Genomic DNA, 64,916 nt, shown 5'->3' on the forward strand with positions numbered 1-64,916 from the left:
AGCTAAACCCTGGAGTAATCCAACGCATAACTCTTTACATATCGCACAGGGCTTTTCAGCGGAGCAATTGGGCCTTTTTAATCAAGTGTATTGTTAAGAAATCATCTGTGTAAACCGTATTGACAAGCTACAATGCCCAGTTCATAAGCACATTATGAAGACCAAGGAGTGAATAAACATCACAGAGAGAGTGTTTCCGAGAGAGGGAAAGAATATTCGCAATGAGAAAACCTGCCTTCTATGCTGTGAGTCGGCATGTCATTGAGAAGGCCCCCTCGTTGCTCTGTGCGCTACATGATTAAGGAGTCCCCTATCTCCATCGGACGACATGATTAAAGGTTCCCCAATGGTAAGGCAACTCAGTAAAGAGTCCCCCCCTCACCCCCTCCGGCCTCCCCCTACACACGAAAGATTAATCTATTAAGATAACTGGCAGCCTCCCTATATTCCTCAACAAGGGACACACTCTCAGTCACAGGCATAATAATATACAACCACCAGATCCAGGCAGTCGGCCCACCTGGAAAACATCTCACGAGCAGAGGGGCTGATTCAAAGGCCACTTCAGAGATGTTAGATGGGCCCCATGATTCAAAGTCATTTCCTTAGACAAACAGAGAGGCATTTGTTGTTGGAGCCATTAAGCGCAAGCCATTGCTAGACAGTTATTTGTAAAAAACACACGGTGAGAGTGTAGGGAGGTTCTTCTGCGTGTAAGTGTGTGTGCTTTCAGGAAGACGTTAGGGGTTTTCTGGCCGAGGAGGGGATCGCGTTGGTCAGAGCTCTGTTTGTCTGTCTGTCTGTTTGTGAGACATCACACGTCGTTATCCCAGGCCAAGAGGAGTTGTCCTGGAAGGCCAGACCTTCCTAGTGAACCATCCAGATAACTTCTCATAGAACTCCACTCCCTTTTTATCTGTCTAAATAGAAATATTACCAGCGGGGGGGAGAGAGAGAGAACATATTCCACATCAGAATGAATTTAAATGAGACATTAATGAAAAAAAGATTTGTCTCCTCCTGTGCAAATGGCGCAACTGTTTCCCAACTGTTTCTCAGCGCTGGATGCTACTGTACCAGCCAAGAGAAGCCTTGAGACTGCTTGTCTCAATATTTCATTTTTTCTCATGATCCATTGCTTCAGCTTTTTTTTTCTCTCTCTCTTTTCTGTCTTTTGCTGTCTCCCTCTGCTGTCCTTGAACGCATGCCTTGAACGAGGTTTCACATCAGTCCGATGAAAAACATACGGCTCATAACACAAATGTCCATCACTTTACCATGCAAAAAAAAAAAAAAAAGGTTTTCTTGGGAAGGGCTACCATTTCCCCTGGAACGGCGAGAAATGCACGGAATGCTGTCCGCAAATAAAAAAAGAGACAGCTGATGTCACGGAGCTGTCACGCAAACAAATAAACAGAGCGGCTTCCCAGCGCTGGTCGCAGCCGTTTGTCACGACGACAGGACGGCCGTGTGGTGTGAGGTCGACCCGGCAGGGAATCCCCAGGGCCTGATCAGACCAGAAAGGAAGAAAGAGAAAGACAGACAGAGACAGAGAGAGAGAGACAGAGACAGAGAGAGAGAGAGAGAGAGAGAGAGAGAGAGAGTAAGAATGTGGAGACACACACACACACACACTCACGAAAAGTGCAAGACAGCATATGTGAGCATGTTCTCCTGTGTGGCTGAGTTTGAGTGAATGTTTGAAGAAGACAGAGGAGAGAGAAGACACACACACACACACACACACACACACAGAGAGAGACACACACACATACAAGGAGAGCGTCTATGTGTTTAAACTCCTGTGGGTTTGCATGTGTGCACAAGAGGCCAAGAGAGAAGGCAGAGGGCGAGTGAGAGAGTGTGTGCTGTACCGGTACATGCGTGTCTGGATATATGTGCGTGAGACTGACAGGAGGGAAAGGAAAGGGAGGAGAGAGAGACACACACACACACACACACACACACACACACACACACACATACATTCAAGTGCCCCCACCCCCAACTCACACACATATGCACACACCGTCTCTTAACCAAGTGTCACTCTCACTACCGCAAGCCATCCATCACCACAAACACCTATTGAGATTTTTAAGAGGGGAGGGAGGAGGTAGTTCTCGAGTTGGACAGGGAGGCCGTTCCCCAGGCTTAACGGGAGTGTTTACACTTTTTGTTCTCTTCCATTTATTTTGTTAGGAAACGACACAGGGGCTTTCGCTCAAATGTACCGCTGCCGTTCCGTGGACGGTCTCGTGGGCTGCCTCACCCTCCTCTTTGCCAGCCCGTGTATCCATTTCCTCTTGACCGGCGACTCATACCAATATCCCCCGACTCGCACTTCACAAATAAAGAGTCTGGAATCAGGTCTTTATGATCTAATGGTTCCTTTATAGCCTGGAAATGTCCAGTCTTGAGTGTTGCAACTGCATCGTGGATATTTTAAATAGATTCGGGTTTATTTCTGAAGGAGAGGAGATTTATTTGGTGCCTGGTTTGGTGCCAGCTGTGGAGTAACGGACCTTGGCGGTGTGCTGGCTGATTCTGGGTCCTCTCTGCAAGGCAAAACGATGGGTTAGAGTTGTTGGATCAAAAAGGAAGTGTAATTTCTGTTTCTTAGAAGCGGGCCATTAACAAAAACATGCTTGACCTGACACCTAATCTTCGCAATTCAGTGGGGAAAGTGAGCAATGGATTTAAATTTCAACAACCTGTCCAAAGGAGGGATGGAGAATTTCTTTCCTAGTGTGCGCTGATACAAAATGGTTTCCTTTTTGTTTTGTTTTCTTACATATGATTAATTTTCTACAGAGAGTAAAATTTCCTGTAAACACCACATCAGTCAACATTAGCTTTCTGTGCATACTTTATAGCATATTAATAAACAGTCAATTCCTTAAAAATACTCATTGAGCCATTAGTTATGACATTCTTGAGAGCAAACATGCGTTTTAAAGTGACTCCAGAATCTTAACTCGTTTTGCGCTCTTCGTGGCTTTCAACACATTTAAATCCTAAATGGCCTAACGGTCATTATACCCTCTAAACATCCGTACCAACTACCAACCACAGACGGAGACCCAAAATGAGCTTTTCCACGGTTGACATATCAAAGAGTAGCTCTGAATACACAATATTGGCCACACACTATGCTGTGCTGGAAGTACCTCTGCTTCGCTTGCGCTCTGGCCCCCCTTCTTATACAGTTGGCATGCCATATTATTTTGACAGATGACCATTTCACCGTAATCTCCTTCTCTGGCGATAAACAGCTGTCATTGATAGAGACGGGCAAATCGAAGCTGCCAACGGTAACCGCGTTATCTTCCTCCCACGAATGAAATATTATGACATTGACACAAGCATCTCTGGACGAGAGGCTGGTATGTTTGAAGGCAAATTCAATTTCCAGGGCGAAAGGCAAAATCTGAATACATATTTGCCGAAAGTACTCTGGGTGTAGGTACACAAAAGGCTGTGTTCCAGTTGTCTCTCAAATGCCCCTGACATCTGGGGTTTATTCAGACAATTTGACAACGTTACCGCTCTCTCATCAGCGCTATAAATCACAGACTGGCGACTTCCACCGGTCTGTGTGTTTGACAAGAGTTCAGCGACCACGTCGTACGGTTTTACGTTATTATATCAAATGACCTCATTCAAGTGTTTCAAGATTTTCCTAAACACTAAACACTCGCTGATGTTATTGCAAATAATCTGACGAGTAAAGGGGTAATAAAGAGTTAACGCTGCTGGAATTTCACCAACGTTGGATCTTCTCTTATTTGTATTTAAATCGCACATAGAGTATTCCTCAAAAAAGCAATAAAGACTCCCCTTTGAGTTAAAAATAGCAAAACACCGGACAGAGAGAACGAAATCAACCTGTTCGTCTTGGTGATCTATCACCAAACATCTGATATTTTCTTGTGCAGACACTCTGCTCCCATGTATATGTATTTTCCTAATCAGTCCCATCAGGTTTATCATGATTAATGTTTTTGCTGCGGTGAGTTTGCTGTCTCGGCGAGGCTAAGATGGCTCCCACTGTTTACACTGCAGGTACTCTCTGTGGGGCTTATCTGATCTGGCGCAGGCCCAGCCCTCACTCATCTGGTCAACCACACGCTCCCCCTGGGCTCCATCTCCACCCCCCTGGCCCATCCAACCTCACCACACAGGAAATGATCAGTCTTCACAACCAAGGGGCCGGAAAAGGTAAGGAGGAGGGGTGTAGGTATGTGGGGGAGGTTGGGTGGAGGTGGGGGGGGGGTTGTTTGGATCAATGCTCACCTATCGTCTGAAACATTTGGGCTGCCAGGGGAGTCTTCAGCTTAGTCATTTCTTGTCCGTCCACCACCCTGCCCCGGTCCCTATCAACATGTCATCATGCTCATTCTGCAGCTACACCAGCCTGAACTGAACCGATCATCTCGTGGGTCCTTCTTCAGCAGATGCTCTCTGGCGCTCTTAAGCCTTTCACCCACAGGGGAAGAATGGAGAGGAAGCAAACACTCCGGCTAGTCTTTGTTTGTTTTCATGTGTGTGCTTGTACAGGTGTGTGAATAGATGTGAGCTTCTGTGTGTGCACATCTAAGTGTTGTGTGAACGTAGATGTACATGTGTAAGTGCAAGTACACACGAGTATGTAGTCGTGTGTGAGTGTGAATGACAACACGTGTGTGTCTTTCTCTGTGGGTCACTGCTGACTCAGGTGATGAGGCACGTCTTTTTGATGAGTTGGCGTAAGTGCATGTGTCTCTTTGAGCGCGTGTCGGTTCACGTCCATCCACAAGAAGTTCGGTGTGTGTATGTGTGAGTGTATCATCACTCCCCTCCGATGCTCCTGCTCTCTCCTCATTGTCCTTTGCGAGCTCGTTGATGGCCGGCACATTCCGGCGGGTCAGTGGTGGTGCTGAAGGACAAGCTAGCGGTGCGGCGCGCCGTTTGTTTAACCTCTGATTAGCCGCAGGAATGCCAGCTATGGAGGTGCTGTAGGCTCCCCGACAGCGTCGTTTGACACCTCAGCAATCTGTCAGCGCAGACGAGCACCCCCCCACTCCTGTGTTAAAGAGGGTCCTGGCCGACCCACAGGACAATAGCACCAGCACTGAGCACGCTATCTCAGCACCATCTGGTTCTCAACGTTGAAAAAGGCCACATGCAATCGTTCCTTTTTCTAGTGCTCTCTCTCTTTCTGTCTCTCAATCACTCACTTCCCTCTCTCTCTCTCTCTCTTTCTTTTTTGGTGGTGGTGTGTCCACACAGGCTTTTGTCATGCTACGTGACTCCATGCGGAACGCGGTCAGAGCAAGCAATGAGCTGGTGGATCGGTTAATGGGGTGGTTGTGGTGGACGCGGTTGTGTGTGTGTGTGTGTGTGTGTGTGTGTGTGCTGTTTTCAGTTGGCAGTCATGTATTAAAGATAAATATAATAACATCATATAAAGATAAAGTAATAATAAAAACAGTAATAACAAATGAGAACTTAAGTCAATAAAAAATCAACAGGTTGCCTAGGCCCCAGTCCGCAATCAAAACTGCATCACATGCTTGGTTTTATTCAGTCTAGCATCATGAAATTCTGACCACTGATACAAAAACAAGAGTTTAAATAAAATGGCAAAACGACAGATTTTTATGAGGTAATGGCAAAGTCATTGAAGGTACTGGTCTTTCCTATTGTTATTATTATTACTTCAGAATGAAAGCCACGGGCCTGCAGAGGATATATAAATGACAGTGCTCTCCTCAGGAAAGTTATTTTATATGTACACATATTAAATTACACCATTTTAGTATGTTAATAAACATGTCAGGTCAAGGCGTTACACATACCAGATACAATGAGCCTTTTTTTTTACAAGAGTACCTGCCTTCAATAAAACGATAAACTGAAAATATGCTTGCTAGTCGTTCCATGCTGGTAGATTTGCGATAGAAGTGCACAGTGCACTGAAGCAAGTCATTCATTTTGTCTCGGCTTCAGCGGGCACGCGTTAAAACAGAATTTTAAACCTTGTTGATGAAGGGAGGCAATGGGTACGTCTGCCAGAGCAGCAATGGGTTTTCTCCCCCGATGATAGATCAGAGCGCCTCAGACACGGATGAAGACGGTAATGTCTTTAAAAAACATTATTTATGAGGCAACCTCTCAGGTTTTAATGAGGCCATCTTTCACCAGAGTAGAATATTCCGAACAGGAGCTCTGGATGGCAACCATTTGGAGTGTGGATACTATGAGGATGATTGATGGGATATGATGGATTTAGCAATTAAGTAAGATTTGTTTCCGTCAGAGGGAACTTTTCCGCATTCAAAACCAATGTGCACATTGTAACTGATTTCTCACTGAAGCCTCAGGGCCGTTCTGTTGTATTATTAACAGTGGCTATTGTACCAGATGCTGGCAGATCTTACCTTACTCATGACATAGTAATTTAATTTGCTGTTTGACCACATGCTGGCACAGAGTTTGCTGTCCCCCCAATTTGCGTTAGGCTTCTGCTGATCAGAAGGTTGCCACAGTCTCAACGTTTAATCAGCTACATTTGGAGTGGTTACCTACCAACATCTTTCCGTGAACTTTGAAAGTGAAGCCCGCTTTACCAATTGTTATTATATCTTGGCGTGCTGCCTAGGATGTATAATGTTCTTATGTAGGTAGAACCACATCAGAAAAAAGGATATGTTATGTAATAACTAACAGATGCTTTGGTAGTCTTTGTGTTGATAGGCTGCTATTTGAGATCTAATAGAGAATGAAAATAGGACACATAGTACCAGCAACTCCCAATAATCCTTTTTTGCTCTGGCTAAAATAATATAAACTTGAAGGAACAAAACAACTATTGGGTTTTGTTCCTACAACTCTGAGGTCTGGCCCTGGTTGAAAGGAAACTATAAAACTGTTGACCAGTTTACTACGACACCATCAGATCGATAGCAACTCTGACATGTTTAATTTGCCACTGTCACATTTTCTCCAGCATCTAATTAGGTAGACATTTCGTGGGTTTTTACCAGCATCTAGATAAATGACCACAGGATACATTATTGATAATGAAATACAACAGCCCATCATTTTGAGTTTATTTAGTTCTATATGTTTTATGCTGATGTGCCTTGTTTAGCAATGTTGCAATGTCACATTTTCTTCACATTCGCTAATGTGATTGCAGACATTGAGCTGAAATTATTGCACTTTGGAGTCTTGGCAATCACTGGTTGTAAAACACCCAATAATAAATGTGCATCAACCTTTATCACAGGTCACAGCCAGTAACAACAATGGGGCAGCATGAACTCTATAACTAATCGACAGTCTTTTGGCAGGCCGACAAGCATGCATGTTGCAGCACAGCTATTGGCCAATGGCCTTGTTCTCAGACTCATTGTTCCATTCTGTTGCCCATGAAAGACAGATATTACACATATTATGTGTGTGACCTTGCAAGTTGAGCGGTGTGCAATGATTCTTCTTCTCGGATTGCCTGGGAAATGTATGTACAAAAGAGTATAGCATTCCAAATGTATCAAACTAGATTACTGGTATACAAAAAAATGCATAACATATAAAATAATATCTCATGTCCCAAAGGTAATTGTGCAATTTGATCATCCATGTTACAAAAAAAAAGACAAAACGATCTCCCTCTTGGTTTCCCAATGACCTTCCAGATGGAGAGAGTTCGCTGAGCGTCCGTACCCGCCAAATAAGCCAAAGGCCAGTCACATCCCATCAAAGGCAGGAACAGTAGTCCTCTCATCCAGGGGTGAGAAGTGTATGGCACTTGAAGTTCATACCTCGGATGTAAAAATAACAGAACCAAGCTTGTCTTCCAAAAGTCCCGAAGAGCTGAAGCACCTACCATGGCAGAAACGCCACCATGATAAGAATAGGCTGCCACTCCCTCCAAAAATCCCTCCGTCTAATTCCTGGAGAGAGGTTATCAGGCAAAAGTGTCACTTGCCACCAGGTAGTATAAGGCTCGCCAGGCGAGTTCAGTGGAGTCGCAAGATGCCGCTGAGAAGCACTGTTCTGGAACTTTCCGACGGTGCTCTGGTGTGGAATGGAGGGGTCATTATAAGAAGTCCAGGGGTCGGATCATCATGGTGGTGGCGCGGAGCGAGTAGCTGGGGCCCTTGAAGTAGTGCCACTTGATGCCGTTGAGTTTGCCCACATGTTGCCCTTGGGAGTAGTACATTCCGTTGAGGTTTGATGGGCCACAAGCGTCAAACCACCAGCCTGTTCAGAAACAGGAGAAAATCAGTCAGCATGAAGGATTATAAATCAATATAAAATTCATGAATCAGACAATGTCTCCTGAATGAACTTGACTGTTGGACTGTTGGACTGTTGAATGAACTGAATGAACGGTTCGGAACAAAAAAACAAAACAGTTCAAAGGCATACACACATAGGGCCAAAAGTTCAGCTGTCATTCCAGAGAGGGCTAACTGTTATGGTACAGGTTAGGAATGAGTGGCAGCACCTGATGCTCCTGATGGTATCTGGAGAAAAGGTGTGCAGTGTTGCCCCGTAGGTGCACCTTAGGCCAACCTGCCTGGTACATGGAGAACAACTTGGCTCCATTCAATGGAGATAAATCCTGCCAGCACTAAGCTTGGTAAGAAACCCTGTGTTTGCACTGTCTATTATACTATGCAAACACACACATAAATGCCAAAGTCAAAAGATATACGATATAAAGTCAAAAGAAGGCACATAACAGCTGCCAATAAAAGACGTTTTTGAGTTCAGCCAGGAGACTCTTGTAGAATGCCATAGGCTGTAGTGTAGCGTAGCTTAGTTTCCATTCGGGCAGCCTATTTAAAGAGAGTGTATACTTTCAAGGGCAAACTTTAATTGCTGCTTCTGCCAAACTCGTTCATCTCAAACTCGTCATCGTCAATATATTAGCTGTACATTGCTGCTGCCTTTGTGATTTCTAAATATATCAATGCTTATTTTATTGCTAACCCACAAGTCACCTCACTAACAACTTCTTGCTCAAGCAACATAGGCACTATAAAGAATGCATTGTATCTCTTGCATAATCCAGTTCCCTCTTTTTACACATAGCTCCCTATATATTGTGTGTCTGTTGGGCCCTTTCAATGCTGCAAGCTATTATGTCCAACTTGTTACTTCACTTTCATATAGGGAATTACTGTGAACTGTTATGCACTGTTAATTAGCATGGCTGCACCTGCCAAAATAAATCCATGTCTATCCTATTCAATAATATTAAATAAATTACTATACATTTGTGCATACCTTGATACTGCTGCCACTACTCAATACAATGAAGTACCAACTGAATTATATGTCAATAATCTCTTGTTCTGGTGGTGGGGTGGTAGGACTGGACAATGAAAACAAAGCAGAAGTCTGAACTGTGTTTCTTGGAACCGCATGCCACCCGCGGTGCCAATCGGCCAGTGACCAGTGGCCGCGTTCTGACCCCCAGCTCGTATGTCAAGATACCAGTGGGCTGTGACATTTCCAGAAAGGCTCCCATAGTGTCATACAGCTGTCATGTCATTGGTCAGGGATCGCTGTGGTAGACGTTTCCTATTGGTGAACAGTGTTGGGGGGCCTGTTACCATGGTGACAGATAGGAGCCTGCTGGCTGGCTGGCTGGCCTGCAGGCATTTCATGGGTTCTTGTAAAACAACACTCTGTGTGGATTTTAATTTGTTACAATATCCCAAACACAAATAACAACTCTCTCTCTCTCACTCTCACACACACACAATGCACTCAAACTCATAAAGTGGGAGAGAAACATGGAGATGAGGATTCTTCAGACATTTGCTCGTTGTAGCCTTCCAGAACGGCCAGGCTGTCAGAAATAAAGCAAACCCGATCCATCAACACCCTTTTCATTTGCACTTCCTCTGAATGCACACTATCAAGTATCCTTCTCCAGGGCTTGTGGTTGAGGCCTAATCCCCCCCCACCCCAATCTCTGTTGCTAACCTTTATGTGGAACATCCTGACATTCATTTTTCTCAGGGTCCTGTTAAGCAAACTTGTTTGCTTGCCATGACAACTGAACCAAATGGGAGTGTGAGAGCAGATCCAGATAAGTGTAGAGAATAACGTTCTAAAGCCGAACAGGCCATTGTGTTGCTGGTGATGATGAACCTTTGAGATCCGACACCTCACGGACAAAGCCCTAGTCTACAGGGTTTTAGCGAATCTTTCATCATGAAGGGGGAGGAGAATTTAACGTCACTTCTAATCTCGAAGACACTTCGGTGCCGGGCCCTCCGTGGCTAGCGAAGGCAAGACAAATCACTGCGAAGAAACCTGCCCCGCACTCAAGGGCGAGGGATTCTCACACGGTACACAGAGGGTCCCACACAGACCTTGTTACTTCAGGGCGGACACTTCCTGTGCCAAACAGGAAACCACTAAACGTTGTTGACTTCTCACAGGCCTGGACATTTGACTCCTGGTTCTCAGACACCGTTTCCAGTGCTTTCAAGCCGTAAGCGTCGGACGGGCGTGGTGCAATGGCTGCAACTCGGGTTTTAGCCGCAGAAAGTTGACATGAAAAGACAGATTCTTGGGTTCTTGGCAAAGGATAAAACCTCAAATCCGGTGAACCCTCAGACGACGGTTTCGCCTCTGAGTGTTCACTAGATGGTATGTCGGCGCAAGGTCGTGTCGAGGCCGCCTTCATTAGTGTCAGATTTGCACGGAGTCGTGGACTTACCACCAGTGAGCATGAGAGCGCACTTGCACATGCAGTTGTCGTTGTCCACGTCTTTGGTGCTGAAATCTGCCCCGTGGATCACTAGACTGCTCAGACGTCCCGCTGTGCCTGTGTGGCTCTTCAGGAACAACCTATAAAGAGAGAGAGAGAGAGAGAGAGAGAGAGAGAGAGAGAGAGAGAGAGAGAGAAGATATAAGACATAAGACTAAGGGCTTTTTTTTATTTATGTGTGACATCATGGAATGGGAATTATTATTTGCAACGATCGTTAAAATCAAGAGGAGCAGATCTGAAAACATCTGAACACAGTCTACTGCCATGGAATAATTGCCCATTGTGATAGAATGATCCACACTGCTGCTGACAATCCACCTATGCTGCACATTCCTAACTGTCTGCGCACACCATGCCCTCACACACACACACACACACACCCACGCACACACACACACACACACTCTAAGGGCCTTCACATTTGGAGAGTGTTTGGAGAGGAGTTCCTTTTGTGCAGTCTCCACACATAGACACACACACACACACACACACACACACACACACTCACTCACTCAGACATACACACACATCAATCTACCGGCAGCCATTTCACTCAGCAGGGGCTGCTCGACCTAACCTGCACATGTGGAACCTGTAAATCTGGACTTCCTCCCCGCACCACCGGCCCCTTGTCTCCTGACGGCCATCCCCCAAGCCACTCGCACACAAAAGGGAGCTATGAGGTCCTGTGTGCACAGGAGGCACACCACTTTGCTGGGCCCCGACTGAGGTGCGATGTCCACAGGGGGTGGAAAAGGAAGAAGCCGTTAGGTGGAACCCCGCGGGCCGTGGCCTCACTTCAGCTGTTTTCCCCGGCGTAGCCCTTGGTCAGTTCTCTGCAGTCACACATGTGCGCGACTCCGGTTGCTTTGAACCGAAATGTCTTCACTAAAGATGCAAACAGTCGATAATGCAAACTCATGTTCCCCATTACAACCTTTTTTATTCTCAACTTGCAACCATTATCTCAAAACAGAAACAGATTTGACTGTGCAAGAATTATGAATAACAAATGTCCGCATCCTGTGTATCATTGTTACACTGACATGGTCAGTTCTGGAACTCTTTTTTGGGGTCTGGCTCGCGACCCACTGGGAGAAAATGAAAGGAAAGGGGGGAACCAAAGGGAATGTTTTTCACTGTCCGTCCTGCTGCGACCTCCATCATTAGGAGTCGGGTGGAGAGCCCGCTTCTCTAAAGTCTTATTATGGCAGACTCGTGCAACACGTCCCCGACCCCCATGACGCTTTCATGCGCCAAGGAAAAGCACAACGCCAATGAAGAACACCCATTTCAAGCATGTTTCGTTTCAACTTAGAATGATTTCCTGAAATCCACTGCTGTTAACGGGAATGCACAAGGGTAGCGCGTGTGTCATACATCTACAGACTGAAAATGGAGTTTATGTGTACAGTTTAGTGAATGAGGCTCGTTTTGTGTTGACGTTTGCTTTTTTCAGAACATTTCTTCTACAAGGGTTGTGAAAGGTTTCAAAAGTAGGACCTGTCACCCCAAAAGAGTTCAGGCACAGAGGATTGACAGCAATTAAAGTGCTATTCAGATGTCACGGCCACCGAGCCAGGGAAAAATGCCTGTGCAAGACTTCTCTGCAAAACATCTCTCATCTCCTCCAATCTGCAGAGTAGAAAAACAGAACAGTCACTTATGATGTAAGCCCACTGCACTTTGTTACTTTGAAAGGCGTTTGCTTTAAGTATTGAGAAGAGTGAGTGAACTTGAGGACATTTTGCAATTCAAATATACAGTCCAGCATTAACACAGCAATAAATCTTGCAAAAGTACAGTATGATGAATGTGAAAGTCACATCTCAATATAACTGGCTATGTAACCATTTCTTGATCGCTAATGATATGCTATTCAGTATATTTGGTGGTCCAGCACTGAACATAAGTGTAGGCCCTAGACAGTGGGACACTGGTGGATGCTGCTGGTATAGAGGAGGTTAGGTCATAGTAACCCCCATCTGTAAGGCAGGTGTCAAGGCAGACTTCTGTCATCACGGACAACTGAGGCATAACCCCCTACGGCTACAGCTGCAGACATTATAAAGTCTACAAGCTGCGGGCCTGTATGCACAGCGTGGGGTATACCGCATCTCCTTGGCTTCCTATTATGCATGCAATGAAATATTTACTGGACACTCTACGGACACTCAACTCTGACCCAATGGCCCGTTCCTAAAGAACACGTGTTCTAAAAAAGAAATGTGTGTATTTACTGGACTGGAAGTCATGTTGCATAAGCGTCTGTTATACCCATGAAGCCCGGGTATAACCTGAGGCTATGGTAGTGCTATAATATTAATGATGTTATACCTTAAGTGTATAGATGCTAATTAAATAACTTTTGATAAAGCAATAGGATATGGTTGGGCAATCATATGTCTACAAAGTTTCCGTAATAAGTTAAAATAGTAAAATAGTGTAGCGTGTAGTCAATATAACATGCTAGTTAGGTGATATGGTCAGCAGTTGGTGTTAATGTCTATCACTCACTAATAGTGACTCCCTATTGGTTGAGAGGCGGGATCTGGAAAAAACAACGAGAGAGTAGAGCCCTCGAAACAAAGAGACAGGAGTTAAGACGATACCGACTGTGTTGAGGTAACAATTAAGATAAAAAGTGAAATTAAGAAGAAGACTACTACAGCAGTAGTTAGAAGGTTGAGACACTTTTAGTTTTAGTGTACCTAAGGCTTTCTTGTTTTCATTCAGCCAACGAAAGGGCAGAGTATTTTATGTTCTGTTTTGGATGCTAGCTAGCTTGCTCAGCATTGTGAACTTATAGCTAGTGCTAGCTAATCTAGTAGAGGAGTACTGGTGTTATTACGGTGTACCGCCGTTATTTTGCAAAAGAACGTGCTGCTCAACTAGCACCTGGCTGTTCATTTGAGGCAGCCTACGTGGGATCCACGCCACTGAATAGCGCTGCTAGCTACCAGGAACATTAGCAGTTCCATTCAGCTACGTGGGACTGTCGGCAGGGAAAACGCATGCCTAAGGAATGCGTGTTGAAACCGGATATCGTCACTTTACTCCAGTCTCTGGTTTGATAAAACTTGTCAACAGAAATGGACAACGACCTTTGATTTATTCTTTAGGAACCATGCCGATGCCGGACTTTTAATGTGTGACGTTGTTGAAGTACAAGTTCAACATTAATAGCGATTGAATTACCCTTGTGTCGTGTAATCGCTAGCGGTAAATAAACGTTAATAACTTGAATGACTGATTAAGGATGTATGTTACACATCACAAACACACGTAATCGATGGGTTTTGGGGGAAATGAGGTAATTGGTTAGCTTAAATTGCAGTATCTTAGGCGAGCTAATTGACCTGGCTAGCTATAGCGGAATTAACAGTGCTAGCTTTGTGTTTGGTCATATAGCTTCGTAAAAGTTCGGTTAACAAGTCACTTGTGTGTTTAGTTGTATGACTTCGTAAAAGTTCGGTTAACAAGTCAATTGAGCATTAAGCCACCTGACTATAATGGGTCTATTCATATTAGCATGCTGACGTTATACTTATTAGCAGCGAGGCTAGCTAGCTACTATGTGTTCCAATGGATTGTTGGTCTAAGCGTTAGCTTCAGTTAAGTCCTACAATACTCTGCAACATTCGTGTACCACATGAACAACTAACCGAGTCAATGTAGACATAGGTTAACAAGTCACTTGTGTGTTTAGTTGTATGACTTCGTAAAAGTTCGGTTAACAAGTCAATTGAGCATTAAGCCACCTGACTATAATGGGTCTATTCATATCAGCATGCTAACGTTATACTTATTAGCAGCGAGGCTAGCTAGCTACTATGTGTTCCAATGGATTGTTGGTCTAAGCGTTAGCTTCAGTCAAGACCTACGTGTACCATATGAACAACTAACCGAGTCAATGTAGACATATAAAAAGTTGTGTAGATAGCTTTATTCACATAAGCCGTATAACTTCACAAAAATAATAATAATTTAAAGAAAACCGATCGTTTGCATGTCAAGCGATCAACACAACTTCTCAACTAAAAAGTAAAGGTCCTAATCAAACGGAGTAAAGTGACGACTTCCGGTTTCAACACGCATTCCTTAGGAAATGCGTTTTCCCTGCCGACAGGGACGACCAGTTTGCCAGGAACGATTGCCTGCTAGCTACGTGGGATTGCAAACAGACAGACCGAATGGATGTAATATCAACGGTGCACGCGGCACAAACGTGGTGGTCGTGAGTAGCCCTTATTGAACGCAAAAGAACACAGTTAACAGGCCTGCAACGGGGGTTGAACTGACAGTTACTATTTTGTGCTGCTTATTATTAGCTCCTGTATTGATCATTTAGTTAAATGTGAGGTGCTGTTTTTATGCAGTTCATTGATTAGGGAGATTGCTATTTTCATTATTGGCTTAGTGCCCATATCCATTGAGTTTGCTATATACAGGGCCTCAATATAGTTTAAATAGCCTAAACATAACTCAATCTTATTTGATGTAGTGAATCATTATTATTTCACATACGTGATTATTTTGGTTGAATCAATTATTTGTAAATAATTGTAAATGTGTTATGGACTCCACTCACTTCAATTAGTAGACATGATTCAGGTGGTAAAAAGGGAACTCAGGTAAAAGCTGAGTCTTAACAGGGAATTGAATCTAGGGCTACACCCACAAAGATAATAAACCACAAACGTAATACAAATCTGCACTTTTTAAATGTAATATTCCCACAAACTGTAATAACTGTTGCCTACCACAAACGTAATAACTAATTTCCCAAACATAATAATTATTATTCAATTTGATATTAAGTTGATCTTTGGGGGACTTTTCCCACATTTCTCTCAATGTAGTGAGACCATAGTCCACCCAAACCCTCAAATCCAGTGAGGAGATTCTCATGCATGCATGCACAAGCATACACACAGACACATATGCGCACGAGCAATAAGAATAGATGCCTTCTCAATTTTGCAGCCTGGCCTCTAACTATGAACTTGACATAATCTAATATACACAACCAGAATCTTAAGAAAGGAATTATATGGTCAGAAAATTGAATTACATTGTGATGATTTTTAACAAACATACTCTGATATAACAAGTAGAATGTCACTATATTTGTGATTTATTATATTTGATGTACTGAAAACTTTCTACCTACCCACAAATGTAATAACTTCCTGCAGATGTAATAATTATTACATTTGTGGCAAATGAGCTATTAAGTTTGTGGTAGGCAACAGTTGTTACCTCTGTGGGGAAGTTATTAGATTGTGTGCGCAACAGTCATCCAAGTCTTTATGTATTGATAGAGATCACAAAACACACTGAACAGATAAAGCAGTGAATAGTGAACAGGCAACGCCAACCAGGGGAAAAAACGACCACAACCACAACAAGAACTCCATTATAAGGATGTTGGCTGCAAGACCTCACAATCAGTAAAGCATCTTTACCTAAGGCTATTTTTACTACGATATTAAACATATTTTCTTCTTCTTCTTCACGTAAGCCACCATCAGACACAGTCCAAAGTAGCACTGGACGCCAGTGCTTAGTAGGACAACTCGGGGCTACAGTCAGTGAAGGGGAAGAGACTGTCTTCCTGTGCATACAGACGTTCGGTTGTCTTGTCTTGGTCATGCTAGCACAGCACAAGGGCAGTGTTTCACTTGGGGCGGTGGGTTAAATATCCACATGGCCAGTGAAACCCCCAACATCCCTACAGACCATTCACAGCCTCTATCAGATGAGCTTCAGTGAAAATAACTTCATAAACGATTGGCCAAGGCTCATTAACAAAATATATGGCTGACAAAGAAGGAAAAAACGTGAAGAAAAGGGAGAGGAGGGGAAGAAAGAGGGAAAAGGAATGGAGAGTGATTTATTTAGTATTACACAACGACACCCCAAGGGAAGAAGGCTTGGTGTCCTGCCATCTTATTTTCCTAATAATCTAAAACGATTGTGGTTTGTTAGTGTTCCCTGATCACCGGAAATGTGACATTTAGACAGAGAAAGGGGATGGGTGTAACGTTCGCATTTCTCATCATTATTTCTGTGTGTCGCATATTTCATTTTACGGTTAATATGAAAGGACCGGCCCCAGGAGCACTCCTGAATGAAGACTGTGATTAGGTCTTTGAGATGGAAACATTTATAGAGTTGCGTAATAATAATAATAATACCGTAATTCCAATCATAGTGCCGTTACTCCACAGAGACATCTCGATTTGTGGCGATTTATTTCCACACTTAGAGTGAGAGTGAAACTGAGCGTGTTAGTCAGACAGCAAGTTACAAAAAGACACAGAGAGAGGGAGAGAGAGAGAGAGAGAGAATGAGAGGAGGAGTTGATGGAGGGGACAAAAACGGTTTACACAGCACGTCTGGGAGACAAACCCTCCTTCGCTTCCTCACTGAACCAACATGCCTCCTGCTCCGACAATGTTTTTTTTTTCTGTTCCCGGGGAATTTGTGGGGGCGCTCCTGAGTTTATGAAAGCAAAACGCAATGAGCGCACTGTTTGGAAACCCCTAAATGACAAATCCATTATTGTAGCGGGGTGGCCCTTAATGTCACAGAGTAATCACTCGGCTGAGGCAGTCGAGGGGCAGAGCAGCTACTAGCGTCCTGGTGTATGAGAGAACATGGAGCTTTGAGGCTCACAGAGCATCTTAAAAAGAAAAAGAGTAGGTCACAAATGCCATCAGCAGTCTATCCACCAGTCACAATACACAAAACTTCCACCTGTGAGCAACGGAGAACAAAAAAAAAGAACGTTCATATTTGGTTGCCACTTAACTAGCAAGACATATCTGACTTCAGCTAGTGTCAACTGGGGGCTGACAACCTTTCCCTCTCGGAGGGGCCAAAGTCCATGTTAGTAACACAGAACCCTATCACCCCTTCAACTTAATCTGCTAGATCAAATTTGACAAGAATATGTTCCATCTTGTATGCTAACCGACTGAAGAATTTCATCAGGCCCATTCAAACCGCACGTGAAAAAAGACGGACGATTTCATTTCACGGCACTCGTAACATCCCTTCACCTTTGCAGAGCTGCCGATGAATGGTTTATTTACAGAAGGGATTGTAACTTTACGCGGGTGAAGGTAGACATGCGACTTAGCAGTGCTTTGTTATTCTGGGAATGCTATCCCTACGGTAACGTCTCACCCCTAATCCTTTTTGGGATGGCATTCCTCTTACCACACTGCACCTCGCCTGTCTTTACTTGGTGTAGCATACGGTATTAATAACCCAAAGATGGCCTCCTTCTTGGAGAGGGCAGAAAATGACAAGCCTTTCAAACTTGCTCCTTTCATCCTGAAACGAAAGTCGTGACTGAACCTGCTGGTTCGCTTTTCATCTCCTGGTGGATACTGGCGCAGCTGAACCTTCTGTTGTCTGCTTGCCTGCTGCTTGCTGCCGCCCACCTGGTACTCATTACCCAGGTGACCCAGGGCCCGTGCGGATCACGCCTGGGGTTAATGGCAATGTCCAGAGTGCACTGAAACACTGGGCACACAAATGAGTCGAGCGGCAAACTACTCACGGCTAATTAGTGTGGGCTCACACATCATACACTAATATTATACAATGACACATGGCGTACGTACACAGCACACACAGACACACACACACACACACAAGGTATACGTTATCACTCAGACAAATGCCGACATACATTTACACACAATAGATTCTATTCAACCATGCAACCATGTGAGAAGTGGGAGTAATTTGCAGTTGTTTCTCTTATCCATGTTTAAGAAGAGAAACTAAAGTGTAGTACATCGGGATGCTTCATTCTGATAGTGACGGATTGGACGGTTAGCGGAGGTTATCTTGAGGAGAGGCGAGGCTGGTCTCAGACTGTACCATGATGTGAGTGAGACGACGAGGCCCGCACCTCCTAAATGCCCTCCTACACGGCTCCTCCTGCCAAGTCCCGCTCGAGAAATCCACATCAAATGCCTCTGCAGAGATCTCCTGATTCCAGAAGGGGCTCTTTCCATTACCATAAGTAAGAAATCCCTGGGCTTAGGGACTGGCTGAGGAGAAGGAGGGAAGGATATTGGATAAAGATGTAAAACTCTGTCTCTGAGAATAAACATGTAGGGGCCCTGCAATTCTCCCGCAGAGGCTTGCTCACACACACACACACAGACACACACACGAGAGGCGCAGTTTGGTCCTAACCTCGCCTGTGTTTGCGCATACACTCAACTCCCACATGCCGAGATGCTCTCATCCTCCTCAGCATGCGAAGCAAGATGCATGGCCGATTCCGCACGCAGGAAGTAATACCAGGACACTACACTATACACTATATACACACACACACACACACACACACACACTGAATCCCTCTCACTGTCTCTAGTGCTATCACACAGACACACACACACACACACACACTGAATCCCTCTCACTGTCTCTAGCGCTATCCAACAGACACACACACACACACACACACACACACACACACACACACACACAGACATACACTCAAAGGAAAAGAAACAGAAACAAGCAGAGCGGTTGGGTAAGCAAATACAAAAAACAACACACAGGCTCTCTCTCTCTCTCTCTCTCTCTTACACACACTCACACACACACAGACAATCTTGTACACACATACACATTATGTCTATTCCTGTGCTTCAGAGAACTGTGTGTGAGAGAGAGACACATAGAGCTCAGATGTTGCTCTCATTAAAATACACAAAGCTGCTGTCTAAACAGCACTACAGTCAGTCTGTCTCTGCGAGGCCAGGTCAGTGGAGATGGGTCAGTGCTTTTCAGGCTGGGCCCTGCCAGATGACCAGTAACAACCCCCTCCCCACCCCCACCCCCAGCTCTAACCCAAAACATCTCTAAACACCGCCACGTTCTCTGTGGATGAGTAGTTTCTGAAGAGATGAAAACACACAACGTGGCAAAGTCACGCCTCCGCAGCAACTTAGGAGGTTGACCCGTTGACCTCCCCTGAACACGCATTCAGCAATGTCTCCCCATAGACCCGAGGAACTGCAAAACAGAAAACGTTCTGCTGTCTCTTCTTCCCCCCAAAAAAACACCAGACACCACACAGACATACCACCAGCAAAAAAGCAAAACATTTTCCGTGCGAGTAATTGCATTTAAATATTCCTGTTCTCAGTCCTTTCTTCGATCTTCAAAAGTAGCTTATTGGATCAAGATTATGCTTTGAGTCCATTATGTTGGAATGAAGCTTTTTTTCAGCAAACATTGGCAGGACTACTGGCCTTTCGGTCCAGCATAGTGATACTTAAGAGAGCAGCCAACCTGACATTATGACAGTATTGATCATTTGAAGCAATTACGACTCAGGTCCTTTCAGCTGATTGTTACATTTGGGGAAATCAAGAGCATCAGTATCCATAAGTTGTGTACACAGGCGGGTAACAGGATCTTGGCATGGTGCCCAGCTGTTCACCTAACCCTCCCATCCGCCTTTTAATACAGGGCTCTCCCCTTCCAACACATGATATGGCAGCTGTTGATGTGTCATTTTTATTTGGCTCAAGACCCCACTCACTATTTAAACATGCTTCCACTCTTTCACAAACAGCGTCTCTTGTTATTGTTCATTTTCACCATGCTAACGCTAAGCTAACCTGAAGAGGTTATTTTGGGGCATTTTGAGTGCATGAGTAACCCACATAAGACTAACTCTCTAAGGGATACCAGTGGATGCAACCCTTTCATTACCACCTCAAGCCTGTGGCAACAAAGGCATTTCTCCTGGAGTCTCGGTGTGTTTACAGCACATAGTGTTTCACAAGGCCAACTGTACACCGGCCCCTGCCAAAGCCATCAGCTAAATTGTTGGGAAAACAACATGCTCCGCCTACTGTAATTACGATGACCTGTTTCCCCCCAAAAACACAAAGAGGCAGTACGGCTGCTCGCTGTGCCTGCGGTGGGACTAAGGGTCAGGCTGAGATGCGTAACAAAGCACAAGCCATAAATACCCTTGCTAGCTGCTAAAGCGACAGTGTGTTTTTCGGGGTTCCAGCCATGGAACACTAGAGCTAGTGCCAATTCACAGTGGGGGGCTGCTGTCCACTTTTAGTTCCATGGCTGTTGATGTTTCTTTTCTTGCGGGGGGCAGAACAACTAATTCAAGGATCTCGGCGGTCGAAAAAAACAAGTCTCTGAAGTTGGAAGGCTGAGGCATTTGTTGGGCCTCATGCCATTCTCCCACAACGCAAGAACACAATGCCCCAAACCGCCGTGATTCCCATAAATATGATGTGTCGCTCCACCAGATCCGCGTACGCGCCCACATTCTCCGAAACGGGCTTAATAATGCTAAATCCAGAAAATATGTCTTTTATTCACATTTGTAATACAGTTGCCGGCTACAGAGGAGCTTGACCAGATCCAAATGCACCGGCCTGATTCAGCGTTTCCTCGTGTATGCAATTTGGAAATCATTATGGTGTAGAAATGGTTATAAATGTGACAGTAAGCCCTTGTTTTTGATTTAGGCTACAGGATTACATTATTATGTTTCAGCCAGCAATTACAGCATTTGTGAAAAGCAAGTCATTTCCCCGTTTAACTTCGTATTTAGGGTGAAAGCAAGGGGCCTTTGGCACACACACACACACACATGCACACACGCACACACATACACTCTTTGGCACGGAGGCAAGCCCTTTCCCCAGCTGGCCAACAACCACACTGTTTGTGATAAACGGAGATACTCGTGCTTTTTATAATATTTCTAATGCTAAATAATCGTCTGTGGTTTCTAGTGCATACATAAACTATGTATACATTGGGCCTTCCTGTCTAGGTTTACGCATGTGAAGTGTATGTATAAGTGTGCATGTGTGTGCATGAACACAATCTGGATATGCGCTGACTATACAGTATGCTTAAGTCTGCTGTGTATGTGTGTGTGTGTATGTTAATAGCATATATGTGTGTTTGTATAGCATATGTATGTATGTTCAGTTTTGTATATTATGTGTAAGTATCCTGACGGTGAATATGGGCACCTCTACGTTCGTGCGTGCAAAGCAGGAGGTGCGCCTGTAAACGTTCTCCAGTCAGCACTGCCCACAAACCGCAGAGCAAAACCTTACGCTATCTCCCAGCATAATCTCCCTTGTTTCTGTGTGTGGCGAGAGCAGGCAGGCAGGCAGGAGAAGCTGTCGGGGGCTGTTGCGGACTGAGCCTCGGAGGTGCCAAAGAGCTGTTATCTTGCATGGCAGCCACTCCAGCAGTTGGGTCTCTGGCAGCCTGGAGCAACGATTTGTTTTATCAAACGTCCCAAGAAGGAATCTATGATTATCATACCACACTAGCCAGAGGGAGGGAGAGGAGAGCTCTTTATGGAGTCATAGCAGCTCTTTGTTTTTTAGACAACTTGTTGTAACCCGTTACTATAGGTGTCTGTGTGTGTGTGTGCCTGTGTGTATGCAGTATATGTGTGACTATGTTTGCTGAGGACAGTAATAGATGGCGTGCCGGTAATAGATTGTTTTAGAGGGAGAGAGCGAGAGAGAGAGAGGCAGAGCACTATCCAGAGTGCATGAAAGACCGACATGGTCTAAAAGTTCAGTGTATTTACAGAGGATACAGAGAGTGAGGATGCCTGTGGTTAGTGCACTCAAAGGGGAACGCGTAACCCCGTTCACAGTCTTGGACCAAATCATAACAAATTGGTTGATCTCTCCCAATGGCTTCACCTATGAAAAACTTTTCGAGATCACCTGGAGAGAACCTTAACTGTAGTGAACACAGGGGCTTAGCACTTTGGGTGGGAGGCTCACAGCAGGGAGGCTGTCATCAACACGCTCAGAGAAATTTCCGACAAATCAGATCTGACAATTGTTTCAGGAAAACCCTTGCTGTGGCTCCTATCTGACATCCCCTTTAGAAGGATAGCTTCAGGCTCTGAAGCCTGATTGACTTGCAGGATTGTGAGTGGGGCACGCCTGTTTTCCCTTCAGAACGAAGGATAAAGTAATAACTTTGAAAAATAAACGGAAATCCACCCAAAGTTGAGGGGAGGACAATGGGAAACTGAAGGAGGCTCTGTCAGTGGGGACACCTGATCTAGCTTATCGACGAAATTGGAAATGTCAGACCATCTCCCCTCAAAAATTCTTAGATTGTTCTAAATATTCGGGTAGTTCCAATGTTTTTCCTTCGCTTCCTTCAACATCTCCTCCAATACAACCAAAGCAGTCCCACTCTCGAGCGTCAGACGTCAGTCAGATACGGTCCGGGTGTCAACAATTTTATCGCCAGGCTCCTGCAGGTTAGAAGCTCGTGATGGTGTGCACAAACGCAGGACACACTACAGTCCACTCAAAATCAGAAGTGCTCTGAGGACACTTTCAGTGCAGGAGAGCCCTTGAATGCCTTCTGTTCCTTGACTTTGGAATGGAAAGATGCAATTGCTCGACTAATGCCGATTAGACTACCCCTGAAACATAAGTGTAATTCAGAACATACCATGTTGTAGCATAATGGTACGCAACACTTGATAGTATTTTTCCACAGAGCTCCGCTAAGAGAGAACTGATTGAGTCGATAATATAGTACCATAGTACAAAGCAGGAACATATGGCATTCTAATCTGGTGTGATGTAGTAGTGTGATCGGCTGAAGAAGGCACTACGCTGTAACGCATCCATGTATTTGAGATGTCCCATTAAAAATGTTCATTCGTTCATTCTTCTTCACAAGGTTTTGACAAATATTAAAGCCTTGCACTCTTGGAAATGGTAAAAAAAATATTGAGTGCAGTCTGTTTCTTCCCTGCTGGTTTCTACTCAACCTGCAAAGTGAAAAAAGGCCAAAAGCAGTGAGGAGAATATACCTGTAGTTCTGCTTTTCTGTCCCGATGTGGAAACGGTCGTACTGGGAGTACGCCTGATGTCCGTCCCAGTCGGTCAGCTCCACCCGCATGGCATACTGCAGCTGGCTGGTGAGCAGGTACACAAACTCGTTCCCCAGCCAGTGCTCGCCAGACATGCTCCCAAAGCCCTGGAACAGAAGAGAGAAGGAGGAAGGAATGAGAGGAGGAAAACCGGATGAGAAACCAGTGATGCGACTCGCGGGGCAGAGGCCAGCGATCAGGCTCAAGAGAGTCCGTGGGGAATTCCAGGACCGTTCGCTTCCAAGTTCAGGGCTGGCTCGATATCATCTTCACATGTTGGAATTTCCTATTAAGGTTTCTGAGAGATAGATAATTTAATAACGGCAAAAAACTATGAGGAGGATTTCAGCTATTCATTTTCCCACACGTTAGCAAACCAAAGACAATATACACACAAATGCCTCGGCCCCGAAATCTTTATTAGGTCTGCAGACATTGCCGAGACACAGATGGACATTTACGGACGTGCCTGTGGGTTTGCCGTAGTCTCTGTAAAGCCTCGCTAGTGCGGTTGCACTCCACTAAAGCAACTAGGTTTTCAGCTGGCCTGTTCTAAGCTGCAGCAGGTGCCTGTGGTAGTCAGTAAGGGTTGCTTGACTGAGCCGATTGATGCTGCACACGACCAGCAATACCTGTTTATAGCGGCGAGAATGAGGACCAGATGAAACGGACACACACGCCACGTCTCCCCTCTTTCCATCTGCTGCGCTCTCAAATCATTCCACTTGTAGGGCTTTCTGGATAGCGCAATTTCACTGGCAGCCGTAATATGCTCCACACGGCCCTCTTGAAATCATTTAAGCTATTGAGAAGATTGGACGTGATGCGATGTGACTCAGAAGGCAAGCAAAGTGCTTTTGACAGCAGTGGCCTCCTCCAGGGACAGCGCATGAATTGCTTTTCTATTAAAAAATAAATCAGTGTGGCAGCAATAAAGGAGTTGGCCTGATATTCCTATTAATATGAACCCTTTTGAATGAAAGGAGAGGGAGAAACTCTGTGAGGTTTGTGTGTGTGTGTGTGTGTGTTACAAAGAGAGTGATTTCAAAGAGAGTGATCACAGAGAGAGTGAAGTGTTCAGTATATACATGGCATTTTCCCCGCCTGAGGCACATCCTGCCATGTGGCTGGACTAAAAAAGTCTTCGTCACGGCCACAGATTAATTTGACTTCTGATTAGCTTTTCCCTCAGCATCTGTTTATGCTGACCAAGTTCACTCTGTCTCTCACTCTACCTCACTCTGATTCAGTTTCTTCATTCCCTTAACCGAGCGCTCGTCCATAAACAACACGATACATTTGTACAGCATTTCTACATGCTAGGGCGGCCTACAGTAAAACAACAAAACAAGGAGCACCTGCTCTTCGTCACCATGAGGCTTGCTTCCTCTGAGTGTGTGGTCCTAAGTGCACAGCCAGACTAGGGAAGGGCAATAACAGTCGTCACCTCGATCGCCTCCTTCCTCTGTTTAGTGTCTTTGCAGTCATCTTTTTTGAAAGGCTTTGTGAGGCTCTTAATAGCTTTGTATGTGCTGGCACTTTTAAGAGACTCCATATTTACTTTTTTTTTTGCGGTTCTGGCTTTGCTCCCACTGTGTGTAAAGAAAACAAGGGCGCTCTGTTTAGAAAACGACACAGCCCGGGTTTTGCATTTGAATTCAGCGTTTATCACCGAAGGCCGGCGGCGATGAAAGCGCACTATAAAAAGCGTCCCGAGTCACCTATGGTTACCCGCCCGGGGCCCATAAAAGGCTTAGCTCAGTGCCAGCACTTCGACCGGTGCCAACGTCCGAATCGGTGCCAACGTCCGAATCGGTGCCAACATCCAATCAGGTGCCAATGTCCACTCTCTCCTGCGTCTTTCATTTCGTCCGCGTCTGGAGGGCGGCCACCGCTCCCTCAGCGCTGCTAACCAGCTGGCCCTGCTGTCTCTGCCTGCCTGCCTGCTCAGTCCCCCTCAGCCTCTTCTTCCTCCATCTCCTCATACCATTCCAATGAGCCGCAAAAAAAGCACTAACTTCAGCTTCTATCAAGAGAGGCATGTCCCAGTGGCATTGCTTTGGCTGATTTTTCCGTGAGTGCTCAGCCTCGTCGCTCGCTACAAACAAAACAGGGGGGCTGCTCAAAGATTTAGCGTGCAGCTGCAGTGTCTCGGCACCCTGTCCAACTCACGGTCGATATTTAGACAAGAACCGAGACGGACTACTCTTTGAACTAATGCGGCTTGAAAACGTTATACTTGTGATACCTTCGGGTCAGATTAAGCGTCCTATTAGTTTTAATTCACTGTGTAATCTCCGTCCGTCTGCTTGTGCTTTGGCTTAGACTGACTGGTGAAAAAAAAACATAATAAACACAAGCTGAAACCTGACTACTTGAATCCGTCTACCACCGTTAAAAAGGACATGCCACGCATATTAGTACATAAAGCTCTGAATAAATTGTTATTGTTGTTGGGCCATATTGTGTTTTCCTGCCTAAAATGAAGAGAAAACATTGACTCATGCCCTTTGACAATGGTGCCAGGCGAGATATACGATCTCGCATCTGCGATTCGGAGGTGAATCCCCCCCAGCCAGTAGATTTTTTCCCCCCCGAGGTGCACTGGAACCGCAGCTCTTTCCTCTTCTCACTCTTCATAATGGCAGAAAATTAAATACAGACGAGGCCCCCTATTGCATACACATGGGGGAGATATGATCTAGCACGCGTTATCTTAAGAGGGTTATAATACTACATCCACACGACAAAAACAGGCCTCTTAATTTGTCATGCAGTAATACAGAGCGTGTGATTAAACAATGCCTGTGATTAATGTGTATGCATCTGTGCTCTACACTTCTCCGTGTCCTCAGCCCTAGTATAACTGGTTCTGCTTGTGCAGAGCAGTGGAATCCATATAGGAGGGAGAGGGGGAAACATTCTCTTTTATTAGAAGATTGGCGGGTGAACCACTAGTTTTATGGCGAAGATCCCCTATTGTTTTGAGGCTTTAGGACTGATACAAAAATGTTTTGTTTTAAACCACAACATGAAGATTTTTTTTCCAATGCCCACCATTTTGTACTCTTTCCATGTCCGCTGGAAGTCCACGCTGCCATCTTCTCTATGCTGGATCACAGTCCATCCTCCCCCTGCGCTCTCCATGTTACAGTAGACCTGCTTGGTGAAAAACACAGACAGACAGACAGATAGACAGACAGACACACAGAGTTAACCTTTACACAGTAAAGGACATTTCCTATTCCCCCTTGCATCCATACTGCAGCCAGACAGCTGGGAAGTCTGGCAGGGTCCCCTCAGCATCACTTTACCTCCATCCCAATCCTCTATTCCCTCACGCCAGCAGCACAAACACACTGACCCTGACAGGAAATCAGCCCTTTCGACTCCACAAACCTTTACTGATGCCCCCCTTCCACCCCGGTTCACCTCCCACACATCAGTTCACCTCCCATGCATCTTTAGAGCTGAATTCTTCAGTGATTAGACGGATGCTCGGGTGGGGGTGGGGGTGGGGGTGGACGGGGGAGAGAGTAGCTCACGATCAAAGCGGTGGTGCCGGCGGACACCTGTGTGTAATGGAGCGCCCTGAGTAGTGTGTAAGCTGATAACGGGAGAACCTGTGGCTCCACTGCAGTGGTTCTTTGTGTTGGAGCAGATTTGCTCCAGAAGGGGGGGTTGGTGAGGTGGGGTGGGGGTAGGGGGGTCGCTCTCACCTCACCCTGGCCCAGCTGAAAACACACAACCAGGCCTGGATGCAATTAAGGGAAGCACCGCCGACATGACCGCCACAGCAACTAGAAACGAGCAGCAGCCCCAACCTCCCACCCTTTGGACTCCTGAATTTTTCTCTTTCTTGCTTGTTCTCTCTCTCTCTTTCTCGCTCTCTCTCACACACATACACATACACAGACACACATAAAGTTCTTACTTAAATCCCAATCCTTAAATTCTTGTTTGCTACTGGTTCCGTCTCATTCTTTAATTCTTCAAAGTAGATACATGTTTTGAGAGTCAAAGGTGGTTGCCACATTCTGCTTTAAGATCACCCTGTGGAGGTAGTGGCCACCTGTTCAACCCCCCAATAACCCCCCCCCCCCCACACACACACACACACACACACACACACACACACACACACACTCACACACACATTCAGCTGGGCCTGCCAAAGGTATTCTCAACTCTTGGTTATTCTTAAACCCACAGCCTAGATGTATCAGACCACTCACTGGCAGCTTTTGCCTCTCTGCGGGGCAAAGTGTTGGCCTGGCCTGACACAGAAACAAACCAAAACCCCTGGTGATTATTCCACAACGTAAAGCATTTCCCAACTGCAAGCAATACAGTTTGTTTAGCCGTTCTTTTTTTGTTTCTTTTGTGGTGGTCTCTCTCTCTCTCGGACCGAGCCTGCCGCCATACCTTTCTGGGCTCCAGACTGCTGATCTGAATGGTGTACACTCCATTCTTCTGGAAGCCTGCCTTATAGAGCTCAGCGCAGTCCTTAAACGTCTTCTCCTCCTCGGTCTGCTTGGTGCTGTTGGGGATCACTGTGAAAGGAAGCAGAGTGGGGGAGTGAGCTTCTCAAAAGCACTCAGAACAAAATCTTATACTTTTTATAAGTACTTACGGGGTATAAGTCATTTTACACAGTCCTTATATAACCCCCCCCCTCTAAAAGCACACGTGCATGCACACACACACACCCACACCCACACACACACACACACACACACACACACAAAGACTAATAAACATTTGTGGTTAGCAGAGGGGGAGATAGAGTCTCAGTTGAGCTTCATTGTCAAAACCTACAATAATCTGTCAGCAAGGGAGATAAAATTTCCAACTGACAGGTTTTTTTTCATCCATAAAGCCAATAGATGGACCAGAATCTCTGAGGTACTTTTGCTGAACTCAGTGGCTTGCGGTCACAAACCGTCATGAGATCCATTCCATGACAGCTGCTGTTGCTTTTGCTTTTCCATTAGCCGATACAACGGGCGGGCAGGTGGTCTACATCGCAGAATGTGTTGGACCGTGATTGGAATTTCATACTGAAAGGGCATCCAATGAGAGCGAGGCATGCGCTGATATAAAGAGGATTTAAATAAAGCCGGACAGTTTGCAAGTGATTGACAGTTATTTGGGCAATGACTTAATTGAGTAACTCAGGTCATAACAGCACTGGGTCAAGAGCTTCACCATACTGACACATTTGTTATTTCGGCCATTGTTGACAAGATATTGCAGAATTACCAGTGGTGAGATTATTTTCCCCACCATATGATTATCTTGTCATTTGTACAAAATCAATGATTACTTTGCCACAACTCACAGTGTACATGAACAGCGGAATACAAATTAAACATCAGTTGAAACGCTGTCATTAAATTCCCACTTGCACTTGGCTCCTCTGCTCACCCTATGTTATGGAAATACAGAGGAGTTGTTGCTGGAACAACTCCGCACTGAGAGGATTGTTAATATCTTATCCAGAAAAATCTTCAAAGTGAGTGACACATTTTGTGTGAGGGAGGGGGGGGAGAGAAAGCCGGGCTCATCAAGTGGCTGATCTCTTGCTCTGAGCACGAGGGCGTCTGACTCTGACAGCACTCTCAAAGCCACAGCTGTGTCTATTTCCATCTGCAGATAATTATGGCGGGAATATTTTGAAACCAAGCAAGGGGCTGAGGACAAAATACTACAAGCTATAAATTTCAAGTTCCTGTTATAACAAGTGGTTTGTATTTACTCTCCGGGTCCCCGTTACATCCATGGACATTCCTTCCGATTTCTGAGCCCCCCTCCCCCCTCAGCCCTCTATGGAGCGCATCTCGGCTTTCAAACTATTGTTTTTACTGTTGGGATTGTTTAGGCAAAAGAGATGTCACTGAAAAGAGAAATGTGTCAGCTATCCTTAAACATTAGCTTTGATCCACCCGCCCAGAGAAAAAAGCCTGGAGCGAGGCACCCCTCGAAGGAGAAACTCGTTGGTCAAAGATGTCTATTATTCCTACCATTTTTACAAAGTATTGAGTGTCAGCGACAAGAATCTCCCGCTGTGACAGGTTGACAGAGTGGAACCTTGCTCCGCAGAGTCTAACACAACAAGAAAGCCCAGCCTGACAGGCAGCAATTTACCGCAAGCTGGGGGAAAGTGGGACAAGCTTAAGAGGCAACAGAGATCAGTCAGTCAGAGGTGCTAGCCCACGCTGCGGTTCATTCCTGCACGGCGTGGACATTTCACCAGGCCACCGAGTGACACGACAGTCAGACCAGAGCGGACTGGACCAGACTGGTCAACATAAGCCAGCGGAGTGGGAGCTGCGCTCGAGCAGCCGGCAGCCTGGCTCGGACCGCTGTATTTATTCGTCCCGTATTTATTTGCACACAAATATTTTGCGGTTCAGCTGGGACTCGTTATCAAAGAGGCGTCCATGTGAAAGTGCAGCCTGACTCGAGTGCTTTCATAACTGAGAATGCTCGCTGAAAGGACCCAAATTGACCCAAATTGGCAGTACGAGAACCTAAAGTGGGAGGAACCAAATAGTTCCAGCTTACTAGGAACTTGCAAGGGCATCAAACATTCTTAAAGGAAGACGACAAAAATCTAAAAGTGTCCTCAGTCTGCCAGCTTGCGAAAATGTAGTAGTGTGTGTGTAAGATAATTAACATGAGCTAAGAGACCTGTCAGGGTGGCACGCCAAACTGAGCAAAACAGCTAAGGATAATAAAGTAAACTTTCTGAAAAGAAGAAAAAAATATTTTTACATCTACTAAAAATATCGTGTTATCTGACTGTTAATAGCACAGACCACTCTACAGAACACATGCGTAGCTATATTTGCAAACAGAAATATTTTGCTTGGAGATATGTTCAAATGTGCAGACTCTAGCCTATTTCAGGCAGGCTTTTGGTTAGAGCCAGCCGAGCTGAGTGGATACGAATCCTTCAGGGCCCTGGTAACATGGCTGTAAAAATGATTGATGCTATTCATTACATGGGATAAGAAAATACTGTAAAAAAGAATCCTATTTGACAGCCAAGGGCTTTAAACGGCTTTCCAAAAGCTGATGTCAACTATTAATGACGACTGTTTGACTCATTACACGCTAATAATATTTAGACAATTATTTGGATACAAATCTGAGCTGTGTTGTATCTGGTGACGTAAAAAAGAAGCACAGTACCACGGAGCGAGGAGAACAGCCTTTGTAGTGTGTCTGGAAAAAAAGGGGGCCAAGCTAATTAAAAGAGGTCAGAAGAAGAAGACATCACTTTTCCCTGCATGGTCAGGCAGTGCATGAGCACGCATCCCGTGCTGCTGTAACTCTTCTAAGAAGAGAGATTTACTCGTTTAAACTGTCACTGATGATTTGAGCCGCAGAGTTCAAGGAAATGCTTAAGCTCAGCTTTCAAAACACTGGCTAATTCACGCAGACGCCATGCTGTGGTATGATATACACTCATAACTCCCCAAACGAAAACACAAATTCGTTTGGCAAACAAACACCCCATCCCCCAGCTAAGAGAAGGGCGGGGGTGGGGGGGGGGGGGGGGATATAAGGTTTGGCACAATGTGGTGCTTGAAGACCGTAGGGGCCTTCTGCAGTCCAAAAGGCAATCTCAGATATCTACCTTTCTGCTTTTCTGTTGATGACTGTCCCTCCCGAAGGGCCCATTAAAGCTTGACTCTTGCAGCCAGAGGTGGAGAGTGTGACCCTTCACAGCTGCGTGACCAATAATGTCACAGCACCAGAGGAAATGACCAACCACAGAGCGGGGGTGGACATCATTCAGCCTTCACATGTCATTAAACAAGTCACTTATCAGCATTTGGATGAGAAATGAGCAAGTGACAGGAGATTGACTGGAAATAAAGCACTAAGATGCCAATTCTTTATTCATAGGCATAGTCATTCTCTGCTGATAACAACGCTATCCGTGGGCAGCTTCCCATCAGCGGAGCTAAAAACAGTCTTCTCGAAAGCCTTGACAATAAGCAGTCGGAGTATCAAATATCTATGCAGCATGAAAAAGAAGAGAAAACATAAAACATGACGGAAATAATTTCCACAACAGGCAATAAAGACAAGATGTGAAGAAAAATGTGGATTTCAGCCCTAAGCCTGATTGCTTGGTGCGCAGATCCTTGAGAACCTGGAAATACGTGAGGGCGAATGGGGACAAAGACAGCAAGGAAGCAGCACTCACAGGGAGCAGGCCAGGAACACCTAATTTCCCTTACCACCCAGAAGACTTCGCCCGGACATCTAGGGTACATTTCCTGTGACCAAGGGGCAACAGGGGGCAGGCGGGGGGCAAAAGGCTGAGGCGGTCTGCTGCGAAGGGACCGGGGGTAATGAGTTCATGTCTAAGAGTTAAACCGTTAAGGTCGCACTGAAGACCAAAGGGGAAGTTCCACACTCCCCAGCTATTGCAATGAGGGAGACACTGAGGAAGAACGGAGTCCATTACTCACATTCTCACATACATTTACACACAAACACACACACACGCACACACACACTCTCACTCTAACACTCACTCACTCACTCAAACTGTTTGACATTTGACTCAACTGCTAACCACAGCCAGTGTGGTTGGAGCTGATAAGCCAGTACAGCCCACAAACAGTTTCTATAAATGACCATCCATGAGACCGGCTCCCTCTGCACCAACTCAAGAATGACAGCTTCACGGAATGACAAATGGGTGCCCGGGTTTGTAAGCGCAGTTTATGGTTTCGGGAAATACAGCGTTTGGGGAACTACTACCCTGAGGGAAAACGTATGGGTATTAGGTGTTGGAGGGGCTTCCTTCTTAGACGTCTTTAGAATGTAAAGTGTTGTCAGACCTCCTGGGAAGCAGAGAGAATTTAGGTCTGCAAATGTCAGGCTCTCCCTTCCCCCTTCACGCACCCTCACGGACAAATGACTGAGAAGGACAAGGTGTGACTGTTCTGTGCTTTTGAGTTCCATATGACCTCTACGAATATGAGGGCACTGCAGTACTTCTTCACTAAAAAACTGACTTTGATGTACTGGCCATTTTCAAATTTTTGTGATTGAAACTTTTTGTAACTTTTTGCAACAATTGAAATGATTGATTCCAATAAGCCGTAAAACTATATGCATTGTATATTTTGATATATACATTGATATGAAGCTTGTTTTTTAGCAATTCAGTTCCGTTCATATTTGACAGCCACAAACCTCCTTCTTTCGCACAGAGGTTGAGGAGGTTGTGGACCGTGTCCATCATGTCCTGCTGCTGTCTCTGCAGAGCCGAGCTGTTGCCCGTGGCACGGCTGAGCTGGTCCTCCAGCACGCGGATCACCCCGATCTGTTTCCCCACCAAGTTCTGCAGGCTCCCTTTCTCCTCCTTCAGTGCCTCCAGCTCCTCACGATGCCGGGACTCCATCTCCTGCATCTTCTGCTCCAGAAAGCTGAGGGTTCGAGAGAGGGAGGGGGGGTGAGAGGAAGAAAGAGAGGAGTGGATGGTGAAAGGGGGCAGTTGGTGGAAGAGAGAGAAAAAAGGGATGTAGAAAGCAAGGAAAGAAGAGAAAAACAAAGAGAAAGAAGTTTGAACAGAGATATTCGTATGCAGGGAGAGGAAGATTGAAGTGAGGCCAAATAATGGAGAAATGAGACAAAATGAGAGTAAGAGCGAGAAAAAGTGTGACAAAAAAAGACAAAGTTGGAGAGACGTGCAGAGAGAGGGAGATGAATAGGTGGAGGGAGGGAAAAGGAGGGAGGAAAATGGAGAAAAGGCCAAAAAGCCATCAGCTGAAGTGGAAAAAAGGAGAGCTCAAAAGCCTGGATATAATGGAGTTTACATTGTGATACGTTTAGGCTGTAGGAAGGGCACCTTACTCATTACTGCAGTAATGGGAACATAAACATTTACATGAATTTGCTCAGTCTCCATGACTTGCACACAAAACAAACATGTATGCATTTCTCCATACCATTTAGAGATTAACATAAATCTGAATTGAATCTCCACTTCTTACGTTTTTTAACTGTTCATTTCTGTTACATGATATACAATCATTTATTGACTTATTCAAAACCCATCCTTCATCCCATATGGCTAAATGAGGGTTGGTAAAAGGTAAAATAACAACTTGTGAAACAAGAGGAGTTCATGATTTTATACTATACGTTTGGGATGTTGTTCCAAATTCTGTGCTTATACACATACATAAATCTATCAGCTCTATTGTGAGAGAGAGGAGATGATATTTCTCTATGGAGGAAATTTGAAAGTCACATACTGAGAATTCACCCAGCGCAGCTGTGTTGCTACGCTACATGACACTGGGGAGAGTACTGCTGGGCGTTCGATGAGAGGACGGTCCTCAGTGCGCTATTCAACACACGACACTTGAAGGCCGTCCAGAACTTAACTTGTTCTGCACGCAGTGCAAAATCATTACGTGACAAACGACTGCCCAGGTTTTACGAATGTGGAGTGCACGATCAAAGGGCTGTCTACAGGAAGGTCTCAGTGCGCTGGTGAGATGTGAGGGCCGTTCAGCGTGAGTGGGCTGTCGTGCGGTTACCCGTTCTTGTCGTGGAGCTTGCTGATTTCGTTGGTCTGCAGCATGAGCTGCTTCTCCAGTTTGTTGGTGGACAGCGAGTTCTCCAGCAGCTGAATCTCCAGCCTCGACGTCTGGTTGAGGACCTGCGCCAAGACAATGAGACCTCTCAGCCTTTTCTTTTTCCGAGAGCAAGTTGCACACGAATGCGCGAGCCAGAAAATGGATCGCAGAAACTTTTGGGGGGGGAAAGCAATAAAGCACTGACAATAGCAACGATAAAACCAGTCTTCTGACATATGGTACTGCTTACATATTACTCAGGTGCTTACAAAGGAAGACATTTTGCAAAGCAAGCCATCTTTTTCTTTCCCCACACACAAAGCAGTAAAACACAGAGGACCCCACATGCTCTGGGTCGTCTCATTCGAAAAGATATAAGCGAGGCGAAATCTCAAACACATGCCCATTACATATAGAAGGAAGCATGCTTTTGCAGTGTAAGGCAGCAGTATTTTCTTTGGCTAGATTCCCTTTTGCCTTTTTTGGGTCTAATAACAGAGAAACTGCTACGGCGACTGGGTGTGTGAGGTCAGGCGGAATAAGGAGGAAAGAGGGGGGGGGGGGGGGGGCGGCGATACCTGTGTCTCTACATCGGTGAGTTTGCGCGTTTGCTCCGCCGTCCGGGATAGGAGGCTGGTGCCCATCTCCAACATGGCTGCCGTGTGGTTGTGGACGGCATTCTGCTGCAGCTGCGCCATTTCCATCTTCATGCTCTCCTTGATGTAGTTTTCAATCTGCAACGCAGAAAAACGCCGAAACACAAATAAGGAAGAGGAACGACCAAATCAGGACTGTTTTGAAGAGTCCACACAATGACTGAGAAAATAAATGTAAATCACAAAACAAGATAAGAGGACATCAGACTTGGGTCGGCTACTTTGACATGTAAGGACGCAAAAGGTAAAAGCAACAGCTTCTTTAAACAGAAGCAGACTCCGTGAAGCTGGCCTTTTAATCACATGCTGACAGATTGGGAGTCTTTCAAAGACTGTTTTTTATCGTTCCCCCAGTTCCATCCTCCAAGATGAAAAGAAATGATCCTTCATTTCCGTTAAACATTATGCAAACACAAAGCCCTTCCAATGAGCCACTCAAACCAGATGAGTTGAAACAGGGGTGTTGGAGGCGATTCCTGTAGGTGGAAGCAGATGTGGGTCATTTGTGATGTAGGGGAGGGAGGAAAGCTGAAGGATTGAGATGGAAAGACAGACACCAAGATTATCTTGAAAGCGCTTTTTCATCCTTATCTCTCTGGCAGCGCGGACGACAAGGCCACAGCAGGGTTTCGGCCGAATCCACGGATCTTAATGTGGATTAGGCACCGTGGAGCTCGAGGCGTGCCAAGCGGCACTGACCCTATGACCATTTAACAGTTTCGAGAGACAGCGGTAGAAAAGTCATGGCACATATTTGGATGATCAACCCATCCGATAATGCCAAACAGCAGAAACCTCGGCTGAACTGTCTTCTCCGGGTCAACATCCTCTCAGAAAGACTCCGTGTCCAAACATTCCACTGTCTCACACCCCTAATGTGACTTACACAGCTAACAGTTTCCCATAAAGACTGTAAGAAAGCCACTGATAGCATCGGACAGGGGAAAAAGACTTTGCTAGCAGATTCAATCAGTGAAGGATGGAAAGGGTTCGGGGGCGGTGGGAGATTCTTGACCGTGAGTCATGTATGGTGGAGACGGGTGACAACAGAGTTGCTCATTCTGTTTTGGTTTCTTCCACATCTCCAAATACAAAAGTTTTCTTTTGTAATTACGTTTGATTTAATACCAATTTCTCAGAGGATTCTTTTATGCACAGCCGTGGGACTTAAAATGGACCAGGATTGTCTGACTCATGTCTATGGACTTATAATACAACATGATGTATCACATCACTCTCTGATACCATGGCTTAAGCATGCTCAAGGCAGGCACCTAAACAGACCCAAATGATGATTTTACGGCTCAATCTTTTCACCACAATTTGTGTGGGATGTGGTCCTTAAACAAAGAACAAATGGTACCAAATATTTGGTGAAACAGAGCACAGCTTGCTCTGGTGTGAATGGATGACTTGCCAACCGAATGTCCCCTTGGCTTAAAAAATGGCAGATGTGTGTTTGTTTTGGCCTAAATGGCTCTAACCGCAATGTTTCGAAAGTTGAATAGTACATGTCTGACGGGCTGGATTCTAAGTAATAGATAGAGGTTACGTGGCTTTATAAGCATGAAATCACTTTAGATGTGTTAAAAAAACTGGGTCCTCTGCATGAGCAGGATGCAGTGGTGACTTGTCACCCCTTACATAAAATAATTGTTTTTGACACAGCGATCGAACAACCGAGGTGCCAGACAATAACACAGACGAACCAAAGACAGTTAGTTTCATTCCTTCGCTACAAGGGGCCTCCACCCACCAGCCATCAGCAAGGCTCTGCCATAAGGAATTAGCAGTAACGTTCCAATATCCCCTCTTGGCATTGATGTTTAAGTAAAATGTGTCCATTGTTTGAGGATCACTTGCACATGTAATATGGTTCTCTGGCTGTGAAGCCTTTGAGAGCTGATCTAAGTGTCACTTTTCAATAAATCGTCGAGCCCAAGCAGAGGTAATTGGACGGAGCACAGAGAGTCCAAAGCCATTGCTGATACAGCTCGGCTATTAGAACTGATTGAACTGGCATTTAATCAGTAGTTCACAGAGAGATCAGAACGCTGCGAGAGCGATATTAATTTCACGCCGAACTGGCTTTGCATGTAAAAAATGTGTCTTCGATTAGGTGCTTGGGAGAACTGGGTTTCACTGCACAACATAGCACTGTTCGAAATTTTTTCTCTATGTACCTCTGATTTATCGTAACACTCTTTTGGAAGCAGTTCTGAGGCCCTGGAAGTCACCTTGAATGAGTATGTGTGTATGTGACCTGCCAGCCCCCGGCAGAAACATTAGCTCAGATCTCGTCCTCCTGAACATCGCGAGGGGAATGTTCCTGACTCATGGTGCTCTCGGATGGACCTCGTAAACGGAAAGTACCAAGGAGAAAAGATTACACAAACACCACCCCCTTCGTGTAAAAATACCCCTGGTGGAAGACATGAAACTGCCCAGTGTGGGTGTCAAGTTATTTTCCAGTTATTTTCCGGTAGCGCATACTGTTGTGTGTGGGACAAAAGAAGCAGAAAGAGAAAGTTGGAACCAAAGATTGACTAACCGCCTCAACTCTCTCTGGTAGCACTGTCACTGTTTGTGGTTTGATAGACAATAAAATGGTGTGTTTGCCAAGGCTGGCTTAATGACTAAGGCAGAACTAACTGTGAAAGCGCATTTGGAGTAAAATAAAATCTCCATATTCAAAGGCTCCCTTTGAAAAAAAGAAATACTGCATAAAAAAACAAAGTAATAAATAAAGAAAGAAATAACAAAGAGAGAGTGGGAAGACAGGGAGACAGAGAATCATAATCAACAACCGTCTACTTAAAATATTTAAAAGATAAAATGTAAAAGACAAATAGGATAAAAGATTCCCTTGTCAATGTGGCAGTGCTCATGGACTATTAATTGTGATTGGGTCCTTAACAGCGCTAAAATGATCTGGAATGGATGGGAAACACATCCAGCTTGGCTTAACTGCAGCTGGGTTGCTTTACATCTTCCCGGCGCCCACCAACCAGGGGTCACCCCCAAATGAGCCTGGGTCACCTCTATCTACGGGCCCAAATCTGACCTTTAAACTACAAGGTCCATATCAATATCCATGCAGTGGATTTAAGTCAGAGACCCTGGAATGATTGATCTTTTCATGGATTGTGTTTATCTGGAAGGTTCTAGCTAGTATATATTAGCTGATTAAAATCATACTACAAAACGAGATCAAATCTGACATGTGGGGGGAGGGAGGGGTTATGATTATTTAACATTGCATTGTATTTTCCATGACTGGTGAGTACATCTATCAACACAATATAGTCAAATGAGACATGAGTACAAGCAGTTCTGCACATATTACTTCTTTTCATTTGACATGAATTTTTCAGGGGGATTTCTTTGATTTGCCAGAGGAGAGCTACCATTTTTCCATCAAACTGAAATAGAACCTTCCCAGTTTGAAATCTGAGGTGGAAAAACTCTTTAAACTATAGCACCCTTTCCACAAAAATGAAAACAATTCTCGAACATACATTAGACTCCCTCCCCCCAACCCCCACTCACCATTTCTATATTTTCCGAGGTGACAGAGAGGATTTATGCTTTGTGACATTCCTGAAGGTGCAATAACACTGAAGCTCGCCTTTTTGAGCCCCTAAATCTCAGCCTCCCCTTCCACCATAATCACCTCTGGCTAAGTGATAGCTGCATAAACAGAATTTAACGTTTCCCAAACTGCTCCTTGACAGAGCAGCAGCGTCAAAGGTTTAGGGGGGAATCTGCCGTCGGATGGCGAGGTTGAGCAAAGACTCCCCACGACCGCGCTAACGATGGTGTCAGACACGCCGACCCCTGTCGCCATGACCACCCCACCTCGTTTTACCATTTACGGAGGCCAGAAGCGCAGCCGTGGCACATTCAACCTCGTCTCTTGACCGCTTGAAGCCATTTTTACGAGCGCTGGGAGCGGAGTAACGATCCACAGTTAATGGTAAAACAATCTGCTTAAGCTGCTGTTGGCCTAGTGAGGATAGTGCTTTAAAAGTGTGTGTGCAAAACACAGAGAGGGAGAGAGACAGACAGACAGAACCAAACCATTATTTGTTTTTAATTGATTGCAGTAAGTTCTTGAAATAAATGTGAACTAACATAAAACAAGTTCTCACACACTGTGTCTCTAGATAGATTAGCACTGTGTTTACGGCTCCTCAAAGCAAGCTGTGTTTTGGGAGCCAGACGGGATTTACGTCTGGTAAATGTCGGGCAGTATGAGGCAGTACAGTCACTGCAAAACAGCAGAGGGCCTGGTCTACATGGCTTGACATATTCCAGATTGAGTAGTGTCAAACCTTAGCTAATCTCTGTTGGTGAACTGCACTTGGAGGAGTCTCTCTATCTCCCTCTCTCCAAGGAAGAGTCTCTCTGTCTTCCTCTCTCCAAGGAAAAATCTTTCTCTCTCCCTCTCTCCAAGGAAGAGTCTCTGAAAACCCAGTAATGGATACTGGAAAGCTGCAATTAACACCAATCAACACCACAGAGTGAATTACAGACCATTCTGGCTACTCTAATTTTTTTTTTTTTTTTACACCAGGAAAACCCTCATCACTTTATCGACTTATACAGCACTATAATTAACTAGTGTTTTTACCATGTTATTTGAAACCTATTTGTCAGAGGTATACGGCCATAATTCACTTGCGGCTTGGCCTTTCACAGAGTTTACAAGGTTGTACACAGGGCACCCTCACTTGCTGTGCTTATATAAGTTAGTGCAGGCTGTATATAACTCACTCACACTGGCCAGGCTTGTTTTGTGAGGCCTATATAAGTCACACTGAGCCTGGGAGTCTATGTGTGTGGATAGAGGATTAGTGGAGAAACAGTTTAGGGCTGCCATGCAGTTAACCTTTGTGATCCCGTGTACCATGAGCTAGCTTCCAAGCATTCGCTCAATCACAATCACTCCCTCAGCTGCCTCTTTGTGTTTTTTTTTTTTTCTCAGACTCTATCACTCTCGCTCTCACCCACCCTTACTCATCTCACACACACGCACGAACGAACGAACGCACACTCACAAACACATACAAAATGATGTGCAAATGATCGCATCAGCTATCCACCCCCCACAGCGCTCTCTCTGTAGATGTGTGTTTGTATCGCTTCTTTGGCTGGTTTGAGGTGCAGGGAAAGGGGGCGGGGGGGTGGTTGGACCAGTGGTCTCGTGTGTGGGTGGTCCTGTGCCTTGACTCATCACTAGTTGCAACCCTTGGCTGGATCCTGATTCCAGGGTGCAACTCATCCGCGGAGAGTGGGACTGCCATCCTGAAAACAACCGCCCCTGCTGCCAGAGCCTCTGGCCCTCTCCGTGAAGGATGTGACTGTGTTGATTTCATTTCATTATGCTCCAGCAAACACTTCCAAGTGTGTCATTTGTATACACAAGCAGAAACCAAACCAACCATCGCTCAACATCACAGAGAATTAGCCTGATGTTGAAAAGACAACAGCAAGTGAGACAATGTACCACTTGTGACCAAAAAAGAACTTCTTTGGCAGAGACAGAAATGCTGAATAGGGAATTTTCTACAAGGTCCCTCATTGTTCTTCATTAAAAAGCCCTTAAATTATTCAGATGTCATGTTATTAAACAATTTGAATGCATTTATGAATGAATATGTTCAAAAGTAATAAAAGCATCTAAAATAATCAATATCTAGATGTTTTTGAAATTGATTTTGACAATAGTATTGGGCTTTTATGGACAAACGAAACCAAATACATATGAATGAGTAGGAGATTTAAGATGCAATTGAGTTGATTTGAATGGCTACATAACTATTTAAATACCTAAACAACAAAGGGTTTAACTTCACCGCAACAGAAAAGACAGCTTTACAGTGCTTGATTATTGTTTAAATAACTATTAACGTTCTTTAACCTCCACTTTGGCCTCTGAATGAGAGGTCTGGGGTAAGAATACAAATATATATAAATCAAAGTAAATCTGATTATGGCTTGATATGCTGGAGTTGGAGCTGCAAACCGGTGTGCCTCATGGTAATGGTGTTTTTCAAGGCTAAGGGAAATCAAAAATAAAGCATTGTGAAAAGCTTTAGCTAACTAGGCACCTGACACCACAAAAACACCTCCCTTTGCCTGGCGTTGGTCATCCAGCGAAAATCTGTTTTCAATCTCTAATTATTTATTTTCACTTGATTTAAAAATTAAACAGTATGGATTACATATATGAGGTAGCTTAACCAAACACAGACCTCCGTTGGCTGTGCATGACTGAAGGCTAGATGGAGTCTGACTCCATTGTCTCCAACTTTTTTCTAGAATTTATTCTCACAAGATCATTTAACAGCAGTACTGGTAAATGAATAAGAGTTATGAATACAATATAAATGTGAGAGCCAAGGCAAAGCCACGGTGCATAATAATATGGGTTTGCAGGTACTGATCCATATATCACTGACTTCAACTGAAAACCATGCTGATTTATATTGATGTGTAGCACATACATGTTAAATGTCAAACTCTGCACAGTTTTCTCATCAGTTTGAAATGTCTTCATTGTCAATGAGAATGTTGATATCATTTTCTGACTTCATTCATTCATGCATGGAAAGTATAGGCATGGGCCAGTCGTTACTTCACATCCTTCAAATCATATGTGCAGTAATGGGAACGGCTGTGAATCTATTCAAGGTAACTCTATAGTGAGCTGCATGTCCTGCATCCTTCCAACATTTGAAAAGCATGACATTTACCATGACGTGTACGGTAAACAGGACAAATATACTATAGATAGAGCGCTTGTGCTAGGAGCAACAAACACGTTGTCCTTACTATACAATTGTATTCAATTTCATGGTGCCATATGATAATAAAATTGTTTATAGAACAACATAAATGTAATAGTATGAAAAAATAATAATCATTTTGTGATATACTTAATTAATCTGATGCTTTTTTTTAAACTGCTATGTTTATAGTCTCATGCCAAGGGCAAACGATACTCAGAAGTAATGTTTTGAGAAAAAGTCACATTCTAACCCTATGAATCTGGGCCAATCGCATTTATAAAAACCCAAGATGATTAATCCACGCAGGACCGCTCCATTCAGCAGATATTTTGAGATGTTTAATGACCTAATATCAGTCCAGTGAAAGGCTGGAATGTGTTCTCTGGGACTGGAGGAACTGGGGACTTGTTGGATGTACTGCATGGAGCTGGGAGTCAACGCAACAGGGAAGCTGAAGGGAGTTTAAGAAGGAGAACACCATTCCTTTTCTATACACTGCCTTGAGGACACTAACTTGTCTAAAACATGAAAGAACTACAGGAAGAAAACAGTTTGCTTGGACTCTCAGTTCACTTCTCAGACTAGGAGCACATCCAACAAAAATGTTTGCTTTCAAACTTTTCTGGATTTCCTTGGTGGTGGCGATGTGGACGTTCACTTGTTATGACTATCAATATTCGGTAAATTAACTTTTCAGCTGGTCTGGACATGGATTATTTTGCCATCTTGAAATGATGACACTCCAATTATGCCCCTACGAGCCGGACACACTGTTCAGGGCTCCCGTAATCCTCTACCTAATGCATTCAAAACCGGATGCTTCGCTGCCTAAACCTCTTATCAGGCCAACCCTATTAAATGGCTTCAGTTCCAGTAATGCAATCTCTACTGGCAGATTTTAGTTTTGTTGTGAAACTCATGACTTATGACTGATGCCCTTTGCCCCCTGCATCATTCATGTGAAATCGTGGGGACAGAGAGTAAATATTTCTCAGCCGGGCCCGTGCGCATGACTGTATATTTGTTCTAATCCTCGAGTTACGGCTGCTCTCTTATATCTGGGCAATTTGGGGTGAGTTGAAACTGCTCCCTCCCAATTAATTACGTGTATCTAGATGTATGGGAGAGGAAATGCAACCATTCACCCAAGACCCCAGAATGCGGAAACGTAAACAAGTGGCAAAACAAACGCGGACCTGCTTCGACCCCCGGTGCCAGCCTTTATACCCGAGTTCAGCTCTCCAGAAAAATAGAAGCTTTTCTGCCAAATCCTAAAAAAACCACATGGGAAATGTTTCCACTGGGTAGCATCCAGGAGGGGGAACGAGAAAGCTAATGACTTAGTAATCCCGTTTGGCACGACTTGGCGTTCTATCCTCACATCCCAACTAGATGCATTCCACAGGAGACCTGTGTAGAAAAACCCACAGGATCAGTGCATCTTCGGCATCTTCTAATATCTTACAGAGACCTGCTTGCATCAGGACTTAGTTATGAAGCCACACCCGGAGAAGTAGGTGACACCACGCCACGCCTCATCTCAGGCCTGTTGGGGTCTGGTCTAGGCCCTTTGAAGGCCGAAAAGCTGCACTGACAGCAGTAGTCATCATCTCCGAACCCATGCGGAACACACCAGACCGGTACGCAGAAGGGCTGCCAGGACAGAGGGGGGGGGGGGCTCTCAATATACCTTCACTCTGCTCACACACATTAAAATCTCATCTTCTCCAACAGACACAAGGAAGACCAGATGGGGCTCTGAATTCCTGAGCAGAAATGCGAATCAAGAGGAAGATGATGACTCAGTACATTTGCATCTGTAGTTGCATTCTCACTGGGACCGAGAGCGATCTAGCTGATGTGGTGGTGTCACACTTCATCTTAAAACCTGTACATTTCAAATAAAACCCACAGATCTGACCACAGAGAGGAGATGGCCAACGGGGCGAGCTTGCCCTTCATTTTGCAAGCAGAATGAGATTTCAGTTTTGTTATGATCCTTCATCCAAGGCCACACAGCATTGCAGCATTTATGACAGTGTTACAGGAAAGTGTTTTCAGTGTTTTAACAATCAGGCAACATCTTCTATTATCGCTGCTCAATCCAAACAGGATTAACTGGGATAAACAAGGTAGATTAGCTGGTCTGCTTTCAATCCCAAGAAAAGAGAAATAAAAAACAAAAAAGTCAGAAGAACAGCCCAAACATTCTTGTATTTTCACGTTTAAGCAGAAAAACATGTGCTAAATTGAAGGGCTTTGATGCAGTTTTACGGGAAAACAAATGAAAATGCCTGAAATCTGTGTTGCTTGACAGCAAAAAGGGGAAACAGAGAAGGAAACAAAAAAACTGCAACAATTGTCCATGCTGACAGAAAACAGAAAACACAAAGCACATAATCTAATACTTTCCTGTTGGAGTGTGGCAGTAATTTCATTTGCCAAATCAATTTCACACGTATAAATAACTTTATTTTGGATGTGACAAATCTTTGCTTCAAACGTGATGGCAATGGAAAAATAACAATTGAATCAGTCCCTTTTGCAGTTCACAATTTCTTAGTTCTGCTCTGTTAAGAGTGCTTATGTAGATGAAACACAGTACACCCAACTGCTGCCTTAGGTCTCCATAAATCTCCATGACCAATCTCAAGCAACAAGTAAACTACTGTCTAAGTCCTGCCCCAGTATCCGCTACCCTGCTGAAATACAGTGCCCTCTGTGCTCACAAGAAAGCGAGAGAGAAGGGAAGAATGAAAGGGGTGCAGAGGGGGAGAGATGGAGAAAGAGAGAGTGAGAGCAGAGGATACGCAGTACTGGGCCGCCATATCCCCTCTGCTTTCATCTGTCTGGGCTGTTGTTTATTTTTGCTTTTTCAGACTCAAGTGCTACAAAAGTGTGTATACACACAATGACAGGCAGGGGGGAGATCAAATGAGTTTAGACAGCATACCCCCAATGACATGTGACTGTAACAACAATTACACACTCCCTCCAACACACACACACACACACACTCCCTCAGACCTGCGCATACACTCAAACACACACGCAGAGCCTCGGTCACACAAACCAACCAATAAAGTAGCACATTTTCACCATCCTTGTGGTATTATGTTGTCAAAATATTCAACTTGTGGTATAAATATCTGTAGCCCACAGTCTCTCCTAATTATACACTTGGTGTAGGTACATGAAGCACCCCTCAACAGCCACATACACCAGAGAGTCTGGATAGGGCTCTCTGTGCTTGGGATGGAAAATTACTGGGGATGGTTACTGCACCAGTTTGACCCCACATGAAGAAGCTTTATCGGGCCAAGCCACCATGGAAGCAGGCATCTTCTGAGGTTGTCCAGGACTCCGCCGAAGCAGATCCTGCCCATGCATACGAGCAGACGCCCTCGCTCCCTCTCTCTCTCTCTCTCTCTTTCTTTCTTTCTTTCTTTCTCTCTCTCCTAATGTCCAAACACAGGCGTGCCAGATCTACCGAAGATTAACCCTGGAGACCCTATCCAGACCTCCAGTCCCAAACATCTCTGCTGTGTAATGACATTAAGTACTTGGGAATTGGATGCAAGTTTCCTTCTGTCTTGCAGCGCATCTCCAGAAAGGATGTTAGAGCTAAGCGGTGCAGCCAGATTCTGGTGTTAAAGGTCCCTCCAATCCTGTTGTTTGAAATCTAACCTCTGAAGATTAAAAATGATCTTCACAGAACAGCCTTGATGGTTACGGTCAACTGAATATGCGCTTACATAATGCTGCCTTAGAACTCTCTAAACAATTGCAATGTTCAGACCTGAAATGTATAGTCGTGAGAGTGCAACACACACCCTTGCGAGGGAGTCGCACGGTAGAGGAGCGACCGCTATTATCTTCTTTAACTACTTGTTCCAGGGCAGAACTTCACCTTAAGTGTCTGAAACCTTCTACCACAGGGGGGTAATTGGGACAAAATTGCGTAGATTGCTACTATAATGGGTCTGAAGTGGTATTTCTTCCTCTGATAGCATAATGTAGATTGGCTTTTGACCTCTGCCCTTTAAAAGCTCCGGCACCGGTGTTACCCACTGTGACAAAGAGAGAGAAAGGTAGAGGGAGGGAGAGGAGTGGAGTAGAGGGACTGTTCGAAGGGCTGTATCTACATCTTCAGTAATTATCTGCAGTTGGTCCTGACAGCCACACCCCGGGTATTGTGTGGAATGTGAGAAGGCTGGCCGGGGTCCCAGACGAGCGGGACGGACGGGGCTCTGGCCAGGATTCAGACGCTCTCCAGAGCCCTGGGCTGGGTGTGAGTGGAGTGGAGAGGAGTGGAGGGTGTCACGCTGAGCACGGCGCCCAGCCACTAAAGCTGCGCTCTGACACTCGCCACTTGCACAGTCACATGCAGATTGAACTACACATAGAGGAAGTGTACACTGTCCATGCATGGTGAATATCTGCAAGTGTGTGTGCACACACACACTAAACCCCCCCACACACACACACACTAACACAGACACACCCCTCCTCTCTTGAATTCTGGATGCATCTGATTTCTGTCTTGACCCGTATACATATACACACACGCACACGCACACACACACATCCCTCCTCTCTTGAACTCTTGAAATCTGGATGCCTGCTCTCTGCCACACAGACACGCATACATACTACTAAATATAACAGCAGTAGCATCTATAGACCTGACAGGGCTATACAACTGTGCATGATTTGCCAAAGTTTCCATGGCCATGACAACTGCACTGGACACGACAACAAACCACACTAAGTTCTACCACATACTCCAAAACCACATTTGTGTCTGGAGTCGGCATGTTACCTCAGAAGTGTGACCTCACCATTTTATCTTTATCATAATTTATAGACTGCTATAGAGTGCTGTATTGTTGCTATGGTTTGGAATCTGGGAGGGATATGAAACAGCACAGCTGATATAACAAACCAAGACCAAGACTTTAGGATATGATAAAAACACACAAATCTCCCTCTCTCTTCTATTTTTTTGCCAGTGTCACTTGCCTGCTCCTTTCACCCGGTGTGCACTGTAAGGCTCCTCTTGGTCTTCTCTTGGTTTTGTGGCTCATCGTTTATGTCTGTCTGTGTCCGGGCGTTCCGTGGACAGAAAGTCCCCCATCTATTGGCCTCGTTCATATGCGTGATGCTCTAGACATGAAATCATGGGAAAGCTGTAGATGCTGAGCCCACAATAAGGTGAAATAGCGTTCTCCGTGTCCTTATAGTGTCCTGGCCTTTGGCAAGCGAAATGGATATGCAGTGACGAAACCTACATCTGTAAGAGAAACTTAAACGTATGTGTGTGTATAAATATACATATGTGGGCTGAGGAGGAGGCACTGCTCAAGTACAAGGATGATAACGTAATGTGACACCACCCACCAACACACACACACATAAAAGTGTCCACCAAACAACTGTCTTATCTACGGGCTTTATAATTGTCGGATAGAGATTATAATGGAGCAAAGAAAACAACCATAAAAGAACTGGAAAATGGTGTGTGTTCCACAAGAGATTAAAACGAGACGTGCAACTCAGCGTTTCATCCTTATTTATTTCGCTCCGTGTCAGGGACAGAAATAGCTGAGTGCACAGGACGTCTCCCCACGCTATCTGTCCCCGAAAGATGAAAACCCGTCTGAGAGAGTGCAGCTGTGACGACTGGAAAACCGGGGGTCGAGGGGGATGTTAAAAAACCTTCTGGCTGTCTTGAAGGGTCCCATACAGCTCAAAATGGTGAGAAACTGAGACAAACTCCCCCGAAGAGTATAGCACTAAAACACAAAACACACAGGCCTGACACCAGGGGCTGACAGTGTAATCCCCCTCCCAGTGACTACGAAGTTCACAGGATGTGGGCTATTGTGTGTCTGAGCGATCACCTGCTCATGGGCACATCTAGTGAAAGATGGATCTTTGATAAAAGTGAAAGACGCACACCTGCTCTTGTGCGCCTGCAGGAATGCACCAGTTTGAAGTGTGCTCAAGGCCACATAAGAAACTATAAGGGTAACTTACTGCTCTTGCATACAACCAGCTCTGTTTCTACTTTGCAAAGGTGTCTAAATCATTTTAATTCTCCTTCCCAAAAACAATACGGCCCGTATCCATTCCCTTCAGGAGAATAAAACTGTAAAATAGTCCTTTTTTCCTGTGAAAAGGGGGTCAAATGAACTCGCCACTGAGACCCATCCGATCCGACTCTGCGATGTTATCAACGACTTGGTTACCTGAATAGTGTACGGGAGCAGTGATTTACAATACCTGCGGTTACACCAGGAAGAAAAATGACAACCATTACAGCAGCAAATACACCCGAGGGCTTGCGGAAAGCCAAACGTAGCGCAGGAAATTCTCAATTTATCCCGCGCTCACTCGCTCGCTCTCTCGCTCGCGCGCTGTTGAGTTTCGAACCCGTAAGCAAAAACGTCAGGAACTGGGACAAATGGAATGCCTGACGCACCTAACAAAATACAAAAATATAATTGCAATTAAATCTAAATAAATCCTGTGCGGAGAGCACTCACTCGAGGGTGATTCATTAAAGAGGCTCAGGAAATTTAACCACACGTCTGCAAGATGCTGCTCGCGTAGGGAGAAAACCGTAGAGACCTAGTTGTTGCCTCCATGCAAAAAATAAAAGAATGAAAAAAATGAACTCGGAAATTAACCCGACCATTCATTTGGTTTCCTAAGCCAAGGTATAGAGTTTAAGGCTCCCCGTCTGCCCTGTATCAAACGCCCGGCACCAACACAGACCCTAACGACCCTGATGAAATATGAATTTGTGGGTAGAAGCCCCGAAAAATGGGTCGGAAACAGAGTGACCGACCGTATCGAGAGTGACAAACCCTCTGGGTGCCCCCTCGCTCTCTGTTTTTCCCCAGGACCGGAGAACACATTATGCTGGACTCAGCTTTCATATCCACTTGGAGCTGGAGTGGCACTGCCCGCTAATGGCTTTCCGTGGCTATTCCCCTGATGTGCTAAGCATGAAGCTCTGTTTTCTTTTAAGCTCCTTGAAGGGACACGGGTTTGAGGTACGGGGTAGTGCTGGTGAAACTGGTGAATATCTGTATGAGTTTTGAAAGTAAGAGAGAAAGAAAATGAGAGAATGGAAAATTGAAGGAGGAAAGAAAGGATTGAAGGAAGGGAAGAAAGACAGAAAGATAAAAAAAAGAAAATAGTGACAGATCCTCACTCAAGCATCACTGTTGTTTTTGACATTGACACTGTGTATTTATTTGTCTTTGTTCTGTTCCGAAAAGTGAATTGATACAAAGTGATACCAAAAACAAAAAAGAGAGATAGAAAGAAAGGAACCAAGAAAAGAAGAGCCTCTCAGTCTGCTGACCATCCCTCCTCCTCCTCCGGCATTCTCCCTTCTCTTCCCCCCTGCCGACATTTTGATTGTTAGTTTTGGCCCACACTATCAGCAAAAACAAACTTTGATACAGAGGAAGTCACCCTGAAAATAGCCCAGGTCTTTGCCTGGATGCGCAGGCATGCTGTGTGGCCCTCAGATACCACCAGTTGGAAGGTGGTGGTGAGAATGGGGGGTGATGCACTGTACCCTTAGAACCAAATGTAGTCTGAAGGGGAGCGAGGAAGCTTTCAGAAGCTGTCCATGTCATGCATACAGATTAACCTCGAGGTGTTTACTCAAACCATCATCACCAGAATGAGAGCAGAAAAGCATAACAATGAGGATTTCACAGAGATATGGACGAGTTCTTTTTCCCCCTCCCCTAAGCCGCTGCGTTTTTGGCACACGGTCGTTTCTTTAGAAACATGAGCCTGAAAAGCCTCCTCCAGACAGAGAGTGTGAAGATCTATCACTTCCCCCTCCCCGCGGACTCCCACATAGACTTGCGGCTTAGGGAGGCCGCCTGTCCCAAAATGGACTTCGCTCAAACTTTTGGAAGGAAGAGTTCTCGAGTCTTGGACGTGTCTGCATACATGCAGACACACACACACACACATTTTAGGTGCACAATACACGTCCACACGGACACATATTTGCCAGATATTTAAAAGCATTCAACATAAAAGAAGATTTACTTTACAATTGTTGGCCATCTTAGTCTCAAAACTCTGCAAGTAATGGTCCCTTAAATAGGACAAAGCCATTCCTTAAACGCCTCTTTCATTTTGGCACAGTAAAAAGAAAAGTAAGGGCTGAATTTGCAGGGGGTACTTAAGAGGGCCAGTTTCCTGAAACAAATGATAAAAGATCAGAGGCAATCCAGCTAAATGTCCCTCTCTTTACCCTGGCTGCCTCCGTGGTAATCCCAGGACAAACAGAAGCCACCTTTGACTGTGTAAGAATGTTATCTGTGGCTTCTCTCCTTTTCGGAACAGGACAGAATTCCTCCGACTGGACCGCCGGAGTTGGACAAAGCACTCCGAGACGGCCCCATATGTCTGAAAGTGTCCGACATGGTGGTGAGAATGAATGGCATCTGTGCCAGTGTCTGTCTTCGGCTCACGACCTTGGTGGTGTTATCTGAATATGTCTCACACTACTGGTCAGGGATCAGATGATTAAGATTGATGAGCAGCAAATCTCCCGACAAATGAAATATGTTAATCATGTCCTTATGTTTTGGTGCATAATCGTGTAGAATTAGCAATGCGTGGTTTCAGGCTTGCAACCTCCATGTCTTCCAGGTTCAAATCTAGCATCTAGGCTCATTTTGCGCCATCACTCAAAGGTTGTTTCCTGTTGCTTTGGTGATTAAATATTTCTCTCGTTGTTGCAAGGACAACGCCAAAACCTGATGGGGTGGTTGAGGAATCGCCGGCGGTTTGTCTTCTTTGTTTTGAAGTGCAACAAGATGAGAAATGTTCGAGGTCCATAAAGACGTCTGGATCGTGGAGCTGAAGAAGGCATTACGACATCAGTGCTGTTGGCAGATGCCTTCACCCACCTCCTCCTCCCAACCTCCCCCCTTTTCTTTTCTCTGTGTTTGAAAAGAGGTCCGTCTCAAAGCCTCATTAGGCCAGAACTCAGTCGGCATATGCCACCAGTATGTATGTGGGCTTGTGTGTTTGTGTGTTTTTACAGCACTGATGGACAGATGGAGTCTACTGAACAGTGAGTGGGTTAAGTCAGGCCTTTCGTTGATCCTCCCTACAGAAGATGAAACATTTCATCTCTGAAGTACATGGTAAACACTTTGGTGTGAAAAAACTAAAATGGAGTGAAAAACTGAAAGGGTGTTCTCGGACCACACCACCAGTTTTAGATGACGCAATACTTTTAGCGTGACTTGCTTTACGAGTTCAGATATACAATATGTATTTTAGTTCGTGTTAATGCAGTTTTTATCAGCCAGAAAAATGTTCTCTCAGGACGTTTGAAGCGCAAAGATAAGATAGCATGTGAGGCATGTGTGTGTGAACTCTACATACATCGGTTTTTTTTTCATTCAGAACGCTGAGTGTGCCTGATGTAAAACTATTTCATATTTCTTAGCGAAGAGTATACAGTTGTTCTCTATTATGGCAATCCAATAGATCACCTCATTTCAGTGGGCAATGTTTAAATCGGAACCACACGAATGGGGCCACTCTCGACACGCACACACACACAAACACATACACATTCACACACACTCAGACAGAGAGAGAAAGAGAGAGAGAGAAAGAAAGAAAGAAAGAAAAAGAGAAAGAGAGAGAGCCAGCACCATATAAGAACATAGCCCAATGTATTCACAAGCCAAGCGTGAAGAACAGTGGGATACAGTGAACAAGGCAGCAAGCTTAACAACAATTGAAAATGTTGAGGTCAATTAATTTTGGAATTCAGAAGTAATCCATCTCACTGGACCATTTTGTCATTTATCCCCTTTGTGACGGCATTGGACAAAAAAAAAAAATAGCTGTGAATCACAGTGTGGCTACTAGTCTTTTTCTTAAAAAAAAAAAAAACTACAGATGAAAGTAAACATGCAAAGGCTTTAGAGTAGTTAAGAGAGTTTGTTTACTACATGTATTCATTTCAGAGATAGGCTTCCCTCTTGGAGACAGCTTGTCTCAAAGCTCAAAAGAGCAGTTGGATGAGATCCTTATTAAATCACTGTATACCTTAGACTGTGCTCAATGCATGTTAATTCTCGTTGCTATGGTAAAGCTGGAGTTAACAAAGCCCCAAATATGAGACAAGTAGATAGAGATTAGTGGAACATCAACTGAATGAAGCGAGGCTTCTCTTTTAAACTCCCATTAGGGGAAAAGCATGCCTTCATGCATCTTGCTGTTTTGAAGGTCAGCCTTGCGCTGCGGCTAATGAGATAAACTGTAATTAATGACTCTGTTACGTTGTGTTTGCCTATTTCAGGAATGATTTAAAACGATCATCAGTAAACCCCTCTTCTCACTAAACATGTTCGTTTCTGTCGCAGTGTGAGTGGACTGTCAGGCCAAGAGAAACAGGCCCGCCACCCCTTATCACAGCCTTACAGTTTACAGTGCCAACAGTATCTCTAAAAATGAAGCCAGTGGTGCCTGTTCAAACCACAGCGTATTTACATTTTTTAAATAGTCTGTCTCTCGCACTAAAACGTTCAAATCTGCTGACTTCTTGTCCAAAAACTCCAGACATTAGTCTCTCTCTCTCGCACGCGCTCTCTCTCTCTCTCTCTCTCTCTCTCTCTCTCTCTCTCTCTCTCCCTCTCTCCTGTTTTAATGGCTAGCCCACATTAGGGAAGCTGAAGCTCTTCCCCAGTGCAGTCTCAAGGGTATTGTACTTCCTGTCATTAAAGAGACAGCATACTGAAGGGGTCTGGGGGACTGACAAATGATCACTACTGTGCTGTGCTGTCCAAGCCAGACCCCCACATCTGTGCACTCGATGAGCTGCACGAGGGCACACGTTCCCTTCCTCTGTGATATGGCACAACTTAGCATGACTTGTACAAGGATGGCTGAGGGTGAGAGAGCAATGAAAGGTCACTAACCCTAATTTAGACGGAGACGTGAGAGACTGTAAGATCCTATCTTAGAATCAATAATTATCTGGGGCAGAAATCGCATTTGAATAGATTTTTAAGTAAATATTGTCTAACGAGGCTCTATTTTTATGGGAGTTAACTTGCTCAACTCTGAAACCCATTTTAGACATCCCGTTGCAACTTTGCAGTGACCCAAAGCTCAGAGGACATAAATTAATCTCTTTCACAACACGAGGGCTTCGCATAACAAAAACAAAAGCCATCCCAGGAATCCCATCCTCAAATAAACCAGAATTTTAGACAGACCCTAAGCACACACACACACACACACACACACACACACATTCACACACTGCAAACTGTGTTCATGAACCAGCAACAAAGCTAATCCTCTGCAAAGATGGCAAAGCACAACCCAAACCATGCTCTCTATTACCTCCTCACCGGCTATGACATAACTATGTTAATCTCCCCCAAAAGATCTGGACTTGCACATATGGGATCCATACACTCCATGGCTGAGGTCCGATAAGTGTGTCTTACCTTCTGAAGCCACTGGGTATAGTTCTCCATGACGTGCTCCAGCTGTTGGATCTTCTGACTGGAGAAGTCCGGCTCGGGTGGCGGGGCGTCCCTCTGCAGTGCGTTGGCATTGTACGCCGTGCCCGCCTTGGACTCCCGGCAAGCAGAACCCCCGGGGCCCCCCTCACCCTCCGGCAGGATGAAGGTGTACGTGCACTGGCCGTGCTGGACCCGGTGGAGGCGCCGGCCATTGCCACCTTCCCGCCCACCAGCTGTGCTGCTGCTGCTGCTGCTGCCGCTGCCGCCGCTACCACTGCTGCTACTGCCACTGCCACTGCCACCTTTGCCCACAGACGACCCGGTGGCGCCGTCCGTGCCTCTCTTCTGCTCGGCCCCACCGCAGCTGGCTACCACCAGAAGGGCAGCCAAGGAGAGGAGAGGGCACGCTAACCTGCGCCAGAGCATGGCTGCAGCTGACGAGAAAGACGAAGAAGAAAAAACCAGAACAGAGTAGAGACAGAGGGTCCTAAAGAGTCCGCTAGAGTGGTGTTCTTGCTGGTGTGACCTTTTTGTGATCTGTGATCTTGTCAAGTTTGTCTGAGGAAGTAGAAGGGGGTCCAGCTGTCGGAGTTGAAAGTTAGAGGGCCATCAGGTAAGCTCCGACCGTGGCCTTGGAATGCTCAGAGTCCGTGTCCATGCTGGACCTCCTAGAGAGAGAGTGTCTTGAGGGCATCGTTGATCCGGTCACGCACATACACATACACTCACACACACACACACACACACACACACACACACTTGCTGTTGCACGCGCACGCAAGACAAGGCACACGCGCCCACTCACAAAACACAGTCCAGCTGCAAAGAGTTTGCGTTTGGCCTGGAGGAGTCTGCGTTTAAAGGGGTTCTTTTTTTTTTGGTCCTCCTCAGGAAACAGCACCGCACATGTTGCCCCAGTGACAGCGTGTGCACACCATGTGAGGCGCGAGAGGTCGGTGCTGGTTCTTCTAGTGCTGAACAGGCAGCCGAAGCGCAAGCAAGTAGACAGACAAGAGGTTTGTGTGTCCCGTCCGAACGAGAGAGTGCGTGCGTGTGGCGTCAGACCTCCCCAAGTTCCTGTTGTCCTCCTTCTCTCTCTCTCTCTCTCCCTCTGTGTCTTTCGTTTTTTCCCTCTGACTCCCAGTGTGACTGAGAGAGCGAGTGAGTGGGTGAAGAGCTGCTCCAGGCTTCCAGCACACTCTAAGCCTGCCCCTTGCACAGTGACTGCAGAGGAATGTGTGTGTGTGAGTGTGTGTGTGTGTGTGTGTGAGTGTGTGTGTGTGTGTGTGTGTGTGTGTCTGTGTGTGTGTGTGTGTGTGTGTGTGTGTCTGTATGTGTGTGTGTGTGTGTGTGTGTTTGTGCATGTGTGTGTGCGTGTGTGTGTGTGTGTGAGAGAGAGAGAGCGAGAGGGAGGTAGCACTGGGACCCCAGCATAGAGGATGTGCTCAGCCTGTGAGGATCATTTTACAGGCACTCTAACCCCAGGTTTGTGTGGTAGCCATGTCCCTGTGCACTGGGCCTGATCAAGCTGTTCTTTCACACATACACATACACATCAATAAAAAACATTAAAATATACATACCTAACAGGTACATGCATTCATACATGCATAATTACCCACACACATACACAAACACACATACAAAAATGCATATAAACAGAGCCAAAGACATATAGACTACCCACTATAATATATAAGATAAAACAGGGAAATAGAGCGCTTTCGTGTGTGGAGAAATATACCTTTGTCTAAAATTATTCAGAAATGATTTAGTTTGTCTAGTTTCTCATCCAGCAATGCCTAACTGACATGACCTAAATCTGTTGGTGACCATGAAAGCTTTTTTCATGGAAGCAAAACAAGTGGCCCAAGACAAATATGCTTCAGACAGTCCAGTTGCATCACACTGCCAACAGTTGATGGGGCGAGTATTTGTGTGTGTGTATGTCTGTGTGTGTATGTCTGTGTGTGTTTGTGGGAGGTGTTTGCCTGGCAGGATATTGCGGTGAAAGGCTTGGGGTGATGGGTCAAGTCCCAATTACGGCCACTGCCATGACGTCGTCTTGCCCAATGAGGCCCCAAACGTCCAGATAGAGACCACATCCAGCCCCTCCTTTCCCCTGTGGCTCTCCTGATATACGACCTCTAATGGTGGGTGGTTTTAAGAAGGGGGAGGGGGGTTCAGTTTCACATGATGGGTGACAGAGAGTAGTGGTGGTGGCTGCAGGTGGGGGTGGTGGTGTTGGGGGGGTGGGTTGTCTGTTGGGGGGGTGGAGTCGGTGTGAGAATTAATGGAGAAAGAAACCCATGATAACAAACCCAAAATAACCCTGGCTACCCAAGACAAAAAGCATGTGCAAACATTTCTCCGAAATCTGGCTCGCTCGCTTTTCTCGCTCGCTCGTTTACGTGTGCTGACGCACTAACCCCCCACCCCTTCGGTGTGGCCCGCGGAGACGGCGAATGGCGTCTGTAACTAAGCCATATCCAGCCGGGTAAACACTGATGTGAGGAATACTGTGTTCAATATTCCGTCATGTGGCGGAATCCTATCTCTGAAGTTTGCGTAATGCATAAAAAAGAACAAAGGGAAACATGCTTGCCTGCCACCACCAATTATTCAGCCGTTCAGCTGTGTGACATGTTTTGGGAAGGCCTGCAACTGGAAAGCCTGACTCAGGGTACAATACAGATATTTTGATTGTCGAAAAAACCCTTTGTAGAGTTTTTGTGACTGTGTGAACCAGCATATAAGACAGGTTCCCCCCTCTTAGTTTCTCTAGCTGTCTATTCTGCAACAGTAGCTGTACTACGAGGGGGAAATGCCCAAGCTGTTTGTATTTACAGCGACTTAATGACACAACTCACGCAGGAATGTAAACATTTTAAAAAGGGAAGAAAAAAAAGAAAGTTTCAAATTTGAAATAAACAAGAGACACTTTTTTTAGGGTAAAAGGGTCATTTTGCTTTCTGGCATTTGGTCACAACAGTTTCTCTATGGAGACCGTCTTCTTTCAGTGTAAACATAAACTTGTTCTACATCTAGCTGGCTCACTGGACAGTCGCAGAGGACTTTATCAGTCTTTCCCTAGATTCCATAACTTTTTCCATCAAAATGCTAATTATATAAAACTCGCAGACAAAGAATTATGTACAGTAAAACTGCAAATACCTGACCACAAAGAAAAAGTAAGGTGGCACTAGCCACTGAGGCTGCTTGAGCTGTACCCCCTTTAGATCTTAACATCTGCTCCATTTACCAGCTCCATTAAAGTTGGACAATTTGAATTAATTACACGCTTGCGTAATCCACTCCGAGTTTAACTGTTTTTGATACAGCAAAAAAGAGGGGTGTCTGTGTGTATGGGGAGGGGGGTGGGGGTGGTTGTTGCAGAACATTTCGAACTCTGGGTCGGCCTTTGTCATGGCAATGCTGAACTGAAGCCAGCATACAATACAGGCATTTGCATGGTCAATTTCCAGGCCACAATAACGTCGGTCCAAAGCTCTGTTCTCCCATCCAGGCCCCCCTACCCAGTTTACCCTTGTCATATTCAGAAATCCCGGCTCCTTTTTTTTCTACCCTCGCTCTCCCAGAGGACTGAAAGGGTCCCATAATGGCTTCTTTCACACTTGTCACCGGGTGGGTACTTAACGACTCATTTAGAGGCTCCCCCGGCAGTGCTGGAAATGCGGACTAGTATATATGGTGAAGTGGCCATTCAGGCGGTGAAAGGTGTCTCATGGCATCCCACGCAAACAAGCTTTAAAGCAGGAGCCAGGACATGGCTCACAATGGCAGCCAAGGGCTCCTCAAGGATGTTTAAATAGCTACTCTATGCTATAGGAGAGGGGTTTCCAGAGTGAAGAGACTGAAAGAGACTGAAAGGGAGAGAAAGAAGGAAGAGAGAGAAATGGAGAGTTTGCGAGAGCGAGAGAGGCTTGTCATGGGGCTATGGTACATACCACTGATAACGCGTCCCTGGAAAAGAACAGAAAGTGGAGCGAGGGAGGGAGAGACGGAAAGAGAGAGAGAAAGACATGTTTAGTCTGCCTCCTAGCACCTTGGACTAATTCCTGTGGCGGATGCCTTGATTGATTCTTTAAACAGTGCGGCGTGGCACATGCCTGCAGGGCTGATGTCATGTTGGTGCGCGGCGGCTGGAGAGTGACACCCGGAGCCATTAGGCTGAACCCTGCTGCCATTCCCAGTTATCCCCTCCCCGACTTCGGGCGTGTGGGCGAACTCAACACCGCAGAGAGAGAGGGTCTGTCCCCTGTCAAAGCAACTGCCTCACCAACACCCTGAACCCCCTCCTCCCCTCCATCTTTCCCCGAACCCTCCCTTCCTCCCTCCCTTCCTTCATCCATCCATCCACCCACCCCATCGCGGTGACTTCTCCCGAGATGGCAAAGTTCAGGTCAAGTTTACGGAAAGGTACGCGAGTTCCTGTCTATCAGTAGTTTTGATTAAAGTGCAACTTCCCCCCACCCCTTCAAACTGACTCAACCTCCCAGATGTGTCAACGTCATTAGAAGGAACGCCAAGAAGAGAGGAGGGAAAAATCACCACCAGATGACAGAGAAACCTTCGAGTTTGTTGCCGCAAATGATAAGGTCTGGTTGAGGCAAAACTACACTGACATTATAGAATCCATAGGCTTAATCGAGATATACTGTGAGTGGTACTATGACTAAGACCCACGAGGAATGTACTCTAAAGTTGTTCATCTTGATTGCATTGTCTTTCCATCCAATTCCCTTAATCCCACCGAAATGGATTTAACAGACATCAGTCCGCAATGTTTTCTGTTTTATCACCTACGGTTTATGCACTTCAATACGCACTTGTCACCTGTGCCTTGCAACTGCTGCAAATGGATTCGTGCCTATTTTGAGTGATTCTAAATTTGAGCTGTAAACTCCAATTTAATTCGACCTGGAAATGACACTCTTACAGGATGAAAAAATGGAAACGTTTCCAGTGCGTTGAATCATAACATGATGAGCGTGTCGCGATAGTATTTCTTAAATCCGAGCCACTCCACTGGAGCAGTGACTCCATCATTAGTCACAGGATTACCTGAGGATCATTCTAATGAAGTTTGTCACATAGCATTTTACATTCTGAAACGTGAGGCATGCTTTAATGTGTAATCAACAGCTGTGTGTGCATACACAATGAATTCAATATCCACCAGCTATGACTACAGAAGTGCATACAAATTACGATAAAATTAAATTAGGTCAGAACCACAGATGGATTGTTTTCTGGGTAACAAGATTCACTCATCACACACGTTTGTGCGCCAACACACACACACACATACACACACACACACACACACACACATGTACATGCACTCACAGAAACAGGAACAAACACACACACACACACATGTACATGCACTGACAGAAACAGTAACAAACACACACACACACACTCCTTTCCTTCCGCAGTCTGACGCATGTAGCATTCTGGTGAGATGACGGTGTCCCAGGTGTTCCACTGATGTCAGGACAATCAGCGCTCTCTCCCTGGGCTAACAGGCTGTTCAAAGCCCGCTTGTTTGAGGCTCGCCCCGCCGTTAGCCGTCCCTAATCTGTGTTATCAGGGCCTGGTCCTCAAATAAGTACTTAGAGCTGGAAGTTAGTGTTCTTATCTCCACCCACTGTGGGAGGGGGTTTACAGAAGACCCGGCAACATACCTCATCCTTCCCCACTGTCTTCCCAGGTCTGCACACACACACACACACACACACACACACACACAACGCAACACACATTGCATACACTAACACACAAACACACACACACACAGACACACAAACAAACCACGACAGACCCACCAAACGACATAAAAATAAAAATTCACCAGGAACGTTAAACTTAACCGCTTAATGAGCCAGAATTCCTAAAAGTCAGTTCCGTGGCACCTTCTCTCTCCGGATGCCAAACGGACCAGCGTAAAGTGTGCTGAGCCAGACAGACCACCACACACACACCACAGTGAGAGGACTTTTCTCCAGAGCCCACTCATTCTTGTATTCCCCCCCATATAGTTATTTACAACGTCCTGGGTAACAAAAGGCTGTCGTCAGCAGTCTCTGCTCTCTTGCAAAACACTCACCTCACCCGCTCCCTCTGATTACACATGCGGTCCACAGCCAAGGGGGAGATCTCAGCCCGCGATACTCCGCGGAGGAGTGCTGTGGCTGCTTCCCACATCATTACGAGCGCGGCAACCTTATCCGCAGCGAGGGGAAGACTGGTGGAGCAATCGCAGGGAAATTCGAAATAAATAAATGAGTAAATAACTAAAATAAATAAATAAATAACATCCCAGAGGCCTCAAACCTGTCCCCCCCCCCTCACAGGCTTTTAGCTGCTTGGACCACCGTTTGACACAAGTCATGATGCACGGGCCCTGAAAAATCTCCTTGATTGAGGCCTTCTCTAATTGTTGCTCTGCGAGCACGGCTTGGCTCGGGCTGCACATGAAATGGATGTAGCACTCCCCTGATATCCTCTTACTCTCCTCATTTTCTCCCATTTGGCAAGCCGGATTGCTCTCCACGGGCCAAAAAGCCGCCGCGGAACACGCGGCCATTTGTCTCGTTGCATTTTCCGTCTCACCTTTAATGGTGCCTGTCACCATCACGCGGGGGTTGGATGGAGGGGGGCTAGTGACATCATCTAGTCATCATTTACCCTTTTTTCGTCCGACAAACTATGAAGTCAGCAACACATATTGCATTGGGCGCAAGAGAGAACACAGACTAGTGATGACTTAAGGCATATGCTTTGCATGGAGAGGGGCCTGTATTCATTGTCCGATGGCTCCCAGCCCTTTGCATGGTTAATCCAGAAGATATTACTCATCCACACAGGCACGTTCCCAATCAGATAGAGTACAGTTTGACCACAAAAACATGCGAGCATTAACAGGAGACAGTTGCGGAGAGCTTATGCAATTCCCAACCTGTCAAAGCAGACTGTCCATAAGATGCACTTTAACTGTTTATGTTGCCTGTTTGCATGGTACCAAGGCACTGTACATTTGCTTCATGTATACATTCACATGCTCATAACTGTGCTGGAGGCACACCCAACCAGTGCAGTCAGGCACAGACTCTCAGAAAAAACACATGGAAGTACACACACACACACACACAGAGGAATGCACACATATTCACTCACACACAGGCTGAGGCCATGTGCCATCCTCTGGCTTTCAAAGATGGATAATGTGTGTTGACGGGGTCCATATACAGACATCCACTAAGGCCTCCCCCACTCCACCCCAAATCACAGTCAACCCCCCCTCCAACCCAGCCCGGCCTTTCCCCTGTTGTCTCCCGGGACATGAGCGATGGACCCCTTCGGCTGCCCGATAAGGCCCTTAAACAAGGGCAGGCCTGTCTTCCTACTGCCACCCACTGCATCGTGGCCACCGACCTGAACCTCTCCTCCAGGATGTTTTTCATACGTCTCTCCAGCATTGCCGAGAGGACGTTTCCCAGAACCAGGGATTTCAGTCGATTCTGTCACCGCAGTAATCCCTTAATGGTGCAGTTATTACTCAGGGAGTTTCAGAAAAATGCACACTATTTACATGGCGGGTCAGCCGCTGTGAGCCGTCAGCCCGGCTAGGGGTGGTGGTGGTTGCACTGAGTGGAATGGGACAGCTGGTCATTGTAACCATGCCTTCACAGCGGTTGGGCAACACAGTTGGAGTTGGAGTTAGAGCCGTAGAACATGCTGTACAGATGAGTAATACGCTACAAATCTCACATTAAGCGCATTCATCTGTCATACTTACTTTTGTGAATTTATACAAGTTGATTTACAATGTACACACAGACAGTTTACGGTTGACACGACATGCGGGCAATGACAATGTTTCATTATTTTTCCCCCTTACATCTTGGTGATGATTGAGTTGGTTCAGAGTAAAAGTTCTTTTCATAAATAATATAAATGTTAAACATTTCAGGAAAAAAAAAAATTGAAATCGTTTTTTTTTCCTTAACATGAACAAATGTCAACAAATTACTACTCAAGGATCATTAGCAACAAAAACATTGTCCGAGACGGATGTTTAGAAAGCAGTAAGGCGTATGCGCACACCTCAAACCTACTGGAATATGTCATGTTTTCTAAACTGAAAACCTAAATATTTGCTTCTGTTGAAGACAGACCTTTCTCCGTACCGTTACAGTCCCATGCACATGTGGTCGATCTTATGAAACCTATCCTGGGCCCTTTCATGTGCACAGACCCTAACAGAGCAAGGATGAAACATTTATGAATTCTATCTCCACTTACATGCACACATGATACGCTCCAACATGTGGGGAGGAGGAAGTGCTGTGTGCATTGTTTGAAGAACGGTGAGCTGTCTGGCTTTGAAGTGGTTCACCGCGAGTGCACGGCCAAAGGAAAATACCACAGAGCCAAGCATGAGCTGGAAATGTCACCAAAGAAACACATCTGACCTTGTTAGTTATTGCTTTCATTTATTTATTTATTTTAAACTTACATGGCTTTATGTGAGCTGGTAAAAAAGGACTGAATGGTCTTTTCTGAAGTACAGTGACTGCTGATGCTCTGACACTTGGATATCTCTCTGATATAAACCTTTCATGGTCATGACTAATGCATAGCATCGAGATAGCAGAGATGACGGTATAAAAATAAGACTGTGATTTATCTGTGAGGGCAGGTGTATCAGATAATAAAGCTCCTAAGCTTCCTGGCAAAGGCAACTGTAGAGCGAGAAGTATGCTTTTGTTGTTTACAGTGGTTAAATTGCTAGAGTTGCTAAAAGCAACAATGTGTAATCAGCTTAGTTTTGGACTGATCTGTGTGAGAGATTAACAGTCATAGTTATCTTTGGCAACATCTCTGGGCGCCTCCATTTATTTTGCTCAGTATTAAAATGCAAGGGTTATCTGTGGTGTGACAACACATTTCGGGCTTGAAATAACATGCCAAGAGCAATTTCGGCGTTCTCGGAGCAGTCAGAGGGAGAGGCATCACACATCATTGACACTCTGTCTCCGTGTTTTGACATTTTGTGCCGCGCACAGGTTCTATTGTGCATTCTTTCGGTAACTCTCCCTGATTCGATTGTTTTGCTTGTGTTTTCCGACTCCCCTCACCCGATGGACGACCCGCCGTGTCGGAGGCGAACCCAAGCGTTTCGTGAATCGGAGTTGTTAGGGTTGCGGAGTGTTTTTGCCAGCAGCAATGTTCTCTCTGCCTGTTTTTCCTACAGGTTCGTAGGAGAAGGATGAGAAGCTAAGGTGAGCGCAGCCAACATCTCTTAATATCAATAACCTTGCGACCTGCAGTCAGTCTAAGAGGTTATGGGCGAGTGCTAATAACTGTATGGAATAAGGTGATGGAATGATGCCAGATTATGAATAATCCAGGGAAGAATTAAACTATGACCAGATCCAGTGTACATTGCCCAAACCACATGGAGTTCGACGAGCCACAAAAAGGTGAAAGCCCAAATCACAGCTTGAAAGTGCATATTTTAAAACAATGATGGGAAAGGGATCGCACAGACACAAGGCCATAACTTCACAGAGTTCTGCGAAGGCGCACCAAGGACTATATAGTCTGGGCCACCCATCGAAAACGCCACTGGTAATGACTTAGTGATTGGCTCGCAAAAATCTGGGGACATGCCAGTACTGGACCGTTTCAAGCCCAATGGGAATAGGAGCAGTTCATCAAAAATGACACATTTGTGTGATTGAGAGCCCGAGTATTTGACAGAATCTGCGCACACACTAATGAAACTCGCTGCCTCGGATCCCGATGAGTTTCCCCCTTGGTTTCTGGTCAAAGGGCATGGGTTCTCTAGCATGTGTATGGTCTGTTATGTCAAAGCGAGGGCACATAAATATATTACAGAGCGAGAGAGAGAGACAAAGACAGAGAGCTCCGTAAAAAAATGCTCTCTTGCCGAAGTTGACATGGCTGTCTTATTATAACAGACATTTATGGACCTCGACTAAAATGATAGAAGGAGAAGGAGGGGGGGGGTCGAGCCCAAGCGTATCATGAGTATTTCCACACTGCGAAGCAGAGGGGTGCTTTAAGGAGGAAAAATGCTTGGTGAAAAAAAAAAAAAACATGGAAATGATCTGTAAAGGATCATTGCGTCAGCCTCTGGCGACGTGCATTTTTCAAACCACCTCGAAACCCAATGAGGTCAGAGCCAAGAGTGACAAGGCTTTCATTTGGGGCCTTTAAAACACCTATACGCAGTCCAGCCATTTAGTTCCCCCTTGCCTCGCGTCCATCAAAGTGTGTGCGATGCAGCGATCTGACGTGACTCGTCCCGAAAGTGTGCTGGTTGCTCCGGGATTGGAGAGGGTGCACATCCGCAACGGTTTGCCAAAAACACTCAGCCCAGTGCAATGCAGACCTAGCCTTTGTGGCCCAGCAAATCCCACGGTGCGGTGATGGCTGAGGAGAGGAAGTACTTTCAGGACTGATTCCTCTACCATTCACTCATGTAAGGTAGAGGAGCGCACGATATCGAGGAAGTAATCAGAAGAGGTTTTTATTACCTTTGTGGGAAATTTCCCCTGCATGAAAGGCCATTCTTGAAATAATGCCAACCAGCTATAGAGAAATAACTTTTGTTTTGTAAGGACAACGACAAACTACTGACAAAACTTTTTCAAAAAAGAGATAGATATGTGCCTCAGGTTTATGTTTTGAAGCCTCTTGAAGCCTCTCATTTTTGAGCATAATCAATATCAATTTTTTTCTCTTTTCTTTTTTTAAAGCTGTGTCTCCTGGATATGTGTTTGTGATTATTTAACCATTCACATCGCAAGAACCCCTGCACATGTCACACGTCAAAGTCACTATTATTGTGTAAAAATAAATACAAACTAATTTGGTGACAACTGAATGAAAGTGTCTACACATGGCCGGTGACCTCAGGGTCCTGGTGTTTGACCGCGTTGCCGATTGCACCGGTTCTATTTGTTGATCTTAGTTTTCTAACAGTTTACAGAGCCGGAGGGCCACTCTGGGTATGCATTTCCCAGTTGTCACAGATGGGCAAAGCCGTAGAACAGCTACCTTTCCACATTGATTTGGCTAGTTCCTCCATGGTCCTCTCCCCACAGGTACAGGCAGAGGGTGGTTCACAGACGAAACGGATGTGCATCAGAACCGTCAGTTTAATTTTATACAGTATAATTGTTTTCCAGGAATGTTGGAAAAAATATATTCAGATGAATGTCGTACAGTATTGTGACTTGGTCAAATTTGCGTTTTTCACAGATTTGGCAGGGGGTCAGTATTTTGGGTTGAAAAAAAATATGGCGATCTGTTTCGTGAGGGAAATAAGTTCCATAGTGACTCGTGTCAAATTTGCGTTTTCACAGATTTGGCTGGGGGCCCGTCTTTTGAGTTGAAAAAATATGTCGATGTGTTTCATGAGGGAAATTGGATGATTGAGAGGACAATGAGCCAACACAAGGTTTTCAGTGAGGTTGTATTTCTGTCTCATTACACGGTTTCTCTTAGGGATCACCGGCATGGAAAATCA

General features: G+C 45.3%; 1 protein-coding gene across 2 annotated transcripts; it reads right to left on the reverse strand.

Annotated features, from left to right (window-relative positions):
* Nucleotides 1-5,529: 5,529 nt before the first annotated feature.
* angpt1 (angiopoietin 1) lies at nucleotides 5,530-54,565 on the reverse strand. 2 transcript variants are annotated; one of them, XM_031585708.2, is made up of 9 exons: nucleotides 53,312-54,565; nucleotides 34,921-35,076; nucleotides 34,304-34,425; nucleotides 32,952-33,184; nucleotides 28,155-28,282; nucleotides 26,787-26,888; nucleotides 23,670-23,836; nucleotides 10,730-10,860; nucleotides 5,530-8,250 (listed from the first exon to the last, which is right to left on the reverse strand). In XM_031585708.2, the coding sequence occupies exons 1-9, from the start codon at nucleotides 53,753-53,755 to the stop codon at nucleotides 8,087-8,089; spliced, it is 1,647 nt and encodes a 548-aa protein (XP_031441568.1). In that variant the 5' UTR covers nucleotides 53,756-54,565; the 3' UTR covers nucleotides 5,530-8,086. The 2 variants fall into 2 exon arrangements, with proteins under 2 accessions (XP_031441568.1, XP_031441567.1); XM_031585707.2 differs by having other exon boundaries at nucleotides 26,787-26,891.
* Between the last annotated feature and the right edge of the window lie 10,351 nt (nucleotides 54,566-64,916).

The sequence above is a fragment of the Clupea harengus genome, chromosome 19 (genome assembly GCF_900700415.2).
Source record: "Clupea harengus chromosome 19, Ch_v2.0.2, whole genome shotgun sequence".
Classification (NCBI taxonomy): domain Eukaryota; kingdom Metazoa; phylum Chordata; class Actinopteri; order Clupeiformes; family Clupeidae; genus Clupea; species Clupea harengus.

Coding starts and splice junctions, on each gene's coding strand:
- angpt1 (XM_031585707.2), bottom strand. CDS start 53,755: ATGCTCTGGCGCAGGTTAGCGTGCCCTCTCCTCTCCTTGGCTGCCCTT. Junction 34,426..34,920: donor TCACCGATGTAGAGACACAG/GTATCGCCGCCC, acceptor GTCTTGGCGCAG/GTCCTCAACCAGACGTCGAG. Junction 26,892..28,154: donor GCAGTCTGGAGCCCAGAAAG/GTATGGCGGCAG, acceptor TTTTTCACCAAG/CAGGTCTACTGTAACATGGA.